The sequence below is a fragment of the Cryptomeria japonica genome, chromosome 9 (genome assembly GCF_030272615.1).
Source record: "Cryptomeria japonica chromosome 9, Sugi_1.0, whole genome shotgun sequence".
Lineage (NCBI taxonomy): Eukaryota > Viridiplantae > Streptophyta > Pinopsida > Cupressales > Cupressaceae > Cryptomeria > Cryptomeria japonica.
In genome coordinates this window covers 583,258,445-583,330,533 of record NC_081413.1, presented here as the reverse complement: position 1 = coordinate 583,330,533, position 72,089 = coordinate 583,258,445, and positions in this window count along the sequence as shown.

Below are 72,089 nucleotides of genomic sequence, written 5' to 3'. Positions count from 1 at the left end.
CACATTGTCCAAATGCATTACTAACAATGTAATAATAGTTGATAAGGTTAATGAGGACACCTTCAAAGAGAAAATTGAAAAGGAGAAGGATACATTCTTTGAGGAAACAATAAAGAAGTGCACAGAACACATGAATACACTATTACTAGCACTGAACACTACAATTTTGGAGTACAAAGAGTTGTACAGAGAAACATGCAAACCACATCTTTTGACCCAGGACATAGAAAAGGAGATCAACAGAGTAGAAAAAGAAATAGATGACATAGCTGATAACATAATTGGTTCATCTGAACCTATATCAGTTATTGAGTAGGAAATAGCAGGTTTTGAGGAGAAATTGGAGAAATTTGAGAAAGAGAAGGCAAGGATTAAGTCTAATGCCAGAGAACTTAAGTATACACTTGGTCTTAAGTTGGACAATCTAATATCTCTGAGAAATGAAATCTCGAAGGCATTACTTCAAGGAGAATGATTACCGAAAGAGAACATGCATCATGTCACTAGCACAATCCAACAGACTGAGGTAACCTTGAACGATAGGAACAAATTCATGTAGAGTCTTAATTTGGTTTTAGCAGATATCTTTCAGATTGTAACCAACCGATTACAAACCTTAAGGTGAATTTTGGCACTCATTTGACTATTTTTCACAACCTTTGTCATTGATGTCAAAGGGGGAATAGTGGAGATAAAAATCTATATTCAAAGGAGATCACTTGCTTAGGGGGAGCACATCATTTTGGTAACTTTTTGGACTTCGGTTTTGAATAGTTTTTGGATTTTTCTCATGAGTGTTGCCATCAATGCCAAAGGGGGAGATTATTGGCATTCTACACTCTTATGAGAATAGTTGGTGTTGTCATTGATTGCAACCATCTGGCAACCATCTAGCAACCTTCTGGCACTCATCTGGTAAGCCACCAGTAGTTATTGGCACCGACATAGACATCTACATACACCAGTAGGCACTTCATCGGCAACAACAACAATGCATACCGACACCCCAGCCGACAGGGAATAAACTTTTGTTTATTATATTTGATGCTCTGAAAAAATGGACAATGTTAGACTAAAACCTGTGGTCGTATAACACATAAGAACATAAGAAATAAAGATAAATGTTAGTGTTAATCAACCAAAAACTAATCTAAGCAGGCATATCAAGAGAGACACTAAAAACATGATGAAGTATTTAACTATAAAAGAAAACACAACAAGGCATCTCCAAATGCCTTCTACCATGCTCGTAACTCCTTCTCCCTTGTTCCTCTCCTCTCCAAGTTCCAAATTAGTGTAGCTCTTAGCAACTTTTTGCACTATGGATGCCTTGTAGAGGTTCAAGATTGACAAATGATTGTTCTCAAAATGATATGCAAATGTGAAGAAAAACTAATTAGATATGCTATGAAATGAATTAAGATTTATTTTAGTCCAAAATGACAATATATGTTATTTATGCCAAATGTTCTTTCTCTAAAATTCACTATAATGTAAATGCATACAAGTTTTCAGGATCTAGATTATGAAGAAATGGGCTCTATTTATAGGAAAAATGGAGAAATGGATGGTTGAGATTGAGTAATCTCAACAAGGGTCAAGATTGAATGATATTCAATCCATGTGAGGATTTTCAACCCAATCCGAGGATGACAAGTGTCAACATGAAAGGGTTTGAGAGGAGAGGGAAGAAGCATTAAACGGTTGACATGACGTAAGGGTTAACTTGGGAGTTAAGGTCAATGTTGGGTTGAGTGAATAAATTCATTATTCAAAGAATAATGCTTTTATCTAGTGGATAAACTCTTGTGCAAATGTTAAAGGGATAACCATGGTCAAAGCAATAAATGCTTGAGGAGACACATGAGTTACTTGAGGGTTAAGTTTAGGGGTCAAGTTTCCTAACCATGGGTGCAAGTGGATTTAACCATAAATGACTGTGTAAGAGCCATTACTGATAACTCAATAATGAACGAATAGTACCAAACTGGTAATGAGAGGGGAGGGTGAACCAGTACAGACAAAAACACACTCTTAAATTGGTTTGTCTACAAACACTATGCATTGATAGACAAACAGTAACACCGGTCCTTAGATAGAGTACAACTAGCAAAACCAGAATAACTAAGATAAGCATAAAACAGTTAACACTTATCTTCTCAAATAATATAACACTTCATTTCATTTCACCCTAATGCATGAATAGGTAATCTACCACCAAAGATATGCATATAAGCAACTAGATCAACATGATTCACCGCTTGACAGAAAACAACATAGCATCACATGAAGAAAACATCACACATGACACACATATTTTTCACGTGGACACCCAACTAGGAAAAACCATAGTGGGGATGAATACCCACAAGCTTGTTTTTAAGCTCTTTAGAAGTTCGCTTTGTTAGGAGCCTTGTCTAGTTAAAGACTGATACAATAGGTTCTGTTAGGAACCGATCCTGTTAGGGATCACCCAGTTAAGGGATGGCTAGAATACCTGGTTAAGGGTTAAACCATATCAAAGGTTACCTTGTTAGAGGATTTTGAGAATTCAATGGTTTTGAGTCACCCTGTTAAAGGATTTACAACAAGCCGGTTAAAGCTACCCTGTTAAGGGATTTTCCAACTGTTGAGGTGGTTAGAGATCAACAGGTATTACAATGATCTGGTAATAGCACTCAATCCCAATAACAATTTTCTTAAGCTCCTCTTCACCTTCTGCACTTACACTCTGTATGTATCACTTCTCTCCTCTGGTCTAGCAAGAATCACGTATCCCTTCTCTTGGATACACACACACAACTTTTGCCAACAACTTCAGAAAGAAACACAACATCAACCTTATAGGAAAATAGATAGGTCAGTATCATGAACCCTAAACCCTAAACCTATTAGGTTAAGAAATTCAGATAGTTCAATCCTAACGATTCAGCATACTGTATTCATCTCCATCGTTCATTTTCTACCAATTTCATGGCGGCTGATAACCTATCACGGGTTATCACTATTTATAGACTTCGCACATTCACAAGGTAGATAGGGACAATCTCCTTCATGCAAGATCCTTCATGCACACAAGGTTGACAAGGCAACACAATCCACTCTTTGTTATCATGCTAACTCATCATACAAAGTCACCGATTGAGCCATGTAGGCTTGAGGCACTTCAACTGGAAACCCTGAAGTTGAGACTACCAACTGGCAGTCATACAATGGTTCCATGTGCCAGTTCCCATAACCATATGCCGGTTCACCTTGAACAAACACGCCACTTCACTTTGGCATAAATGCTAGTTCACAGTGTTATACAAGTTCTCACATATGCCAGTTCACACCACTTCAACATATTGACATCAATGACAACACACAATGTCATTATATCCTCATACTAGTTCACATAATGCCAACAATCTCCCCCTTTGGCAATGATGGCAATATACAAATATATCTCTCTGCATCACATCTTCTCCCCCAATTTCTGCAGATATCTTCTCTGCATCACATCTTCTCCCCCTTTGACAATAATGCCAAAGTGGAGGCACAAGCTTCCCTATTCCATTATGCTGCTCCCCCTGAGTAGTAGCATCCTTCAACACATCAATCCTGAAGAAAAAATTGACTATGCAATACCTGACTAATGTGGAGCATATACCTTTAGTTTACTTCCTAAAGGGGCAACACCCCTAATTCACCTCTTAAGTACATAAATGTAGCCTTTGGGAGAGGCTTGGTGAATATGTCTGCTAACTGCTCCTTGCTGGAAACATGTTCCAGTGCAATCTCTTTGTTCTGAACCTTTTCCCTCAAGAAATGATACTTAAGCTCAAAGTGCTTGGTTCTAGAATGTAAAACCGAATTCTTAGAGATGTTAATTGCACTAGTATTGTCACAAAATATACTTACATGTTCAGATACAGGAACTTTGAAGCCATTTAATACATGCTTCATCCAAATTGTTTGAGTGCAGTTCATGAAAGTTGCAACATACTCTGCTTCCATTGTAGACTGAGAGATACAACTCTGTTTCTTACTCATCCATGAGACCAGTCTACCACCAAGAAAGAATGCACCATCGGTTGTGCTCTTTCGGTCATCTATATTGCCTGCCGAATCAGCATCTGTGAATACTTTCAAGTTGAAATCCTTGCTATATGGATACCACAATCCATAGTCAATAGTTCCCTTCAGATACCTAAGAATCCGCTTGATTGCAACCAAGTGGGATTCTCTTGGGCTTTTCTGGAATCTTGCAGTAATTCCAACTGCATGTGCAATATCCGGTCTACTATGCACTACATAATTCAACTTACCAATCATTGATCAGTATTCCTTCTCATCAACCAATGCTGAGTCATCTTCTTTGGATAGTTTAAAACTGGTCACCATTGGAGTACCAACCGGTTTGCTATCTTCCATGCCAAAGGTCTTCAACACCTCTTTGACATACTTGGACTGAGTGATAAAGATTCCATCTTTCATCTGCTGGATCTGTATTCCAATGAAGAACTTAATCTCCCCTATGAGTGACATCTCAAACTCTTTCTTCATCTCATCTCCAAACTCATGACTCATCTTTTCATCTCCACTAAAGATAATGTCATCAACAAATACCTCATAGATCAAGATCTGATCTCCTTCAGACTTAAAGTAGATATTTTTATCTTCACTTGTTCTCTCAAATCCAATCTTCACAAGATGGGAATGCAGATGTTCATACCATGCTCTAGGTGCCTGCTTTAGACCATATAAGCCTTTATGTAGCCTACTTACTATGTCACTGTCTTCAGATAGAGAAAACCCACCCAGTTGCTCAATATACACCTCCTTTTCAAGCACACCATTTAGGAATGCAGATTTTACATCCATTTGATATACTTTGAAACCTTTAAAAGTTGTATATGCAAGAAGCATATGGACTCCTTCCAATCTGGCTATAGGAGAAAAGGTTTCTCCATAGTCTTCTCCTTCTTCTTGAGCATATCCTTTGCACACCAATCTGGCTTTCATTCTAATCACTATGCCATCCTCATTCAGCTTATTTCTGAAAACCCATTTGGTACCAATGACATTTTTTATGCTCTGGTTTGGGTACCAAAGACACCATTTTTCTCTATCTGGTCAAGTTCCTCTTCCATTGCCTTGATCCACTCTTCATCTTTATGGGCCTCTTTGAATGATTTAGGCTCAAATTCAAAGATCATACATGAGTTTTCTCTTACCTTTCTTCTTGTAAGGATTCCTGCATCCTTATCTCCTATGATCTACTTAGGATCATGATTCATCTTGACATACCGAGGAATGGTCTTGATGGATTCCTCTTGCTTTTCTTCTTCATCCTCATCTCCATCAGTATCAACATCTACAACTACTGGTGTAGCAGCACTATTACTAGTACTTGGTTGACTAACAACTGGTTCCCAAAAGGTTACAACCAGTCCATTTACCGCTTGCTCACTGCTAGTTTCATTAGTTTTCTCAAAGGTCTCATCAACTCTTACATTGATGCTTTCCATAATTCTCTGAGTCCTATTGTTGAAACACTTGAAAGCTTTGCTCTTGGTGGAATATCCTAGGAATATACCCTCATCACATTTTGCATCAAATTTACTCTGGTGTTCAGTCCTCTTGATGTAACATTTTCTACCAAACACTCTAAAGTAGCTAACCACAGGTGTCTTACCAGTCCAATACTCATAAGGGGTTTTATCCTTACCTTTTTTGATGAGTACCCGGTTCATTATGTAGACTGCAATACTCACCACTTCTCTCCAAAAGGTGTGAGCTACCTTTCCTTGAATCAACATGGTTCTAGCTGCTTCAACCATAGTCCGGTTATTCCTCTCTGCTTGGCCATTCTGCTGTGAAGTTCGGGGGGCAGACAGTTGCCTCTTGATGCCATTTTCTTCATAGTACTTGCTGAATTCAGCGGAAGTGAATTCCCCTCCTTGATCAGTTCTCAGGCACTTGATCCTTTTACCACTTTCCTTCTCCACTAATGCTCTGAAAGCTTTGAACTTCACAAAAGCTTCAGACTTATCTTTCAAGAATGTGACCCACATCATCCTTGAGCAGTCATCAGTGAGAATCATGAAGTACCTATCACCTTGCACACTCCTAGTTTTCATAGGACCACACAAATCAGTATGCACAAGATAAAGAAAATTGTCAGCAGTGAAAGATTTACCTTTAAAGGTTAAGGAAGACATCTTCCCCAATTGACACTCTTTGCATAGGGTATTATCTAGTTTGCTTAGCATCGACAACCCTCTAACTACCTTGATCTTACTAGCCTTCATAATGTTATCAAAGTTTACATGGCAGAGTCTCCTATGCCATATCCAGCTATCATCAAATTTAGCCATAAGACATGTACTTATATTTGCATTTAGCTGAAATAGGTTACCTTTGGTTTGCATGATGGTGGCCACCAATTCACCACTCTTTCCTTTGATTCTGCAAACTCCATTCTTGAATTCTAGAGTGACACCACTATCATTCAACTAGGCAACACTCAGAAGGTTGTGTCTGAGACCATCAACCCAATACACATTGTCAGCACTACTCTTTCCATTTAGAGAGATGGACCCTCTACCTTTGACCATACATGGTGCATCATTTCCAAAGTGAACCACACCACCATCATACTCTTCCAAGGATAGAAACTTGCTCCGGTCACCAATCATATGGTGAGAACAACCACTGTCAATGATCCACTCATTGGAATTATCAAACCAAGAGACAAGAGCCTTTTTGTCTGACACATCTTCCTTGACAGCAACAAACACAATATCTTCATTTTCTTCATCCTCTGACTCCTCATCTATGACACCTTTATCAACCGCCACAAAACAGTTTCTCTAGTTTCCTCCTTTGAAATTCTTGAACCTTTTCGGTGTGTCCTTGTTGTTTCCATTAGGATAGTTTACAACAATATGTCCTATCTAGTTATAAGAAAAGCATTTCAAAGGTAGCTTACCTTTGTATTTTCTGGTTCCTTTAGGAATTTTCTTGGCAAGGAGGGCTTCAAATGCCATCAGAATCTCCTCATCATCCATTTCTCTGCTCTATCTTGGTTCACCACTAGTGCTAGCTTCTTTTCCTTTTCTGGATGGTACAGCAGAAGCTTTAAAAGTTGATTAAGTCTTTTGAACATTGCCATCAAAACTATTTAGCTCATAGGCTGTCAACTTTGCAATCATAGAGTCTAGGGATACCTTAGTCTTATCTATTGATCTTAGCTCCTGAATAGCAACAACCCTTATTGCATAGACTGGCAATAGGGATCTCATGACTTTGCTTACCATAGTGGAATCTTCTATTTTACCACTTGCACTCTTTATATCTCCAACAATGGTTTTGATTCTTATTCCATACTGTTGAATGGTCTCACCTTCAACTTGTAAAAGTGTTGCAATTTCCAATTTAATAAACAAGTTATATGCTAGATAGTGTATTTCTGATTTTGGTATTATTGTTATGACAATAATATTGTCATCTTTCTTTTCTATAGGTCTAAAGGATTAACATGTATCAATTTCAATGTCATTCCTTTTCTTTTGAATGTTGTATATATAGTAAAGCAATCACGATCAAGTGGCACCTTTATCGGACATGTCTTTTAGACATGTCTGACCAAGATGTCACTTGGTCATGACTATCTACTAATTCATTTGGTGTTTATGATAGCTTAATCGATGCCATTACTAAATGATAATAGATCGATAAACACACCTGATAATGAATCGATGTCAAGGCAAATGTTAACCGATCGATATAACCACACCCGAATGAATCGGTGTCAAAGCAAATGTTAATATTATAATCAGATAAACATATTTAGTTTGGAAAGCATAATCAAAATAGAACAAGAGAGATTGATAGGTTAGGAGAGACATATCTTGCATAAGCTACTAATGTATTAACACTCCCTCTTAGCTTTGGAAGATAGATAAAGTAACCTGCATCACATTTCTTTTTTTTTTTTTTTTTTTTTTTCATAATGTCAGTCTCTAAGAATATATATCATCTATACATATGATATGAAGTATCATCAGAACATAATATATAAATATAAAACATCACTCTAAGCATGTGACATAGAGTATCACCTAATCATGTGATATAGAAGATTTATCATTTCATTATGACAAGATATTACCTAAACACGTGATATCAGTATTGCCTAAACATGCAATACTAAGGATAAATATATGAGGATGGTTAGATTCTCATCTTATGCAGGTTGTGATATGTGCACAAACATTTAATACAAATATTTTATCACAACACCATCATGGCACATCCATGACATACCAGAAATCCAATCATGATAACTAGTTTAGAGAATCATAAGATCGTCACCTTATGATGTCTGCATACAAGTGTTCATAATCTGAGAGATCGTCACCTCTTAGATATGAACACAAGGGGTGAAACCCAGAATGTGCCAACATGACAAAAGAAGTTTACACATTAAACATCTTATTTACAAAGCATATTACCTTTCTATCATACCTAAACCTTTTCTGAAGTGATCAACCTTCACTCTGGAAAGTGGTTTGGTCAGAATATCTGTAGTCTGATCTCCTATGCTAACATATTCTAGTTTGATCACATTTTTGTCTACCATGTCTCAGACATAATGGTATGGAATCTCAATATGCTTGGATCTGTCATGAAATACTGGATTTATAGAAAGCTTTATGTAGCTCTGGTTGTCACAATGGATGACAATGGGTTTCATAGGTTCACCAAATAGTCCCACAAGCAACTTCCTAAGCCATACTACTTCTCAAGTAGGCATGGAAGCTGCAATGTACTCGGCCTCAGTGGAACTCTGAGCTACAAAAGACTATTTTCTGCCGATCCAAGATATCATGGCTGATCCTAAACTGAAGCAACACCCTGAAGTGCTTTTCCTATCAGTCACACTCCCAGCTCAATCTGAGTCTGTAAATCTGTGTAGGTCTAGATTGACTTTCTCATATTTGAGACCAAGGTTTAGAGTACCTTGTAAGTATCTCATAATGTGTTTCACTACAATCAAGTGACTTTAGTTGGGCTCACACATAAACTGACTTAAGGCATTGACCGCATAACAGATATCTAGCCTTGTATTCACTAGATACATCAGGGACCCAATCATCTATCTGTAGAGTGTAGGATCAGTGGATTGTGACTCTGCTGCTGCTTCCCTAAGTTTATGTAAATTTATTTCCATGGGAGATGTCATAGGTATGTAGTTATGCATTCTGAATCTCTTCAAAATGTCCAAGGTATACTTTGCTTGGTTTAGTATAATAGTGTCAGAATTCTGCCATACTTCCAATCCTAGGAAGTAATGAAGGAGTCCTAAGTCCTTCATATCAAATTCTTTGGATAGATCATTCTTACATTGATCTATAAGATAATCATTTCCTATGATTAATAAGTCATCAACATATAAAATCAACATTAACATATCACCTTTACTTGTTTTGTAGTAGAGATTAGGATCTGCATCATTTTTATAGAAGCCTAGTCCTGAGAGATAGGTGTCAATTCTTTCATACCAGGCCCTGGGGGCCTATTTAAGCCCATAGAGAGCTTTCTTGAGTCTGTACACATGAGACTCTACATCATAATTTTCAAATCCTTCAGGTTGCTTTAGGTAGACTTCTTCTAAGATCTCACCATTTAGAAATGCTATCTTAACATCCATTTGGTGTACCTTCAATCCTTTTGCTGCTACAATGGCTAATATAGCTCTCACTGATGTATACCTCGCAATAGGTGCAAAGGTTTCTTCATAGTTTATTCCTTCCCTTTGTGAGAAGCCTCTGGCTAGAAATCTCGCCTTGTGTTTCTCAATATTGCCATCTGCAGCATGTTTGATTTTGAGTAACTATTTAGATGAAACCATAGATTTCTTGGTTGGCCTAGGAACAATCTACCAAACATCATTTTTCATAATGGATTGATACTCTTCAGACATGGCATCCTTCCATACTTGATGTTTAAATGCATCTGATACATTGTTTGGTTTAGTTTTAGAAAGATTATTCATAAGAGCAACATAGCTAGTGAATTTATTAGGTCTTTTGCTTTCCCTGAAGGTTCCTGAAGGAGTAGAAAACTTCTGAGCTTCTACTACAGTCTTGGTGGCCCATAGAGGTCTTTTGTTGAGGTTCTCTTTAGGTGGGTTTGAAGTTTCACTTATGGTTTCCTCAAGATTCTCCCTCTGAAGCTCAGGAGCGGGGTCTTCTTCTATGTTAGGAGTGGAGATATAAATTTCAGTCTCTATTGTACTTAGGGCTCTTTTGAAGGCTAAGTCTTCTTAAAATATTACATCCCTACTAAGTTCAATATTTTTCTCACCATGTATATATTCTATAGGCCTTGGATGTTTCACTATATCCTACAAGTATTTCCCTTTTTCAAGAGGGTTCTAGTTTTAGTCTTTTCTCTTTAAGTATATGTATATAGATAGGACACCCAAATATCCTAAGGTGGCTAATATCTAGTTTTAGTTTGGTAAATACTTCCTCAGGAGTTTTATCTTCAAGATGAGAGTGAGGACATCTATTTTGTATATATACAGTAGTGTTAGTTGCTTCTACCCAAAGATTTATATTTAGATTCTAATCAAGAATCATGGCTTTGGAAGCTTCTATAATTGTCCTATTTTTCCTCTTAGCTACACCATTTTGTTGAGGATTATAAGGTATTGTTAACTCCCTCTTAATCCCTAAGTTTTTACAAAAATCGCTAAATAATTCTGATGTGTATTTCCCCCCATTATCAGTCCCTAGGGTTTTGATTTTGTTACCTGTGTAGTTCTCTATCAGTGATTTAAACTCTTTAAATCTACTAAGGATCTCTTCTGATTCTTTACACTTCAGAAAGTAGATCCAAGTTTTCCTAGAGTAGTCATCAACAAAAATTACATAATACAAACATCCTCCTAGTGAGGGAGCGGACATGGGTCCACATACATCAAAATGAACTAACTCTAATACTTTGCTTGTTTTTCTAGTACTATTGAGGAAGGCACCCTTGATATTTTTGCCTAGGGCACATCCCTTGCATGCCTTTGAATGATATTGCTGCAACTTAGGTAAACCTATAACAAGGTTTCCCATAGATGACAAAGCTTTATAATTCAGGTAGCCTAGTCTTCTATTGCAGACCTCATTTGCATTTGTTGTTTTGTGAATCAGGGCTAGGTTGGGCTCTATGCACAGCTCATACAAATAGTCTTATTTTTGACCAATGACTTTAGCTTTCTTGATGGAAGAATTTCTCAGCCAAGCCAACACCTTGTTCTCCATGAAGGTTACTCTGTATCTGTTATCTTCTAGGGCTGATATGGAGACTAGATTTCTCTTGATGTCAGGGACATAGAGTACTCCTTCGAGTTGCAATGATATACCTGTCTTCAGTTTGATGTTGTAGGAACCAATTCCTCTAACTGGATGTGAGGAATCATCTCCGATGGTTACTTCCTCTTCATTATCCTCTGTCATGGAGTCTAGCACTTCTCTAAACCCTGTAATGTGTCTGGATGAACCACTATCGATCACCTAGGAGTTAGACTTATTTGATGCATGGCTTGTAAGTGCTGAGTAGAGGATATAGTTCTGGGAGTTATCTTCTCTTTTAGATTTTCCTGCTCTGGCAAATGTGGCTTGTTTGGCTCTCTAAGGACATTTTGCAACAAAGTACCCGAACTTATCACACCTATAGCATTGAATATGTGATAGGTCTCTCTTTGAAGTGTTCTTGCCTTGATGACTCTTCCTTTTCCTAAACTGCTTCTTCTTGGTTGTCTTATTTGTTTTGGTATTTAGGACTTGAAAGTCTTCATCTATGTTCTTTTGTTTTAGTCCCATCTTGTTCAATCTTGATTCTTCTTGGAGACAATCGTCCCTTAATCTTTCAAACTTAGGATATGTTGACTTTGCACTGATGCCTTGGACGAATGTACTCCATCCACTAGGCAACCCATCTAGAGCAATGAGTATTAACTCTTTGCTTTTGACCTCGTAATCTAGAGTTGCTAGTTCATCTCTTAGAGTTGATATCCACATAAAGTAGGTGTTGATTGTCTCCCCCTTGTTCATGGTGATATGATTTATTTCTCATTTTATTGCCAGAGTTTGACTTGCATTCGATATCTCAAATGTGCTTTCAAGTACTTTGAACATTTTATAGGTTGTCTGATGTTTTCTTATGATTGGCATTATGTTGTTTCTCACCCCATCAACTATTATTTTGATGGCTTTTTCATTTCCTTCAATCCATGCGGTTTTGTCAGGTTCATTTTCAGGTTGATCATTTTTAGTTTGAACAAATGAATCTACTTTGTTCTCTCTTAAGATCATCTGGATTCTAAACTTCCAAGCTGAAAAATCATCGCCACCTCCAAGTCTGTCTTTGAATCTGATAGTGCTGGCCATTGGAGAAATGTGATGTAGTATATAACCTTGTTCTTAAATTTTTCACAAAATTGAATAGCCTCAAGTTCAATCAACTTGGCTCTGATACCATGTAAAAGTGTTGCAATTTCCAATTTAATAAACAAGTTATATGCTAGATAGTGTATTTCTAATTTTGGTATTATTGTTATGACAATAATATTATCATCTTTATTTTTTGTAGGTCTGAAGGATGAACATGTATTGATTTCAATGTCATTCCTTTTCTTTTGAATGTTGTATATATAATAAAGCAATCAAGATCAAGTGGCACCTTGATCAGACATGTCTTTTAGACATATCCGACTAAGATGTCACTTGGTCATGACTGTCTACTAATTTATTCGGTGTTTATAATAACTTAATCGGTGCCATTACTAAATGATAATAGATCGATAAACACACTTGATAATGAATCGGTGTCAAGGCAAATGTTAACTGATCGATATAACCACACCCGAATGAATCAGTGTAAAAGAAAATGTTAATATTATAATCAGATAAACATATTCAGTTCAGAAAGCATAATCAAAATAGAACAAGAGAGATTGATAGGTTAGGAGAGACATATCTTGCATAAGCTACTAATGTATTAACAAAACCATCTACATATCTTCAAACTTCCCTTTAAGGCTTTCTTCCTTAGCCTATTTTACATGCTCATCACCGCCATAGATATTTTCAAGAGTATCCCATACCTCTTTGGGATCAACTTTATCTTGGACATCAATAAACTCAATGTCAGATAAACTACTAATTAGGGCTTCCATGACTTGCCCATTCTCCTGCATCTCTCTCTTTTGGTCATTAGTGAGAGTACCAGTAGGGGCAACATAGGACTTCTCAACATAGCTCCAGTGCTGAGCACCCATGCTTCTGATGTATATCTTAATTCTATCTTTCCATATACTGAAATTTTCTCTGTTAAACTTTCGACCTTCCCTCTTTATCATTAGACTGGGTTCTTTACCTCAAGCAGTTAAGCATATAACATGGAGGACCTGGAGGATTCTCTGATACCAATTGATAACTCAATGATGAAAGAATAGTACCAAACTGATACTGAGAGGGGGGGTGAATCAGTACAGACAAAAACATACTCTTAAACCGGTTTGTCTATAGACACTATGCATTAACAGACAAGCAGTAACATCGGTCCATAGACAGAGTACAACCGGTAAAACCAGAATAACTAAGACACGCATAAACTGGTTAACACTTATCTTCTCAAATAATATAACACTTCATTTCATTTCACCCTACTGCATAAATAGTTAATCTACCACCAAAGATATACATATAAGCAACTAGATCAACATGATTCACCACTTGATAGAAAATAGCATAGCATCACATGACGAAAACATCACACATAACACACATATTTTTCACATGGAAATCCAACTGGGAAAAACCATGGTGGGGATGAACACCCACAAGCTTGTTTTTGAGTTAAGGGATGGCTAGAATACCCAGTTAAGGGTTAAACCCTATCAAAGGTTACCTTGTTAGAGGATTTTGAGAACTCAATGGTTTTGAGTCACCCTGTTAAAGGATTTACAGCAAGCTAGTTAAAGCTACCCTGTTAAGGGATTTTCCAACTATTGAGGTGGTTAGAGATCAACAGGTATTACAATGATCTGGTAACAACACTCAATGCCAATGCAGATCCGCTGAAGCTCCTCTTCACCTTGTGCACTTACACTTTGCACGTATCACTTCTCTCCTCTAGTCTGGTAAGAATCACGTATCCCTTCTCTTGGATACACATACAACTTTTGCCAACAACTTCAGAAAGAAACACAACATTGACCTTATAGGAAAATAGAAAAGTCGGTAGCATGAACCCTAAACCCTAAACCTATTAGGTTAAGGAACTCAGATGGTTCAATCCTGACCATTCAACATACTGCATTAATCTCCATCGTTCATTTTCCACTGATTTCATGGCGGCTGATAACCCATCATGTGTTATCACTGTTTACAGACTTCATACATTCCCAAGGTAGATAGGGACAATCTCCTTCATGCAAGATCCTTCACGCACACAAGGTTGACGTGGAAACACAATCCATTCTTTGTTATCATGCTAACTCACCATACAAAGTCACCGGTTGAGCCATGTAGGCTTGAGGCACTTCAACCGGAAACCTTGAAGTTGAGACTACCAACCGGTAGTCATACAATGCTTCCATGTGCCGGTTCACCTTGAACAAACACGCCACTTCACTTTGGCATAAATGCCAGTTCACAGTGTTATACAGGTTCTCACATATGTCGGTTCACACCTCTTCAGCATATTGACATCAATGACAACACACAATATCATTATGTCCTCATACCGGTTCACATAATGCCAACAATTAGTGGTTTGGAAGACTTTAGAGGTTAAATTGTTGAACACACAAAGCATTTGATTCTTTTCAAAGACTTTGAAGTCTTTGAGAAGTGACTCCAAGTTGCTTAGGAATGTGACAATATTTAGGCGATGGATTAGCCTAATTAGAAAGGGGTTTAGAAGAATCTAGAAGGGGATTAGGATTAGAAGTGAGTTTGGTGGGTGAGAGAAAATAAGATATTTATTAAAATAAAATTCATTTATTTCAACAAATAGGTGCAAGTTGTATTTTTAGGAGAATGCAAGTGGGGGGATTTAATTATTTAAATAAATGTTTTATTTAATTTATTTAAAAGAGGACAGGGGATTTAAATGAAATAAATAAGATTTATTTATTTAATTGATTGTGAATTTGGTTTAATGAATTAATTAAATAAATTGAATAATTTATTTAATTAATAAGAGAATATTTCCAAGATGAATTAATTAAATATTAATTTAATTAACTGGTGGCTAGTGGGTTTTTAATCAAACAAATAGCAAATATTCATTTAATTAAAATGGACAGATTTATTTGAATACAGTATTTAAATGTAATTATCTTTTGTAAAGCTGACATGGCATATTGTAAAAGACTCGTATATATGTATGAGATCTTATAGGTCATTTTGTAAGTAAAAAAGAGATAGAGGATGCTATTGTGATATAGTTGACAATGAAGGTTTTGGTATTGGAATGAGCTTAAATTGGTACTGAACTTGGCATAGTTGATGCCATTTTAAAGTAGTGCATTGTATTCCATTTCATAATCCACTTTTGTAGTCAGTGTGACTCTTATTGAGTAGTGAGCTCTAGGCAGTTGACCTTTGTGCATGTGCGGGCCCCTCATTGTAAGTAATATTTATTCATTGGCTTGTAAGTGAATATTGTGGGTCACAAATCCCACCGAGGTTTTTCCCACACTAGGTTTCATTGTTAAACATCTTGTGTTATGGTGTGTTTTCTATGCTGTATTTATTGTTCCTATTTACTACATTAATTCTTATTTACCGATACACTATTTTCAGATGCAAAGTTCTTAATAAGTTTAAATATTCTGTTAACTGGTTAGATACTGATTCACCCCCCCTCTCAGTATCTTTGGGACTATTATTAATCCTAATATAGAGAACACTTAATAGCACATTACATGATAGCGGTCCATAACTTGGACCCAAGTAGATTCACCATGCCAAAGTGATGTCACCAATCAATCGAGGAAGAATAAATATCACCTTCTGCATCCTAAATTCCATCTAGAAGCTGCACCAACACCACTTATGCATCATGTCAAAGATTCTTAGTAAAAGCTATACCAATAAAACCCTAAACCCTTACCGATATAGGCATACTAGAGTGTTTGATAGCATCTGATCATGAGATCAATACCAACTAACCAAAAAATACTCTAGAAACATGCAACACATTAAACCAAACATATTCCATTGGTCCAAACATGTCGATAGTATACAACTGATAGTCCCTTTTGCCGGTAACACAAGTTCTTCTTCCAGTAACCAAAATTTGTCTGTTGGTAACCAATCATAAAAACTGCTGTTGACATCAATGACAAAAAATTAATGCAACACATAATGAATTCCTTCATATTGCCAATAATCTCCCCCTTTGAAATTTATGGCAACACTAGATGTGAAAAAGAAAACATCTAAGTGCCAAGAAATGCCAAAAAATTCTCATAGAAGATGTAACAGTGAAAAACTGAAAACTTCCAGCAACTCCCCCTAAGGAGTGCAGTCCAATTTGAAACTAGTCTGAATCTCTCTCCCATATGACATATTATGACATTATTTTTCACATTATGTATCTCTCCCCCTTTGACATTAATACCAAAGATATGACATAGATATCAAAATCTTGTGAATCTCAAAGCTGACTACTCCCCCTGAGTAGTAGCACCACTACATCAATCCAGAGCAAAGGATAAAACTAATGAAGCATATCAGACTAATACTCTTCTCCATCAATTAAGTTTCTTCTGGAGGGGTAGATACACCTAACCTATCTCTCAAATATTCAAATGATTCCTAGGAGAGTGGTTTAATGAATATATCTGCAATCTGCTCTTTAGTGTTCACATAAACCAATTTGACTTCCTGGTCTTCCATATTTTTCTTCGAAAAGTTATATTTTATTGATATGTTCCTATTCTTATAATTAAATACCCGATTCTTAGATATGTCAATAGTTGCATAGTTATCACAATAGATAACTACCAATTCACTGCAACTTACCTTGATATCCTTCAACATTTGCTTCATCCACAAGACTTGACTGCAATTAGTTGCTGCTGCAACATATTCAGCTTCTGCAGTAGATAAAGAAATGCATGACTGTTTTTTATTGACCCATGAAACCAATTTCTTTCCAAAAAAGAAAGCTCCACCAAAAGTTCTCTTCTTGTTATTAGTATCTCCTACCCAATCTGTATCTATATATGCATGCAAAATGAATTTATCATCTCTAGAGTACCATAAGCCATATTTTGTTGTTCCTTGCAAATACCAGAATATCGTCTTTACTACACATTCATGATTTTATTTAGGATTACTTTGATATCTTGAAATAATACTTACTGCATTCATTATTTATCTGATCTAGTATGAGTTAGATATACCAAGCCACCAATCATAGACTTATACCTTGTTGAATTTACCGGTGTAGATGTGTCTTTGATAGATAGTTTCTCACTTGTCACCATAGGAGTACTTACTAGTTTGAAATTATCCATACTTAACTTCTTCAAAATTTCCCTTAGATACTTAGTTTGATAGATATAAATGCCTTTGTTAGTTTGAGTAATATGCAAACCTAAGAAAATATCATCTCACCAATCATAGACATTTCCAATTCATTCTTCATATTATTAGAGAATTTCCTATACAATTCATCTTCACCTCCAAAAATGATATCATTAAAAAATACTTCAATATTCATAATATCATCATCAGTGATCTTTTAATGTGAATTAATGTCAGCACTACTCTTAGTAAAACCAAGCTTCAAAAGATATTTATCCAACCTTGCATACCAAGCTCTAGAAGCTTGTTTCAATCCATATAATGCTTTTCTTAACCTACAAACCATATCTTTGTCATTTGTTAGTGAAAATCCATTAGACTGGTCAATGTATGCTTCTTCCAAAAGTTCACCATTCAAAAATTCACATTTAATATCCATTTGATATACCTTATAGTTCTTGTATGCTGCATAGGCAAGAAATATTCTACCAAATTAAATTCTAGCTACTGGTTCAAATGTCTCACCATAATCAATTCCTTCCACTTGAGAATATCCTTTACAAACCAGTCTAGCCTTGTTTCTTACAACTCGACCATCGTCATTTACCTTATTTCTAAAAACCTAGTTAGTTCCAATAACATTCTTAGTTTTAGGCCAAGGAACTAAAGTCCAAGTCTTATTCTTCTCTATCTGATCTAATTCATCTTTCGTAGCCTTTAAGAAATGTTCATCTTACAAGCTTCAATAACAAATGCCTATTCAATTTGAGAAATAAGACATACCTCTTCATTCGCCAGTCTTCTTGTCATAAATCCCTTGTTCCTATCTCCAATGATTTGATCTTTAGAATGATTTAATCTTACATACCTTGGTGTCTTCTGATCTTTAGGTTCACTATTCTAATCATCAGTCATAGTTGAATTTTCCGATTATACTGGTATAACTGTCTCAGTGTCTTGTACCGGTTGAGGTATTACCAGATCAGTTGTGATCACTTCCATTGCCAGTTCTCTGTCATATGATATAGATTGATCTCTGTATTTCTCATCCACTTTCACATTTATGCTTTCCATAATTTTATGCAATCATTTGTTACAACATCTATATCCTTTTATCTGAATTGAATACAAAAGAAATATTCGTTCATCACATCTAGGATCAAACTTCTCAATTGAATCATCGCTTTTGATATAACATTTACTTCTAAAATTCAGAAATATTTAAGAGTAGGTGTATGTCCTAACCGTAATACATAAGGAGTCTTACAGGTTTCACCTTTGATATGAACTCTGTTGAATGTGTAGAGTGTTGTACTCACTACTTCTCTCCAATAGATGTGAGGCAATTTGGATTCCACCATCACAGTTCTTGTTGCATCCAAAATGGGTCCATTCTTCCTTTCCACTACTACATTATGTTGAGGAGTCCGAGGGTAGATAATTGTCTCCTAATTCCATTTAACTATTAAATTCATGAGATTTGAACTCATTGCCTTGAGCTAATCTTAGACATTTGATTTTCAATCAAGTTTTTGTTTCCACTATTGCTTTGAAAATCTTGAATTTCTAAAAAGCTTCAGACTTCTCCCTTAGAAACGTCACCCACATCATTCTAGAATAATCAATTATTAGCATGAAGTACCTATCACATTAGGATGTAGAAGCTTCTAGTCCTATCACATGATGTGAGCATCCACTATTAATTACCCATTCATCCTTGTCTTCAACTTTTTCAGCTAGGGTCTTTTCTTCATTCTTGATAACCACTTCTGGTTCATCTTCCTTTATAACATAAAACACCCATTTGTTTCCATTGTTGGATCCACTAGAAGAATCTCTTGTCAGTTCATCATCTGAGTCAGTTACTCCTTCCTCATCCACTATGTAGCATAGTTTTTTTTTCTTGAATCTATATTTGTTCTGATTAGGCTAAAATAATTTGTTACCTCTTTCTTCAAATCTTGCATTCCTTTCAGGACATATAGATGCAAAATGACCAATCTTATTACATGCAAAACATTTAAAAGGTGCTTTTCCTTCATACTTACTTCCTTTCGGTCCTTTAGGTACTCTTCTAGCAAATAAGGCTTCAAGATGCTCAAATTCTTCATGCTTTTTCCTCATATCTTCCAATTCTTTTACATATAGGACTATCCAATCAGTTTTGTTAGTAGATGATGATGCATGAAAAGTAGGTTCCGACTTTGCACCTCTAGAGGGTCCAAATTATTCAAGCTCAAAAGCAGATAAATTCCCAATCAGAATGTCTCTATTCACTAAAGTGTTTGCCATTGTTCTTAATTCATTAATTGCAGTAGCCTTCACCTTGTAAGCCGGTGGTAGGGATCTCAAAACTTTAGAAACTATTTCATTTTCACTCAGAGATCCTCCACAACATTGAATTCCCATGACAACCTCATTTACTGTTTCCATAAATGTAGTAATTCTTTCGTTATCTTCCATCTTCAAGTTCTCATATCTTACCTGGTAACCATCAAGTTTAGAAATTTTGATAGTAGGTTCACCTTCATTCAGAGTTTGCAATTTATCCTACATAACATTTGTAGATGATTTATCAGTCAATCCCATGATTTCCAGATCAATGAGTGCATACAAGAGGGCTTCTTTAGCTCTACAATCATTTTTCAATATTTTTGTCCAAGTTTGCTAGAGTAGGATTGCAAGATGTTGGATCATAAAGTGTATATCCTTTCTCAGTGATCTCCCAAATATCCTTGCCAAGACATCTAAGAGGAGTCTCCATTCAAATTTTCCATATCCCATAGTTTGTTCCATCAAGCTTAAGGATTTCTCTTCTGAAATTAGCTGCCGGTGGATTTGAAGTATTAGTTACCATAGGATCAACCTCAAGTGATTAAGCTTCTGCAAAAGAGGACCAAAGCTTTGATACCAATTTCTAGAATAACCAATGGAAAACTAAGAAGGGAAGGGTGAATCAGTTGTCAACAGATTATATTAATCAAACCACTTTATAACCTTTAACCAGAGCACTTAAACATTGAATATGGGAATAGCAGAAACAGATACTAGTAAGCAATAAAACTTAATAATGAAACAAAGAATTAACACAATGCAACCATACCACATAACACCATGATTTGTACATGGAAAACCTGATAAAGGGAAAAACCATGATGGGAAGGCTACCCATAGTCAGATAATACTTCTATAGAAATTATGTGATACAATAAGGGGCCTGTACATGCAGGAAGGTACATTGCCTAGATCGTACAACTCATTACAAAGGAGTCTCACTAACTACAAAGAGGTTATAACCACCTCAATATAATTGGACAACAATCCAGAAGAATCAATTGCCAATGATAGCATCTACCATGCCTGATTGCTATACCGATTAAGCTCAATACCAAAGGCCTTTGACCTCTTACATAAACCTAATTCGATCACCTATGATTGACCAAATCTCCTTTACATATGATATTTCATTCCATAACCATTACCACCATGATATACAATGAGATCTTATATCAATTTATACAAACCCTAAGGCCTAAACCAATTATGTCGGCCACCTAAAAGATATTACAATAAGATCATTACATACATCCATATTACAATGATATCCCATGTCGACTTTAGACCAAAACAATATTAATCAATCCATAAATCATCCCAATAATGTGTAGAGAAGACTTAATATCATGTTACATGATACCGGTCTATAACCTAGACCCAAATAAATTCACCATGCCAAAGTGATGTCACCAATTAGTTGAGGAACGAAGAAAGATCACCTTCTGCATCCTGAATTCTATCTAGAAGATGCACTGACACCACTTATGCATCCTGTGAAAGATTCTCAGTAAAAGATTTACCGATAAAACTCTAAACCCTTACCGGTATAGGATTAGTAGAGTGTATGATAGCATCTGATCTTCAAGTCAATACCAAATGACCAAAACCTACTCTAGAAACATGCAACACATTAAACCAAACATATTCCATTGATCAAAACATGTTGGTAGTATCCAATTGATAGTCCCTTCTGCTAGTAACACTAGTTCTTCTACTGGTAACCAAAATATGTCTGTTGATAACCAATCATAATAACTAGTATTGACATCAATGACAAAACATCAATGCAACGGAGAATCAATTCCTGCATATTGCCAACAAATGATCCAATTTTAGCTACTTGTAGGGAGTGCAGTTAGAGGTTGTGGGGACTCTTTTCATCTCTCTATTCTTTTGTTTCTAATAGCCATGACCTTTTCTATATTGGGAATTCACTAGCTGGGGTATGGGTTGCGTTTGGGCCCCATTTTTTATTTTTTTGCATTGTGGGACTTGGCGATCAGTGCTCATTCCTAGAGGGGGGTGTATGTTAAGGCCTCTACCCTTGTTTGTTCCTCTTCTTTTCTGATTTGGAAGCTTCTATTGTGGCTTTTGGCATGATTTTAGGAGTGGACCTTTGTTCTCTTAATGGGGTTTCATAGGTGCAAGGGGTTGCAGTCTACAACTTGCTCTATGATTTTTTCTATCATCCAATATTTTTCTTCTTTCCTATTTTGCTAGGGTTCTATGCACTTTTCCTTCTCTCAAGTATCTTTCTTGTTGGAGGCTAGGGTTTGCAATGTTGGTGGTGTTGGTGGGAGGAAGGAGATCATTGTTGTGTGTGGGAGATGGGGTGGAAATTTCTCCTCTATGACCCTTCCTTTGAAGGTACCCATGGCTTGTTCCATGAATTCTAGGAAATTCTCTACCTATACCTTCTCTATTGAGGTGAGGGGTTTTAATTTAAGCCTTCTCCCAACCGCCAGTGGTCCCCTTGTCACAGGCATTGATTGTTACTTTGTTGACAATGGGTCTATTTGGGTAGTCTTGGAGCTTGTGTTTGTAGGGAATATTATAGTAAGAAATTCTATTATCGAAGGACCTATGAAGGTGGTCCTTATGTTCAAAGGGTTATTTATTATTTTCAAGTTTAGGGATGTCTACCAAAATCTTGTGAGTCTTTTTGTTTAGACCCAGTCCCTTGTTATTCTATTTTATAATTATTTTATTGGGACATATTTTTTGCAATTATAGTTTCTCTCTTGAGTCTTTATGTTTAGACCGAGTCCCTTGTTATTCTATTTTACAACTATTTTGTTGGGACATGATTTTTGTGATTATAAGATCTCTGGATACCCCCAAATCCTTATGGTCTCCACCCATGGCTGAGAAAGTAGTTGCTCATGGTCGTCCTTCAGGCAAAAAAATATGGGATGCCTTTCAAAACCCACTGTTAGGTTTTAATTTTCTAGACTCTTTGGCCAGTGCAAAGGTTTTTGTTTGGTTTATGGTTCAAGGTGCTTTCCTCAACCCCTATATTTTGAAAATGTAAGCTTGCTAAGGGTTCAAGACCCTTTTTATCGCCAAATAGGTGCTCCAATCAAAAGTCCTGCTTTCAAAAAAGGGGTGTCATATTTTATGTTTCTGGTGGTCTCACTACTTGTGAGAGTTATGTATTGGGTTCTGGCCATCTCTCGCTTTTATTAGTTACTCAGAACTATGAGTTTAAGACCTTTATTATAGTGAGATAAATGATAAGTAAAAATTAAATGTTCTTTCTATTTTATTTTATTTTTATAGTATCATTTTTTTTTACTCACTATGTAATTCATAGGTTGATTCTATTTATATTTTTCTAGTAGTAGTAGTAGTAGCAGTGATTGTACATTTGTTGATTTCTTAAGTTCATAAAGTATGAATGCCAATTATAATTGTATTTTTTTAATAAATTCATATTACAAAATAAAGTGAATAAAGTGGTGGAATTAATGATCTATTTTGTGTGTCTATTATCAATTTTTAAATCAATGCATAGTTGTGTCATTATGTAGAATAATTAGAGTATAAAAATTCCAAGTATATATAATTGATAAACTTAGATGTTATGTTGAAAATTACTAGATGCATTATATGGTATATGGACCTATGCATGGTTGTTCTATATTCTACAAGTTTCATAAGGCTATACTACTTCTAATGGGAAACATGAGTATAGAAGATTGTATCTAGTTTTTGGATGTTGAATAAAGGGGTTTTAATCAAATTGTAGGACATAGATTACCTAGATGCATACATATAATTTGGGCCATAATTATACATGTTAAGGGTATAGAAAGGAAAAAAAAAGGTTCACATTTCATGCTTAGTCTACCATTTTTAAGTGTTTTACTTGTATAGATCTTTCAATAATATAAGATTTTAATTCTTATAAATTTCCATGTATACAAACACTAATATTTAAATTCTTATATATTCTTATTTATATAAATACTTATATTTTTCTAGCCTTTTATTTTTATTCCCCTTACTTTAGACCTATTAATACTTGTGTTACCTTTTAATTTAAATTTAATCAAGGTCATGGTCTTAGTTTGAAATATATAATTTTGATATTCAACTATTCACTACATCTTTACATATAGTATGTTGGAACCTCTTTGTCATGCTTAAAGTGAATAATGATCTTCAATATATTTTCATTTCATTTTCTATATAAGAAGTGTCTATAATTGAGTTTAAAATATATCTAAATTATAAATAAATAATCTTACAATTAATTTTTTTTTAAATAATAAATATAACTTTATATATTCAACATTTTTTTTGAAAAGAAAATAGTTAACTAGTACGTATGCAGAACCTATTTAGTAGATGTCTAGATTTAATATATTTATATAAACCTTTGTGTTTTCTCTAAAAGCCCATTTAATTGTAAATATTAACTTAAGAATTTATTATATCTTTTAAAAGTTGTTATGTGAAGAAAAATTGACCAATTTAAATTTGAAATATTGAAATAAATATTTTACATATATAATATTTAAATATAATAAATATTAAGTACATCATTCAAATCTAATCTTTTATATTATTATATTCTATTTGGTTTTGTTGTGACTTAGCATATGTAAAAATAAATTAGAAACATGAAAACTAAATTTAAAAATTATTGAAATCTTAAAAATCCATAGAATTGTTTTCAATACCAACAAATGTGAGATGTTCATAAAAGATTACTCCTTTATATGTATTTGAATATATATTAATATTTTCTTTCGTTATTTTTAAAATAATTCAAATTGAAAAAAATATTCTATAATTTCTATGATGTACAATCATTTTAAAGTTTTAAAGAAATTGAATAATTATTAAAAAACTTTTAACTAAATAAAATTAAATAATCTTTAAAGAATTTTAACAAATCATTTAAATAAATATATTTTAATAACAAAAATTTAAAAAAAGTACGACTGAATTCGAGAAGAGTAGTAAAAATGCGACCCTGCAGTTTCAAGCGTGGATAGGTTGACTCACGACCCAGCAAAATTATAGACCATAATGGGTGTTTTATAATGGAAAATGGGTTGATAAATGCTGGCAACCCAAGAGCAGGAACGATAAGGCTAATCCACCCTATTTTCAAAATGAATGGAAGGTAGTTAAGTCCAGGAAGGCAAAGCGATTTTAAAAACTTTCTCAGCATTTCCTAACTCAATCAAGATTTGAACCTACAAGTTCCAAGAAGAGATGTCATGGTAAAACAGGAAATGTTTACAATCATCCCGACGCTAAGAATATGCCCACCAAGAAACAAGGCGCAGACAATTTGATCAATAATGGCAATCAAAATTTAAAACCAAACCCTAAAAAATGAGCAATTGCCCTACCTTAAGAAAAAAAGGCGAATCTGATCGAGTCAAAAGCTTGCTCCAGTGGTAAATCAAGTTGGAAGAAATGCCAGACAAGCAGGGCAACCAGAAAAAGGAAAATTCAAAGAATTTATCATTCACAACAAGATTATGAATACCTGCTAGGAAAGCTGAAGCAAATTAGGTTTATTTGCGAAATGGAGTGACAGCGGGCAATCAATTAACAAAATTGAGCAATGGTGGTATTGGGCATACCCCCAATAGGTGAGTATAGCAATTCTCCCTAATAATTTTCTATTTATCAAATGTAAAACCCAGGATTTGAAGAATGAACTATTATATGGGAAACCAGTTATTTTCAAAGGTTATAGTTTTTATTTTTTGGAATAGCAAATTAATTTTAACCCTTATGAATATAAACCCAAAAAATTCTCTAATTGGATTAAGATATCATATCTACTAGTAGAATTACTTAATTTTTATGTCCTAGAGGACGTTGGGAATGCGCTAGGGTCTTTAATAGGGTTAGAAGAAAAGGTCATGAACTCTTCTCGGGTTAAAATTCTCATAGACATGGATTGTGCCATTATAACCCCCAAACCCTTGGAGTTAATCACATCCCAGATGGCTTATGTTATCAAAGCTGAATTTTATGAAGGATTCATTCATGATAATGTGATTACAACAAAAGAAATATCATTTCTAGTTTTGATTCTGCAAAACATTCCTTTCATGAAGTAGGAATCAACATTAATTTAACAATGACAAAGGTGGTTTCATTGTAGATATAGTTAGTCCTAGACCTTTGGAGTTTCGGGATGATATTGAGAAATGCATTAGTCCTATTGTATCACAGCCAGTATAGGATAAAGCTAAGGAAGTATAGGATAAAGCTAAGGAAGTAATGGTTGATACAATACTCACTTCGCCTAGCAGGTTGGAGCATAAGGTAGAAAATGCATATCAAGATACTAGGGTAGAGGAGCAGATTAACTTGGATTCAAGAGCACAAGATCAAGTTCCTTCTAAACTCGAAGGAGTATATGATTTAATGGGTATAAAACGTGCATTTGATTTGTAGTAGGAAACAAAGGATGAGAATAGTATAGATGCATTCAACAAAGAACAAGAGCTTATGAAGAAAATCTTGGAATTAGATTCTAAGAATGAGGAGGAGAAGGCTGGGGTGTTTCAAGATAAAAATATGAATGAAGATGAGGACAAACAAAATATAGTTAAGCTAGGTTTGGATTTAACCTGCCCTTAAAAAGTAACCTTGGATTGTGGGAAATCATCCAAGAGAAGAGGCAAGAAGTCCCTTTCGGAACTAAGAACAATGACAAGATCAGCAAAGGATCAAGATAAAATTACTTGTCTTTCTTAAGTTGGGAAGGGGAAGTGCCTTCCCAATGAGAAAAGAATATAACAACCTAGAATATTAGGGGATTAAAGTCCCAAAATAATTAACGCTTGTTTAAGCACAATTTAACTATTTTCAACTCTGACATTGTGATGATACAAGAAACTAAATTAAGGGATGAGGATTGGAATATGTTTAAAGCTGAGTTAGGTCTTTGGAAAGTGGAAAATAATTTAATTACAAGAGTTGTGAGAAGATTAGTAGTCCTTTGGGTTCCAAGAAGGATTGGGTTTGAACCAATTAGAAATAATACTCATTGGCAATGTGGAAAAGTAAGAAGTATTTATAATTTATTAAGTTTCCTTCTTAACAACATTAAGGGCCTATTAGTACTATTTGTAAAAAGAATGTCTCGGTAGAGTTAGAAGCCTTTATTATGAAGAATTAAAACTTAAACTACATACTTGGAGGGGACTTTAATACAATATTGAACCTTACAGAAAAATCAAGGGGTACTCAAACTGTATCACAAGCTCAAACAAAGTTTAGGGAATGGGTTAGTAAGAATAATTTGATGGACATTTAGATTAAAAATGGCTCCTTTAACTAGAATAATAGGAGCTTGGGGACCAGTCACAGAGCTTAAAAATTAATAGGTTTTCTTTTAAGGAGATTTAGCAGAATTTCAACACATTATGAGATCCTCCATTTTATCGATGGTAGGCTCTGATCATTTTCAAGTTTAGCTGGAGATGAAAGAGGAGAGGACACACAGAAAATGCCCCTTCAAATTTGAGAATATGTGGTTTCCTTACAAAGATTTAATAGATCTGGTAGGAAAATGGTGGAATGAGGAATAGTTCCAAGGTTCCAAAATATTTTGTTTTATCTCTAAATTAATAAAGATCAAACTAGATATGCTTCATTGGAATAATGAGCATTTTAAGAATATCTTTAGAGAAAAAGAAGAAATTGAGGCAGAATTGGATAAAGTAAATGAAAGCTTCATCAAGGAGGGTCTGGACTAGATTAAGTATATCAAGGAAAAAGAGTTGCTCCATTAATATGAAGATATTGTGACAAAAGAAGAGATATTTTGGAAATAAAAGTCTTGAGAAAATTGGTTAGGAGCAGGAGATAGAAACTCTCAGTTCTTCCACAATACTGTTAAACAAAGAAGGAATGTTAATAGAATTAGCAACATTAAAGGAGGTAGAGGCATCTTGCTGGAGGATCTAGAAGAAATAGAAATGAAAATAATAAACTATTTCAAGGACAAACTCAACAATTGGGAAAGTTTAGATTTGAAGTCACAAAAAGAATTACTTAGAAACTTACCTAGAATTATCTCAAAAGAGGAGAATAGAATGCTTACTAGTAGATTTACACTATCTGAAATAGAGGCTTCTCTAAATCAATTGCACTCGGATAAGGTGTCGAGGTTGGATGGATTTCCTGTAGTTTTTTTCTAAAAATGTTGGCATATTGTAAATAAGGAAATGTGGAAAGCAGTAGAATCTATGAGGAATTTAGGTAGGATCTTACAGGAAATCAATAATACATTTATTACCCTCATTCCAATAAAAGATAAAGTTAAAGAGTTGGATGATTTAGACCGATCTCGTTGTGTAATATAGTATATAAAGTTTTTTCTAAGGTGCTAGCTAATAGAATTAAAAAATTCTTACCCTCTATTATTTTAGAGGAATAAACGAGCTTTGTTAAATGGAGATCCATCTTAGATGGAGTAATTATAGCTCAATAAACTATCCATTCTATTCAAGAAAATTAGAATTATAGCATGCTAATCAAACTTGATATCAAGAAAGCCTATGACAGAGTAGATTGGAGATTCCTCTGTAAATGTCTGGAAGCGTTCAAATTTGAAAAATAATGCATTAACCTAATTTTTCATTGCATATCCACTCCAAGATTCTCTATTCTAGTAAATGGCTCTCTAGAGGGGTACTTTTAATCCTCTAGAGGGATGAGATAGGGGGATCCTATGGCCCCCTTTCTCTTCATCATCATGGCAGAAGCCATTGGTAGGTCAATTAGTAGGGAAAAATGTCTTGGATAGATTAAAGGTATTAAAGTAACTAAAGGAGTAGAAAATATAACCCATTAGCAATTTGTTGATGACACAATGCTCTTTTAGGAATATTCTAAACCTATATGCTAAGGTATCAGGACAATTGTTCAATGCTAGTAAATCAGAAATATTCTTAACATTGTTCAACAAAGTGAGGATGAGATATGTTGAATCCTAGGCTTCAATAAAGGAAAATTACCCAGTAGATACTTGGGTTTACCATTAGATAGAGGTAGTAGGGTTAATAAGTTATGGGATCCAGTATTGACAAAAATGGAGAGAAAGATGGGATCCTGGAAAAGTAAGTGGTTATCTAATGCAAGTAGAGCTACATTGCTTAAATTTGTCTTAACATTAGTTCTTGCATACCAAATGCCTTGCCTCCCCTTAAGCCAAGGGGCCAACACTAAAATATTAAAAAAAGGTGGACCTTCTATTGGAAAGGTGTAACTAAGGAAATAAAATTAGCCTTAATAAACTGGGATAAAATTTGCTGACCTTTATATGCAAGAGACATAACACTTAGAAATCTAAGTTGGCAAAGAAAAGCCCTAGGGGTAAAGCTAGTATGGACTATGTATAAAGAACCAAATAGAAATGGATGAGAATTCTCTAGAGTAAGTATCTATATGGAACTGACCTGAGAAACATTTTTAGATTAGCCAATCCCCTTAAAGGTTCTAGGGTATTGAAATTTATCCTAAAATATAAGAATTTGATCATAGATAAATTTTCATCGGACATAACAGATGGGAGAAAATGTCTATTTTGGAATTACTCATGCAGAGGGTATGAAGCTTTGGATAGTTACCCCATCTCCCCTAGAATAAAATAAGTACTGGAAGACTTGTGGGGTATTCACTTAAAAAATTATATAGAGTATCCTAATGGAGACCCTGACCTAGGTTGGAAGTGGAAGGACTTGGATAGCACACCTCTTTTAGAAGTAGAAAAATAGGAGTTAAGAGATATTATATTATCCACACAATTCTCTATCAAGAAAGGGGAAGACAAATTAAGTGGGAGATGTAGCTTGATAAAATTGTGACCTTGCAATTTTTTACTACATTTGGGTCTTTACATTGGCAAATGAATCCCTAAGCCTGATTGAAGACCTGAGACATGCTCATACCTCCTGAAACTTGCATTTCCTCGCATCCTGCACTTATTGTCTTGAATTAGGGCAGGACAGGGGTGTCACACCCCTGTCCTTGCCCTATTTTGGGCCCGCCTTTGCTTAACCTTGCATTGGGCTTGTCAAATAAGAAGCGGAAAAAGTTTCCCTATTTCAACATAAGATGCGAAATCAGTCAAATAACCCTAATCGACAAGTATATAAGATGCATTTTCCCCTCCTATTTGCATAAGTTCAAATAAGGTCAATAGGATTGATAAGAAAAAGTAAGGTGAACAAGCATCATCATCATTCAAACATTCAAGTATCCTTTCAAGCTTTGAGCATCTCAAGTCTCCTTTCAAGGCTAGGTGTTGCATTCAAGTAAAGGATTCAACCATTGAAGAGGAGATCTCTTTTGACATCGAATTCTACATATCCTTTCAAACAAATCTATCAACATTTCAATTGCATCCTCTCTTGATGTGAATTCTATTTCAGCCATTTACTTTTATTTACTTGCAAGTATTATTCATCATTTAGTTAATTCCAAAACTGGGATTTGAATTGAAGGCAAACCCCCAATCCCAACAAAATTTCCTCTCTTTTTCGTGTGTAGGTTGTAGGTGCGTAGCTATATTTGCAGATTTGGACTTCATTTTCGAAGACCGAGAAACCCTTTTTGACACACAATTTTTTTGGAGGACCAAGTAAACTTTCAACTTGGTCCTAGCAACTTATGCCCAAATTTGCAGGGGAGCTTCATCTCGACATTTTACTACTAATTCCAGGTGCACAACTTCATCCACATTTCTATCTCAAGATATAATTATTTCTTTGTCATCTTTACACCTAGTCTCAAATTGCTTAATTCAACTTGTCCATCTTAAAAGAGGGGTTACTTGTACTTTCCAAATTTATTCATTTGGAATTCAATCTCCTTCCATTGAGATTGGATCTAGTGAATTTTCATCTCCTCTTTTAATGTATTCTGTGTGAGAAGTTGAAGGGAATCCTTTGTGAAACTTTCAATCCTCTTTTGAGGGGAGTAAAGCTTTCCACTTGATCTCTCATCACTTTTCACTACATTACAGGAGAATATAGATATTCTGATGCATTAATGCTATGATAAGGATTGTTTACCTAAAGCAAGTATGTTCCTTGGGTTGCACTACAAAAAAAAATATTAATAGCATAATCATTCAGGAAACTTGGCTTTGAAGGCCCTTCTAGATGCACTCTATGTGAAAGTACTAAGGAAATAGTTAAACATTTACTTTTTAATTACCCTTATTCTTCAGAATGTTGGAACTAACTTTGTAAGAAACTAAACTGGAAAGAAGCATTATCAAAAGATCTTATAGAGTCTATGAAGGGTTGGTAAGACATTTGCAAGGGTAGCCTTTACAATTTTTTTTGGAAAATCAGCCTCTATTCTAGTCTAGGAAATATGGAAAGTATTACAAGCTAGGGTTGTCATTGCACCAAAAGATCGACCTGTCAATGCTTGATACAACCACTAGCCTTATAGAATCCACAGGAGGCTGTTAAACCATGTCGCGAATCCCCATGAGGGATGCTGGCCCACTTCCAACAACCCCCCTCCCTGCATCACTCGTCTTGGCCTACATGATTTGAACCTGTGACCAAGCTCTGATACCACTTGTTACAAGATAGGGTTGTCGTTGCACCAAAAGATTAACCTGTCAATGCCCGATACAACCACTAGACTTATAGAATCCATGAGAGGTTATTAAACCATGTCATGAATCCCCACAAGGGACGCTGGCCCACTGTCAATAGAAATAAAGGAACAAAATAGTGTTCTAAGATAAGAAGATGGACTTAGTAAGCCTCACCAATAAAGTAGAGGCATCCATAGTTGAAACAACCAACAACAAGCTTAGAAAAGATAGATTAGAAGGCAAATTTTATTCGAGATAGGATAGAAAGATCGGGAAAGAATGGTATGGTTTAATTATTTCTCCCCACTATAGTATAGGAGGGAAGTAAAGCAAGATACTAAGGGAACAATGTGTCTAATCAAAACCAAACTTTGGTTGGTACAAACTCAATTTTGATGGAGGCTCGAGAGGCAATCCCAAAGTTGCGGGTATAGGGTGCATCATACACCTTTAGGATGGTTCCATTTGCGCCAAATTATCTAAAGTAATTAACATGACCACGAATAACATGGCAGAATTAGAGGCTTTAATAGAAGTATTTTTATTATTCAAGGACTTGGATATTAAAACATTGGCCATAGAGAGTGACTCTTAAATCATCATCAATGCTTTAAGAACAAGGCAGACTCTAAATTGTAAACTAAACTCAAAATTTAGGAGAGCCTTAGAATTGATAGACTTCTTTGATGAATTTTTAATTAACCATATTTATAGGGAAAGAAATTTGGAGGTTGATAGGCTATCCAAATTGGGTGGAAATGGTAATTTAATTGAGGTTATAGGTTGCTTAGCCTAAAGTGAGCATTTTTGGTAGTGAAGAGAATCTTTCAGCTAAAAGTTTATATTTAAATAATAGGAATATTCTAATAAAAGTTTATATAAAACCGTTTGAGGTGCATATTGTTGATCAGATCTGCTAGCAGTTCTCCTTTTGAAGTAGCGAACTGGTATGCCTCGGACCCAAATACAGCAGTGATAACATATGGACCCAGCCAGTTTGATTCAAACTTTACTTGATGTTCTCTATTTTGTTGGTTACGAGGATTCTCTTGAAGAACAAGACCACCTACCTCAAATGTGTGAGGTCTAACTCGATGATTATAGCTTCCACTCATGTGCTACTGATAGGCTTTGAGGTGGTTGTATGCAGCGTTTTCATTTTTCATCAAGTAGCTCTAAGTCTTGAAGACGTGGTAGTCTGTATTCTTCATCATCTATGAGATTATGTAACGAAACCCATAGAGATGGTATCTCAACCTCAATAGGTAAGACAACCTCTGTGCCATAGACCAGTGAGTAGGGAGTTGCACTTATAGGGGTTCGAATGCTAGTTCGATATGCCCATAGTGCTGGATAAATTGAACGTGCCAATCATGACCAATATCATTAATTGTCTTATTGAGAATTCTCAATATGTTCTTGTTTGATGCTTTGACCTGACCATTGCCTTGTGGGTAATAGGGAGTGGAAAAGCGGTGCTGGGTGTGAAACTTCTCACCGAGCTCACGAACATCCTAATTTTTGAAAGGAAGGCCATTATTTGTGATGATGGATATGGGTACACCATACCGGTAGATGATGTAATTAAGGATAAATGAGGCGATCTTTTTGCTGGTGACTTGGGTAAGTTGAACGACTTTGATCCACTTTGTGAAATATTCAGTAGAGGTAATAATGAATTTGTGGTCGTTCGATGGATGGTACCTACAAGGTCAAGTCCCCATTGACAAAAAGGCCATGGTGTTGTGATTGGTTGAATTCTTGTGCTGGTGCATGTATCAGGTCTCCATGAACTTGGCATTTCTTGCATTTTCTGACAAAATAGTAGGAGTCTTTTTCCATAGACGACCAATAGTATCTAGCTCGTATGATCTTCTTTGCTAAGGACTGACCACTTGCATGAGTTCCACAAATTCCTTCATGTACCTCTTCCAAGGCCTTTTTTATCTCATCTTGTTCCAGACATCGAAGGAGAGTACCATCAAGACTGTGTCAATATAGTGTTTCAACAATAATGGTATATCGAGCGATTTGGTGAATGAAGGTTTTACGTTGGTTATTCGATTGGTTAGGTGGAAGTGAGTGATCACGTAGATAGGTGTAAAACTCACCATACCATAGGGATTCAGAAGAAACAAGGTGACACATCATCTCAGATTCAGGGATATTATAAGCGGGAAGCCAAAGTTGTTCTACCAAGAACTCATAGCGTGTTGAATTCTGTGGAAGATTTAGGAGAGATGAAATGGTACCCATAGCGTCAGCAGCTCGATTTTGATCTCTGGGTATCTGCTAAAAGGTGATAGTTATAAATGATGCTTTTAAACTATCCACCATTTTATTGTACGGCATGAGTTTATCATTCTTGGTCTGATATTCATCTGTGACTTGTTGGATGACCAATTGGGAGTCACCATATATCCGTAACTCTTTCAATTTCTATTGTATGGCTAGTCAGAGTTCAGTGATCAGTGCCTCATATTCTGATATTTTGTTTGTACATGGAAAAGTTACCCTATAAGACTTCAAGATGCTATCACCTTGAGGTGTGATAAACATAATGCCTTCTCCTGAGTCATGCCTAGTATATGAACCATGAAAGTATAGTTTCCATGGTTGTGTTGTTGTGATCATGAATATCTCCTCATCTAGAAAATTGGAAATAAGAGGATGATTGCCTATGAGGGGTACATCAGCCAACTGATCTATAATAACTTGGCCCTTGATAGCCTTACGGTCTACATACTTGATGTCAAATTCACTTAGAATCATCACCCATTTAGCCAAGCGACTTGTCAATGCTGCTTTGCTGAGTAAGTACTTTAGTGGATCGATCTTTGCAATGAGTTGTACTTTACGTGTTAATAGATAGTGCCTCAATTTAGTGGCTGCCAAGATTACTGCTAGGCAAGCTCGCTCAATAGGTGTGTAGTTGAGTTCATAGTCGACCAGTGTGCGAGAGATGTAGTAAACAACACTCTCTTTTCCTTCAGCATTATGTTGTGCCAGTAGTACACCCAATGCTATATTTGATGCTGAAATATAGAGCAATAGAGGTCTACTCGGATCTGGTGGGATCAGTAATGGTGTATTCATGAGACAGTCTTTATGCATTTGGAATGCTTGCTAGCATCTGACATCCCATTGAAAGCAGATGTTTTTGTGTAACAAGTGTGTAAAGGGATGACACTTATCAGCTAGTTGTGAAATGAATATTCGGATGGATTGAAGTTGCCCTTGTAATGTCCTTAGGTGACTGATATTCTTTAGAGGTGGCATGTCCATGATTGCTTTGACTTTGGCTGGGTCGACCTCAATGCCTTTGCTTGAGACAATGTATCCTTGAAGTTTCCCTGAGGTTACTCCAAAGACACATTTCTTTGGGTTGAGTCGAACATGATATTGTTCCAGTCTATCAAAGATTTTCTCTAATATTACTAGATGACCTTCTCTTGTTAATGATTTTGCCAGTAAGTCATCAACATAATCCTCCATTATGGTATGCATCATATCATGAAAGATGGTTGTCATTTCTCTTTGATAGGTTGCCCTTGCATTCTTTAGACCAAAAGGCATTACATTCCAACAGTGTCCCCCATGGACATGTGAAGGCTGTCTTATGTTGATCCTCTAGTGTGATCTTTATCTAGTTGTACCCGGAAAAGCCATCCATGAGAGAAAGCATGGCATGTCCTGTTGTTAGGTCCACTATTATGTCAATGTTTGGTAGGGGAAAGTCATCTTTAGGACATGCCTTGTTCATATCTCCGAAGTCAGTATAGATATGGATGCTCCCATTTAGTTTTTTGATAGGTACAATGTTGGATATCCAATCTACATAATCAATTGGTCTAATAAAACTAACATTTGGGAGTTTCTTAAGTTCTACTTTGACTAGTACCACAATCTGGGGATGCATCTTGTGAAGCTTCTACTTGATAGCCTTATGTCCTTCTGCTATGGTGAGATGATGCATGACTAAATGTGGATCAAGAGTAGGCATGTCTGCATATGACCATGCAAAGTTGATCTGATGCTTTGGAAGAATTCGACAAACTTAGGTTGTTCCTCTGGAGTTAAAAGAGATGCCAGATGTATGTGGTGAGGAGTTTCAGGAGTCCCCAGGTTGAATTATTTTGTTTCCTCAATGAGAATCGTTGATCATTCCTGCTATGTACTAGAAGGGAGGATGTCAAACCTTTCATCCTCGGGTGCCTCAGAGAGGTTTTCACCATTAGATATGCTCTTTATTTTTACTTTTGTTAGATCAAACAATTCCATAGTGTGGTTTTCACTAAAAGATCCATGTTTTATTGTTATATTTTTACAGTTGAAAGGTTTGGCATCTACCCCAAAGTATGTTGTGCTATTAAGTTCAATGGCGAATCTAGCTTTGTGATCTTTGCTTGGTATGTTATCTCATAATTCCAAAAATTCAATGATCACCTCATCATTTTGGAAGTGGTGAAGGCATGGGGGATTAGATTGGTTCCATTCGATGAGTTTAGGATGGATAATAGGCATTACCTCATCGATTAGGTTATGTTCATAAGATGTGTCAATGAGGGTCAAGACGTTGTGGTGAAAGTCGTTGATGGTACTTTCCCAGTCAGAATCGGGCGTAGGATGTGATGTAGGGTCTATGGAAGATTTTTCTAGTTTAGGAACCCAAGAGGTTTTAATCTACGCTTCTCCATAAACAGGGATTTCTTTGTGAGGTGGAGGGGGTGATGTGTATTCCTCATCTAAAGTATTGAGATGTATTGAATAAAATTCCCACTCATGTGAGTCAGTCTCTGAGTCACTTTCCAGTATCTGATTACTATACCATACCAGGATATCCTTTGAGTTAAACACTATAGGTGTGAGCAACTAATGTACCATTGTAGAGGAAATAATTGGTGTTGTAGGAAGTATTATGGGGATCAATGAATCTGATACGAGGAGTATCAATGTTGTTGAATCTACTACTTCTATTGGAATTGCCAGTGTTGTCAATACTGATGTGGGTTCTGAAACTGCTAATGGTGTTGTTGATATAGTTGTTGTTGTTGATGGAGTTGTTGTTGTGATTGGTGGGATAAGTGGTGCTATGGATGATATCACTGAGATCTTTAGGCTCAGTGGGGCAGTTGGTATGGTGCTTGGTGTTGCTAATATAATCAAAGGCAACCGCTTTAAGTTTGTAGTAGGTTGATATAGAGGTTTTCTAGGTTTCCCTTTGAATATGAGCTTAGGAAGGATCTCCTTTTGAAAGCCTAATCTCGTGTTATCTTTGGGCTTTAATTTTGGTTGCAGCGGCTCATGTCATCCTTGCTTGCAAGGTCCCAAAGTACTCTGACCATCATAACCCATTCTTTGCATAATGAGAAGGCCTTTTCTATATTGATATGTGGGAAGATTAGCTTGTGGGATGTTCATGGTGATAGGATCTTTATAGATCCATTCTACTAAGTCCTCATCTCTGGTCTCTTCTTCTTGACTCTTTCCAAGGATAAAAGGCATCAAAGTGCATTCTGGTTTGATCAATGGTGTTTGAAGTAACTGTTGAGGTTTACCATGAGTTCTATGAGAAGTGGGCATTTGTCCAACACTAAAGAGTTGGCTAAGATTGTATTCCCCAGGACCTTCCTCTGCCATTTTCATCTTTAGCTTCTCTTTCTTGGGTATAGTGGTGTTTGAAGTGGAAAGAGAGGCTGGACTTACATATGATATGGATGGGATATCTTCTCTGTTATTGGGAACAGTAATCTCTGGTTGATGGTTGATATTATTACAATATGCAAATAGATTTGCATCACCCAGGATTGTAATTTCTACACCATTATGAGGAAACTTGATACACTAGTACTAGGTGGATGGAACAACTTGTGTGGCATGTATCCAAGGTCTTCCTAACAACAAATTATATGGCCAAGGAAGGTCCAAAACTTGACATGTGATGTGCTTCACCACTGGACCCACTCGGATTGGTAACACAACTACTCCTTTGGATGAATTCTCTGCATCATCATAAGCTTTTATGGTTATCTTTTTGTGGGGATCTACTGATTCAACTGCATATCCTAATGCTATGATTAATTGTAATGTATAGATAGTTAGGCCTGCTCCATTGTCGATCAAGACTCGCTTGATCCTATGTTGGTTGATAAATCCTTCAATATGGAGTGAGGCATTATGAGGTTTCTTGAAGGATGTATTGTCACTTTCCAAGAAAGTGAGACGTTGTGATGACCTTAGATTTCAAAGCATAGGTTGAAATTGATCTGTATTTAGATTTGTAGGAACTGATGCCTCTTAGAGATCTTGATCCATAATTGTTTTATGAGATGGATATAGGCACAAAATCTCTAAGATGGAGATAAGTGCGAGTGTCTTATGTAACTGTTCCACAAGGTTATACTACTTTAGGATGGAGGGGGTGCCTTGTGGAGCTGCTTTAATGGTGATCTTGGTGCGACGCGTAACAACATTGCAGGTAGAGCTTGGATTTTTTATGGTAATGGTTGTAATTTGTTCATTGGCAACATATAGGTGATTCACAGTGTAATTATAGGTGGCTCACGTATAATCGATTGTATATGTGTTTCACCCTGAAGTGAAAGGACCCCTTTGATCTTGTGATGGAAGTAGATTCTTAAACATAAGATGATCATTATTTGTAGTTTTTGGATTGTGTCCTTCAATTTAAATCTCACCTTGGTCAATAAGATCCTGAACAAGATCTTTCAATCTGTGACAATTGCTTATTTTATGCACTTTCCCTTGGTGGAATTTGCAATGTTCAGTATCCCTCTACCATGAAGGTTTGACTTGAGGTTCATAATTGAATGTTTTTGGTAAGGTTACCAGATTTGAAGAAACCAATTGACATAACACTGTTTCAATAGGTTCCCCTAAGGGAGTGTAGGTTCATTTTAGTTTATAATTTTGCTGGTGTTGTCTTGGTTCCCCTTGTGGTATATTGCGCCCTTGATTTGGTGGGGGAGGAACCGTGCTGGTCTTAGGAGGGGGTTTTTCCCTAAAAATTGGACAATAGGTTGTGCACTTTTGATTGTCCTTGTATCTAGAACCCCGTCATTGATGATGTTTTTATTTTTATTTTAGAAGTTAGGTTTATCACTATTGAATCGCGGGCGAGGCGCATCTTTGGGTTCATTGTATATTTTGATAAGCCCCTTTTTTATGAGGGCTCGTTCACATTCTAAACCCTAGGTGATCATGTCATTAAAGGACTCTATGCCTTTCATGTCCAAATGAAATTCCATTTCTTCATTCAAGTTGGAAGTAAATATTTCCACTAGCTCTCATTTAGGTAACTGAAGAGAATGTCTGCTAGACATTTGTCGCCATCATTGTAGGAAATCTGAAAATAGCTCCCTTGGTTTTTGCTTAGTGTTACACCGATCGACCATGGTGATATCATGTTCAATGCTATGTGAGTAATGTGCAATGAATTCGTAGACCAGTTTTTTGAAAGTCCTAATGCCGCTTGGTAGTTGGGAAAACCATGATGTGGTTGTCCCTCCCAAACTTTGGGGAAAAAGTCACATTAGGTATGTGTCCTCATATGCCACTTCTAGGCAAGCTGAATGAAACTCTCTAACATGATCGCGAGGGTCTCCGTTTCCTTGATACTTTTTGAACTTAGGTGTTTCAAACCCTCATGGAAAAGGTGGCATAGGTAGGTCCCTATCAAAGGGATAGGGACAAATATCATTAAGTGAAAACTGGTTTGTTTTCACACTACTGTGGAGTTGTTGGGCGAGATTCTTGACTTGTTTCCGCAACATGTCAATGTCATTTGGAGGAGAAGGAGGTGGAGGATTTCCTTGATTAAGGTTGTATCTGATGTGATCTCGTCCTCTTCAATCCTCATTATGACTCTAGTGTTCCAATGCTTGTCTTAGTTATTTTGTATCAAAATTAGAGGGTAGTTTGGTTCCCTCTTGGGAAAGTCTTAAAAAGTGAGCATCAACATTGTTCCTGAGGATTTCGTCAAAAAATCGATTGAAGAGAGGGTTGTGTTGCGCCCTTTCTATTTCTGCAGGAGTAGGAGTACCTGGATTTTCATCATTTGCATTTCCTCCAAGGGCTTCTTGGAATTCATTGAGATTTTCCTCCTCTTCCTCTTCAATTTCTAGTTGTCTAGACCTTGATCTAGTTTGAGCCATTTTGTTTACAAGTTTTTGTTGAAGTTTGGTGAAAATGATGATGAGTTGTTGATGGAATGAAAGATTAATGTTTGGCAAAGTGTTTTGCATATGGATCTCTAGCACTAAAGGTAGATGTTACCAAAGTTTTTCTGTGAATTGCTTCTTGTGTTTGGTTGACAATTTTTGATATGGTAAGGTTTAGAGAGGCCTGAGATGTGTTACAAACCCAACTACCTAGTAATGAGAGGATTCACTCATAGACTAGTTTTAACCTGCATACAAATGCCTCTTAGGATGAGTTTATCCTAGATGTAGAGACACTATAAAAAGTGATATGTTGTGTTTGATTCAAGCAATATCTAAGAGGAACTTAGGATAGGATCTCTTTATGTTTCGAGAGTTGGAATGAATTGATGATGTGTGAATGTGAGAATGGATTCAAAATGTTAGCTTCAATAGAAACTCTGTGTTACAAAAAGAAAAAACTCTTCCTCTTCTCTTTCAGGGGTTGGTGGTTCTTCTCTAGCTGAGTTATATGTGATGCAAATATCTGGAGAGAAGGCAGGATTTATTTTGCCTCCCTTTTTTTATGATAACTCAAAGCTCTATATTGAGTAAAAGTTCTATGGTTTAAAGACTCTTGATCAAACTTGTTGGAATTTCCTTGAAGATATAGATGCATGTGACGTAAGAAGGTTCTATGTGAGACACAAATTTGTATATTAAGATAGAAGAATTCCCTTCTTTTGATGAAAGCCTTTGAGCTCAATGGTCTTTTCTTCAAGTTGACATGTTGATGAATATTATTCTTTCTCAAAATGTGAAGAATGGTCATATAATTTGATAATTTGTTTGTTGCACTTTGTTTTTGATCTTTGTTGGTATTTAAAAATATTTGTGTTGGATGAATACTTGTTTTGGAATTGATTTTTGATTTTTTCTTCTACAAGAAAACAAAGCAAGCACACAAACACAAGAATGTTGCCTCAAAAGGCACAAATAAGTGTGGGTCTAAATCAACCCAATCTTTGGACTTTTTGACCCCTTTTCCAAATGTTTTTGAATATGTTTTTACAGAAAGCCTGAAGTTGGCTTAGTTTATTACTAATATTGACACAAAATGAAGACACTTCAAACACACTTTATCCCTAAGGTCAAATGGCCAATTGCGATAATTTTATCCCGCATCTTGATATTTCTTCAACTTTGGTACTACATACCTTATGAATCCCGTTGTGGTAGGTAAGGATGTGATATACTAAGTCTTGAAGGAGCATAATAAATAGATGATCCCTCTGATGGGGGAGTCATCACTTTCATCAAGCTACAAGTAGCCTTTCAAAAAGCTATGTTCCTACTCAAGGAAATATGTATGGTGAGTATCTTGGGAGTAAAACAATCTATACTCTTGCACTAAACTTCTCACAAATATCCTCAATCAATAGAACAGGTGGGCTACTACATAAAGGTGTTTAGTAATTTTTGATGTTTTCGGACATAAGTTCATTCTATAGTGACTCACTTAAGAGCCTTGTAACTTGTGGTGGGGCCCATTTTTCCTTTCGGCAAGTTACACTGTAGGAACAACTATACCCAAGGCTACAACTTTCACTCACACCTAATTTCTATAGCAGCTCAAATGATTTACCACGTGAGGTCGTTCGCAAGAGTGATGTGTCTCTTGGCAAGCCTCTCTTAAAAAGATAAATTTTTAGTGTTACTAACACTTTTCTCTTGCACCTAGGACCATGAAAGCCAAGGGAGAGGATAGTATGTGTTAGAAGTAGGACCACTCGACAAAATTTTGCACAAGTGTGCCAAACACAAAAGGCACTTGTTCTTTTTAACTCATCATTGCAATGTGATCTAACTATTTGGATATGTTTCTCCAACAATCATGGTGTTCTTTTTATCCTTCAATGGAAAAATATTTTATAATCTAGGAATTGGAAATCCTGGCCAACTGAATTAAGAGCACGTTTTGCTTTGAAGTAAAATTGCTTTGAACTTGAAGGAAAAGTGGCTTGTTCTTTTTCATTTTCCCAAAAAAAAGTGTGGAGTGTGAATTTTAGTTTGAGTTGATGCAAGAAAAGAAAAGTTTGTCTTGTTAATTTTAAGCACTAAAAATGAAGTTTGAAGTTTCCTAACTTGCAAGAAAAACAAAGTTTGTTTTGATGATTTTTAAGCACCAAAATGAAGTTTGAGGTTGACTTTAACTTGCAAGAAAAGGAAGTGAATTTCTAAAATCCTAAGAAAATGGGGTTAGTTCAAACCTACACAAAGAAACAAGAAGTTAGCAAAATCCACATACATGGTGGGCTTCTACAAGCCTAAAAAATTTGTTTTTTCGGTTACAAGGTATTTTTTACAACTCTCTGTTACAATAGCACTGCTCTGTGTGAGAACAGAAGAGCTATTTAACACGAAAGAGCAACATAAAATACAATAGTGCTAAAAGAAGTGCTAGTATGCAAAATAAAAGGACAATAGTGCTAAAAGAACCGCTGTCAAATAGAGCTACCTCTGTCAAATAGAGAGTCAAAAGCCCTAATACTAGAACAATAGCACTAGAATATAAATGAAAGCGCCAGTTTGGGGACAATAGTGCTATTAGTGAGAACAATAGTGCTATTGTCTCTAGTTGAGATGGTGCTAAAGTGAGAACAAAAGCACAAAAGTGCGACCTGTGTGTCAATTAAAGCAATAAAAAATTAGTAGTTTTTTCAAAAAGGTTGCTCTTTGATTCATGTTGGGTTTACTAAATAATGCTCTACAAAATGGAAGGATTAGTTATGATAACCAAACACAAACAACAAGAAACCAATTTGTTAGTGTTAGAAATCACATGGAAAACACTATCCTAAGCAAGCATATAAAGAAAGACACTACAAAACAAATAGAAAGCTTAATGAATCCAAAAAATGTAACTAAACATCTCCATATGCTCTCTACCATGCTGGTAGCTTCTCCTTACTTGTTCCTCTCCTCTCCAAGTTCCAAATAAGTGTCGGTCTCATCAGCTTTTTACACTATAGATGCCTTATGGAGGTTCAAGATTGAAAAATGATTAATCTATGCTATGCAAGTGTGAACAAAAGCTAAAACGAGAGATTATCTAATTAGCTAGTGTTGATTTTAAGCTTAAAGAGTGAATATGAATGATTTGTGCTAAATTCTCTCTATCTAAAAATGACTATAAGGTAAATGCATACAAGTTTTTCAGGATCTGGATTATGAGGAAATGAGCTCTATTTATAGTAAAAATGGAGCAATGGATGGTTGAGATTGAGTAATCTCAACAAGGGTCGGGATTGAAGGGTTTAAGATCCATGTGATGACTTTCAACCCAATCCCAAGATGACAAGTGTCAACATGAGAGGGCTTGAGAGGAGATGGAAGAAGCATTAAATACTTGACATGACCTGAGGGTTAACCTGGGAGGTAAGGTTAAGGTTGGGTTGAATGGATAAATTCATTATTCAAGGAATAACTCTTTTATCAAATGGATAAACTCTTGTGCAAGAGTTAGTGAGGATAACCATGGTCAAAGCAATAAATGCTTGAGGAGACACATGGGTCACATGAGGGTTGAGTTAAGGGTAAAAGTCCCTAACCATGGGTGTGAGTGGATTTAACCATAAATGGTCATGTAAGAGCCATTAGTGGTTTAGAAGACTTTAGAGGTTATCTTGTTCAACATATAAAATATTTAATGTTTTTCAAAGACTTTGAAGTCTTTGAGAAGTGACTCCAAGTTGCTTATGAATGTGAAAATAATTAGGGGATAGATTAGGCTAATTACAAAGGTGTTTAGAAGAATCTAGAAGGGGATTAGGATTGCAAGTGGGTTTGGTGGGTGAGGGAAAAGAGGATTTTTATTAAAATAAAATTCATTTATTTGAACAAATAGATGCAACTTGCATTTTTAGGAGAATGCAAGTGGGGGGATTTTAATGATTTAAATAAATGTTTTATTTAATTTATTTAAAAGAAGAAAGGGGATTAAATGAAATAAATAGGATTTATTCATTTAATTGATTGTGAATTTAGTTTAACAAATTAATTAAAATAAATTGAATAATTTATTTAATTAATAGGAGAATGATTTGAAGATGAATTAATTAAATGTTAATTTAATTAACTGATGGCTAGTGGATTTTTAATCAAATAAATAGAAAATATTCATTTAATTAAATTGGACAGATTTATGTGACTATAGTATTTAAGGTAGTCTCCTCCCTAACTGGTAAGTCTGTAGTATGCCAAATACTACATGTGTTGACATCAATGCCAAAGGGGGAGATTGTTGGCATTGTGTTATCATTGATGTCAAGCAGTATAAGATGACCATCGGTAGATGAGATGTATGTGCAGCTCTGAAATGAAGGAGTACAGGATGTGTTATCTTGGATATCACCTTGTGTTGTAGAATACTAGTAAAGGTAAGGAAGATGACCTCATGAGTCACCAATACCCAAGTTATTCTCTAGGTTGTGTGATGAGATAGAGAGGTATTTGATTGGTTGTTTGTGATGAAGAGGCAGAATGTTATCTGAATCACATAAACATTGGTAGAGAAGAATAAACCAATTTGTTGTGAGATTGCAGAACTACTGGATCCTCACTGGTTGAAGATGGAGTCATCATGAGAAGTAATGAATAAATAGTGTGTCCACATCGGATCACATGTGTGTATTTGAAGAAATACTGCACAAATAGGGAATTCACATGAGCAGATGACAAGGTGTTACTCCACCAAGTAAGTGGGGCTTATCTCCTATATACATTGAAGCCTTATAGTTTTGCAAGATATGAATGAAGAGGTAAAATGAAGGACTTGAAGGATCACACTAGATCCATCGGTGAATTGAGGGAATGTATTAAGTGCATGAGATGAGGGTTATGCACTGGACTGACAAAGAAGACATGCTAAAGAAGAGTGATATGTTTGTCATTCAGACAAACCGGCTAAGTAGATATAGTCAGAGGAGAATGGTCTGACCGATGAAGGAGTCTAGTAAAGGTTGATGACTGGTGTCATCAAGAGTGATAACTGGTATGTAAGCCCACCAATAACTCTCCACCTTGGGGAAATGAGAAAATGAGCTTGCTTAATGAAAGACATGTCTGATGACCGGTCAAGGTGTTCCACCCACAATTCATTAGAATGAAAACATGATGAGGTTACTCGTACAGTGTGTGATACTAGCAAGGTTAGCAAACCAATAGGAAAGAGGAACCGGTTGAGTGGCTAGTCGATGATCCCATTTGGACCAACATAAAGTGCCAAGCTGGCAGTTAGTTGATATGGATGGCACATGGAGTCAATGTGGAAAACCTGCATTTGGATAAAGATGGAATGTAGATCGATAGGGTTATTGCAGGGTTGGTTGACTTTAATAAAAGGTCACACAAATCATGGGATATGCTGCAGAGCAATTGCAGGGGTTTGAGGCTTGAGGTCTAGAAGACAACTACAAGTTAGCTAAGAGTGATTGAGAAGATCGAGGCAATAGAGGAAACAAAATGATAGATCTTTTGTGATTGACCAACGGATCAACTATTAGGGTAAAAAGCAAGTCACCAGTGATGGAAGGCATGATCTAGGGGATGTGAATATGGCAGAGTTGTGCAATCGGATGTCAAAAAGATCATATCATCCAAGATCTGATTGGATTTTGTTGGCCTCAAAGATAGTGAGGAAATCATAACCACCTGGATTTTGAATTGGTTTCTGGAGGGAAAACCTGGCTATAAGTGTGAGGGCTAAAGAGAATGTTAAGTGCTACTAAATAGTAGAATATTGTTTGATTGCGAGGTTGAAGACTTCTGCAAGTAAGAGTAAATCAGCCAAGTGCTCAATGAGCATCTGTAAAGAGAGTGGGAGTGAGAGAGAACTTGGTTGAAGCATTCAACCGGTTGGACAGAAGAACCGGTAATGTTCATATTGGCAATGCAGAAGTGAAGGAGGCTATAAAGAAGATAAGAAGAGAAGTGAAGAGGAGATTCAGTGAGAGCAATACAAAAGAGAGATAAATTGGTAAGTCTTACTAGCAGAGAAGCAGCAGGTGAAGGGCAGTAGAGAGGTGAGTCGATGAAGCAGAGAAGTTATCTCACTGATAGAGTAAGATATATATATATAATGGTTGGAAGATTCACTTCTAACAAGATAACCACTTATATATTTGATGTTTACATTGTGAACACTGAGTTGTAGCTTGGTGCAGGGGTTGTAGCTCCTCCAGTTGGTGCCCTAAAGTCAGGGGTTGTTACTCCTTGGGTTGGTGCCCTAAACTGTGTAACTGTGTTTTATTGTGAGGTTAGATTGGAGCAGTAGACTCGAGCAATATTGCTCACTGAGGTTTTTCCCATCTTGGTTTTTCCTCGTATATGTTGGTGTTATGTGATACTCCCTTGTGAGTGTGTTTTACATTTAAGTTAGTCTCCTCCCTAACCAGGAAGTTTGTATTAAGTTAAATCTATCAACCGATGTGCTTATAAAGGACTGCAAAGGCAAAGATATTTGTGAACCACTGATTCACCCCCTCGCCCTCTCAGTGGTACATTGTTTCTAACATCGCATACAAAATGATCTTCATACATATATTTGGCATCATATGGTTCTACTATATTCTCCTATATCCATACATTTGATATATCACCACACTTACAAGAATAACCTAGTAGACTGACCTATATACCTATTACAAATGATATGCCTTATGTCAGCTTACAATAAATTTATAAAAATTTCAACCTTGACAATATTAATTATAAAATGATTTAAGTAAATCCTCCTTGATGTCGGCTTCCAAAGAAGTATTGATGCTGGTGTCAGTGTTGGTGCCGGTGTAGCCCTGAATTCTCCAAAGCTAGTATCTGCTGGTATATGCTTCCCAGTGCCAGTTTATGACTTCCATCATATCTTGTTGCCATCAATGACAACAAAATGAATCCAACGAGTATCAATTGCCAGCAGCTATCTTCTAGAATAAGAAGATTATGGAGGGTGAAGTGATCGAAGTTGAAGGTAACTTGATAAGCATCAAATTTAAGCATATTAGGGATGATTTTAATTGGCCCCTTTCCAACATCGATGGTCCAAATTCTAAAGTTGCCATATCTAAATTTTGGAAAGATGTGGAGGATAACAAAAAAGGCTTTCAACATGATCCTTTGGTGATCATGGGTGACTTTAATACTCTCCTATATTATTCTATAAAGTATGGAGGATCTCAAATTCTTCTGGATAGAAAAACTGATCTTATTGTAAAGCGGAAAATTGAACCCTAGGTGTTCCCCCACTCCAAGGAGAGAGAAAGGAGGTCACTAGGATTGACGGTTTTCACTTAGGAGAGACTTTACATTCAAAAGAGGGGTTGAAACTCACAAGATCCAATCCCACACAATGCAAGATTGAATTCTAAATGAGTTTCAAGGGTTGAGACAACAAGGATACCCTCTTTTGTAAAGAATGTAGATAGAAGGATTGAACTAGGAATGTATGTGAAAGTAAGAACGATTTGCTTGTAGATGGAGATAGGGACATGGGATGAAGCTACGGACTTGAAATTAGTAGTAAAATGTCCAGACAATGCTGTCCTGAAAGTTTGAGCGAAAGTTGACAGGACGATGGCGCCCAAAGTGCACACGGTCCCCTGAAAAATCCGTGAAACGAAGGGGGATCTGTTCATCTCTGCACAAGGATTCTAGATCTTCAATTACAGCCGCGTCCCTGCAACCTACACACAGAAAAGAGAGGACGATTGGGGGGTTAGGGATTAGGTGTTTGCCTTCAGGTCAAACCCCGATTTTGGAATTAACTAAGAAATGAGAATGCTGTAATTGTAAATGTTTGTAATGTAATCAAGTACTGATACCTTGTTGTAAGAATGTTTGTATTCTTACATGTAAAGGTGTAATGATGTTGTATGTTGTAGGTGATCTCCTCTTCAATGGTTGAATCCTTGTCTTGAATGCAACACCTAGCCTTGAATGGAGACCTAGAATGCTCAATTGCTCGAAGGAATGCTTGAATGCTTGAATGTTTGTCTATCGCTTCTGCCTCTTGGGCACATATGTTTTTCCTCTTTTTTTTAACTGGGAGGGGAAATGTAGTTTATATACTTGTCAATTAGGGTTAGGAGACTAATTTTTCCGACCTTAGGCCAACCTAGGAGCATTATTTTCCAAATTGCAAACTTGAAGACCCGATGCCCAACAAGAGACCGGGCCCAAAATAGGGCCAGGGACCAGGGCACTGGGCCCCATGGTCCCACCTCCCGAGATAGTAGGGTGCAAGGAGGATCAGGCCAAGGTGCAAAAAGATGTAGTTTTTGATGTCGTAAATAGGTTTCGGGGTCTCCATTCAGGTTCAATGTTGTGCCACCATCGTGAAGACCCAAATGCAGTCGAAATTGCAAGTGTCACAATTTTACGATGCTACATTTAGCCCCCACTTTAGTGGGAGTATAAGCATATGCCCATACTTCCGGTAAAGTACAAGGAAACAACATTGAAAGACTTTCACCACATCAAGGAGGCAAGATACACCAAGCCCTCAGTGGACTAAGGATCTTACGACATCGATTGACAAAGTAAAAGGGAAGATCACGAGGGAGAACCATGACTATCAATAGTAAGGTTCCCTCACTATGAGTCATGCAAGAAAAATACAAAAAAATTTCAAGGCAAAGCTAAGTTCGCCAAGAAATTTTTGAGAATCTTGAAGAGATATGGATGGAGTGTATGCCCCCCTACGTTAAATCGATCTCACAAGCCTCATCAGGGGTGATAGCTTTAAGGTAGTGATACACATAAGAAATGAGAAGGGAAAGGAGCACGTTATCACAAAGATTTAGCCCCAAAGTGTGAGATAAACCCAAGGGTAATAGACACAAAACACAAATCACGAGGTGACTTCACTTTCCTTGGGGTCAGTATGCTGTATGATAATTCATGTATATCATATGCATGTATGCATAATTGTTCTTCATTCCCCAATCAAGGAAGGTCACCTAGAAGAAGGGAACACATGTGTCTTTTGAGTCAACATGAGAGAGACCAAAAGAGATCTCAATGCTTTGCATCGTCCTCAAGTAGACAACACTAAGGACAACAAATAGAAGAATGAGAATAACACATAGAAGAAGTAACAAAAGAGATCAAGAGAGGAGGAGAGAGTCTGCTATGCTAATGAACTAGTCTAGCACGTCATCCAGCCCCCAATCTTGTTGATCAATATTTCGGGAAGGCAGGAAACACGCTAGAGGAGGAACATCCAACACAGCAGATGGAGCTATCACAAGATCCAAACAAGGGGTATGTTCATGTTCCAAGCCACGTTGTTCTTGTCTAGGAGCTAAGATAAGTGCTTTAGAAAATTCGTTAGATAAATGGTTATCAATATCAACATATTCATATTCACTATCAGAAGCAAGAGAAGTAACATTTTCATCATGAATAACATTTTCATCTATATCATCATCAAGATTTATAAAAATAGGATCTTTAACTCGCACAGGATCAAAACCATCATGTATCTTATGTTTAGGAGATTTTGGCTCAATTTTTGACTGAGGAGAAAATGGAATAATACTAGCTGAAGGTGTTTCTGGGGATTGCAAAGTTTGAGAAGCACCTATACGAGCTCACTACGCTTTCATCGACGTTCACACACAGAACGATTTCGTCTAGTCTTAGTAGGAAGTTGAGAAGTTTGAGGAGGAGGAATGCTCTCATCCTTATCACTTGGGTGTTTAGGTTGTGGTCTCTTAGGTTGGATAATAGGAGAAGAGGAAGGTCTCTTCTCTCTATAAGAGGAAGGAGGAGGAACTGCTCCATATAAGGGAGGAATATCTGGTTTAGGAAGGAGACCAAGTCCATCATGACGAGGAGGTATAGGTCTACCTTTAGAAAGTTTGTTAGACATAGACATAGTCACATCCACAGGGATGGGTTGGGAATCTTCTTGAGGAAAGACATTAGTTTTCTCTTTCAAAGGAAGAACTTCCTTCTCAAGAAGGATAGGAATATCAAGTTTGGGTGTTCTAGGTTCACTTAGAGATAGGATCATATCTTTTTTCCACTTTTGATAAGATTTGAAAAGATGATCACTTTGCAGTGGAAGAGATTGTAATTGTTCAGGCCAAAAATAATCAATAGGAACACTAGAAGTTCTTTCAGCTGGTTTAAAGAGACTATGATTGACAGTAACAACTTCACCATTATGGGGAAATTTCAAACACTTGTGAATAGGAGAAGCAATAGCTTTCATGGAAGATAGCCAAGGATAGCCTAGCTTCACACGAAATTGTTTGGATGATGGAATAATAGAAAAGCTCACATCAAGGGATTTGTTATGGACCTCATTAGGTAATGTAATAGAACCAATTGCAGGAGAAGAAAATGCATCAAATAATTTCACAACCACATTTTTTTTGTCATAGATCACTTGATTCAATTGCAAAGTAAAAAGAAATTCTTCAGTAATGACATTAACCATACAAGAAGGATCAATAAGCACTCCACGGCAAGGTGTATTCTTGACTTTTTCAACTATATATAAAGGACCATCAGGTGCCCTGATGTTTCACTGGAATCAAATGTGATGGAAGGCTCTTTAGGGATTTTCTACTACTCTACAAAGTTAATCACATTTGGAGTCATAGACACAAGCCTATCAGGTGAGAAAGAGGAATCATTAGTCTCAATCACATTAGAGGTATGAGAAGGTAATGGATCAGTAAAAATCTTAAGATTTTGGTTAGGAAGAGCTATAGATGTGTTGCCTTTATCATTCACACCTGAAACAGAGATAGTATTATTATCAATCAAATCTTGAATTTTACCCTTTAAAGCAAAACATTTTTCAGTATCATGCCCAGGTTGACAATGAAATTGACAAAAAGATTTGTTATCAAAATAGGGTGAATTAATCTTTGCAGGATCTATTTGCTTTATAGGAGGGAGGGTAAGCACATTTCGTTCCAATAACTTATTCATAATACTATACAATGATTCATTCAAAGGAGTAAACTCTCTTTCTTTCTTGAAGAACTTAGAAATAGGAGGCACACCTGATGCTGCATTCACATTGTTGTTGGTGATATTTTCATTGAACTTAATGAACTCTCTGTTTAGTTTAAACTTCCCAAATGGTTGTTGACTACTATCACCCTTATCACTCGGAGCCATAGGATTTGCTTGTTCCATTTGACTCACAGTTAGTTGATAATTGTGAAGAGTTGCGCACAACTGTTGGAAAGAAGTAAACTCAGAAAACAGAAGTTTTTCTCTAATATCTTTTTGTAAATTAGAAATAAAGATTCTTTGAATATCATTGTCAGGTACTGGGAAAGAAATTTGAGCACACAAATGCTTATATCTACCAATGAAATCAGTCACTTTTTCTTTAACACCTTGTTTATAATGCATTAAATCAATCAAAGTAACTTTAAGACCTATATTGTTTTGAAATTGTTGAATAAAAGCATTTGCAAGTTGTTGGAAAGAAGTAATAGAATAGGAAGGTAATGAGCAGTACCATTGTAGAGCCTTATCTCTTAATGTTCTAGTAAACAATTTTGCAAGCAACCTTTGGTCATGAGCAAAATCGGTACATATTGTTTGAAAGGTCTTAACATGTGTTAGAGGATCACCTTTACCATTATAAAGCTCCAATTGCGGGACTTCAACATGCTTAGGGGGGATAGCTCGAACAATGTCAAGAGAAAGTGGGCTCGCAACATCAAATGTGAGCACACTAAACTTAGATTGATTCATAGAAGCAATTTCTTGCTGTAAAGAAGAGACAGTTTGTGCAAGATTGTTAATGGTTGCTTCAGTCGAAGAGTTCATATTAGACATGTTAGATTGTGATGGAGGTATTATGTTATTGAAAGAAGGTATTGATTGAGAGTAAGGTGGTGGGACACTATGATAGTTAGTCATAGGAGATGATTGGAAAGAAGGAACCCTACAAGGAGGAATGGAATGGTTAAATGAATTGCCCCCTTGCGTCATGTTCATTTGTGGAGATGTAATAGGGACACTCATTGAAGAAATGAATGAAGAAGTCAGGTTGAATGAAGGAAGAGGGTTGATTGAAGAAGAAGGATTGCCCCCATGACTAGTGATCATAGGTGGAATGTTTTGTATTGAAGTAGTCATTATGTTTGATGTAAAAGTAGGTATACTAGCAATAGAAGTTGTCAAAAGGAATAGAATGATTGACTTGAGTAGGAGGTTGTGTATAACCTAAAGTTTCGGCAGAACTCTTCATAGGCATCACATTCGAATCCACAATGTGTGCAATACTATCCAAAATATCAATTCCATTCTTATCACTTTGAACCATACGTTTTAGACCCTCAATTAATGAAAGAGCTTGACTATCGGGGTATTCTTGAGACATCCATTGCTAAAAATCATCAAATTGGTTATCCAATTTTGAAAGTTGTTCTACAGAAACCTCATAGAGAGATTCTTCATCATTAAGAGGATTAGACAAATTACCCATGTCCTCGTTAAAAAGGCCATTCAAATTAGGCTCCATCTCCTCGGTAATTAAACCTTGGAAAGACTTAATTCTAAGGCTTTGTCTAACGGGAATAGTGTAAGTAGGGCTTATTGTTGAAAAACTCATGCATTAGAGAGAGAGAGAAGATTTTGAATTTTGAAAATAAAGTTGGCAAAATTGAACAATGAGATAATGATTATCCAATTTGAACTTTGTGAAAGAAGAGGGAAACACAACTTCCAAGAAAGGTAGGCACAATTGAAAATTAGGGCCAAGGGGGTAGCACTTAATTTTAATTGTTATCTAGAAAATTGAAATCTTGAATTTTGAATTTATTTTTGAATTTAGAGGTAGCAAATTTCAATAAAATCAGCCAATCTCCTAGATTTAAGCTGTTGAATGCAATCATGACAATCTCTCAAAATTTCAGAAAAAATGTTGGGGACCGTGGCGAACGGAGTGCACACGGTCCTCGCAACTTTTTTTGAAATTTTCAGGGATGAAAGTTATGATGATTTTAAAGCTAATCTGAAAAAATTGAGTGATTTTACGATCTGTAGATAGGCCAAATTAAAGTTGCAATCTCAAAATTCAACCCTACCAAGATTGTTGAGAGATGCCAAATTTGAATTTTGAAAAAGAGAGGGAAACTGAAATTTTGAATTTTATGATTTTAGAGTGAATACTAAAAGCAATGCAAGGTTTGAAATTTAAAAGTTGACTCAATTTCATGCAAAATTCAATTTTGAAAGTGGAAATCAAAGTTTTTGCAATTAAACACTTAATTTCAAAAGTCACAAACTGCAAAAATTTGAATAAAGCACTGAAATTTCGAATGAATGCCAGCACACTTTTCAGATTTAGGACAGTAAGAAACACAACTTTGATACGAATTTTAATTTCAAAATTTGTTGAATGATTAGAAGCCTTAATCCAAGCAATCACTAGACCAACTTTGACTTTAATTTTGAAAGTGTTAGAATTGATGAAATCAGCCAAGATTCTGGATTCTAGCAGAAAAATACAGTAAGATCTAGCTCCCAAAATTTTAGAAAAAATGTCAGGGACAATGGCGCTCGGGGTGCACACGGTCCTCGCAACTTTTTTCAAAATTATCAGGGATGAGAGATATTAAGATTTTGTTGCGGAATCCAAAGTTACAGCCAATTTGGAAGTGCTTTGATCAGTGAAATCATCGGTCAAAGGTTGAATCAAGAGGGTTTTAAAAATTAGGGTTTTGACACTTAACCACTTAATTTTTAGAATTAAAGCACAAATATGAATTGACAATTTGCAATAGAAGGGTAGATCTAAAACAAGCATTAACAATTAAACATTTCACAAGCTCAATTACTAAAAAGAACATTTAGGGTTTTTATGCAATTAACCTCTAAAATTTGCAAAAGATCAAACATGGAAATGTAATTAAGGAAGCCAATTTTTCAGATCTAACCATGAATAATCAGAATTAGGATGTTCACATCAGGTTCACCAAAATGTAAAGCGGAAAATCGAACCCTAGGTGTTCCCCCACTCCAAGGAGAGAGAAAGGAGGTCACTAGGATTGACGATTTTCACTTAGGAGAGACTCTACATTGAAAAGAGGGGTTGAAACTCACAAGATCCAATCCCACACAATGCAAGATTGAATTCTAAATGAGTTTCAAGGGTTAAGACAGCAAGGATACCCTCTTTTGTAAAGAATGTAGATAGAAGGATTGAACTAGGAGTGTATGTGAAAGTAAGAAAGATTCGCTTGTAGATGGAGATAGGGACATGGGATGAAGCTAGGGACCTGAAATTAGCAGTAAAATGTCGAGATGATGCTGTCCTGCAAGTTTGAGTGAAAGTTGACCGGACGATGGCGCCCGGAGTGCACACGGTCGTCTGAAAAATCCACGAAACGAAGGAGGATTTGTTTGTCTCTACACAAGGATTCTAGATCTTCAATTACAGCCACGTACCTGCAACCTACACACAGAAAAGAGAGGATGATTGGGGGGTTAGGGATTAGGGGTTTGCCTTCAAGTCAAACCCCAGTTTTGGAATTAACTAAGAAATGAGAATGTTGTAATTGTAAATGTTTGTAATGTAATCAAGTACTGATACCTTGTTGTAAGAATGTTTGTATTCTTACATGTGAAGGTGTAATGATCTTGTATGTTGTAGGTGATCTCCTCTTCAATGGTTGAATCCTTGTCTTGAATGGAGACCTAGAATGTTCAATTGCTTGAAGGAATGCTTGAATGCTTGAATGTTTGTCTATCGCTTCCGCCTCTTGCGCACATATGTTTTTCCTCTTTTTTTTTTACTGGGAGGGGAAATGTAGTTTATATACTTGTCAATTAGGGTTAGGAGACAGATTTTTCCGACCTTAGGTCGACCTAGGAGCATTATTTTCCAAATTGCAAACTTGAAGACTTGATGCCCAACAAGAGACCGGGCCCAAAATAGGGCCAGGGACTAGGGCGCTAGGTGCCATGGTCCTGAGGGACCAGGGCACTAGGTGCCATGGTCCTGAAGGACCAGGGCGCTGGGCACCATGGTCCCACCTCCCGGGACAGCAGGGTGCAAGGAGGATCAGGCCAAGGTGCAGAAAGATGTAGTTTTTGATGTCGTAAACAGGTTTCAGGGTCTCCATTTAGGTTCAACATTGCGCCGCCATCGTGAAGACCCAAATGCAGTCGAAATTTCAAGTGTCGCAATTTTATGACGCTACACTTATGAACTTCATTACTAGCATGGCTCTCACTAATGTGGAGATATGTGAGGCAGCCTTCACTTGGTCAAAAAGGTAGGATAGTGATGAGCTTATTCAGGTTAGAATGGATAGAGTGTTAATCTCCAATGAATGGGTCACTAAGTATAACAATGCTTTATATGTCATCAATAGAATAGGATCATACCATTTCCCTATTTCTTTTATGGCTGAACCTCTTGTTCAAAGATGTTGCTTCCCTTTCAGATTTGAGAAAATGTGGTTATCTCATCCAACCCTCGAAAACAATACCAAACTATGGTGGAATATTCAGGTGGAAGGATCTACTATGTTTAGAGTTGTTAAGAAATTTAGGCATGTTAAGGACAGAGTTAGGGTCTGGAACAAGGAAGCTTTTGGAGATATATTTATTATGAAAAATACTTAAAAAACAGAGTTAAAATCAATCCAAGATACTATCCAAAAAAATAGCTATAACTCTATCTCAAGGGATAAAGAGATTGAGATCCTTGTTAAATATCATAAAATCATAGCCAATGAAGAATAGTTTTGGAGACAAAGATCAAGGGCTCTTTGGTTGTCAGATTGAGATAAGAATAATAAATATTTCCATTTGTGCACTATTAGACACAAAGCTTCCAATAGGATTTCCTAGTTAGTGGTGGACGATAATATCATTAAAGGAAATGACAATATTGCTAAGGAGGCTACCCATTTTTGTTTTGATCTCCTATTAGTTGATTCTAACCTCTCTAGAGAAGATCAAGATTCCTTACTGGGAAATATTTCGAAGGTAATTGGATTGGAGTAGAATAAGGTATTATGCACTATTCCCTCTTATGATGAGATTAGATGGGTTGTTTTTAACTTTCAAGGAGATAAATCTCCTAGGCCTGATGGATACCCCATGTTCTTTTTTCATCACTTTTGGCATATTGTTGGGAAGGACATTGTTGAAGTAGTGAAAGAATTTTTTGGAACTAAATCATTGCTTAAGGAGGTGAATTCTATTTTTTTGGGTTCTTATTCCTAAGAAACATGGTGTAGAATCTATGGACAAGTTCAGATCTATAAGTATTATAATTCTCTTTATAAAATTATCTCGAGACCTCCAGATTGATCACTTTTCTCCCTTCTCTTATTTCCTCGCATCAGAATAGATTTGTGCCAGGAAGGAAAATTTTGAATTCTATTATTCTGGTTCATGATAACATTCACTCTCTTATTGCTTCTAGAAAAGATGGTTTCCTTGTTAATCTTGACCTTGTAAAGGCTTATGATAGAGTGGATTGGTTCCTTTTGAAAATACTTCTTCAGGCTTTCGGTTTTGATGGTAAATTTTTAGATATCATTTGGAAACTTATCTCTACTCCTTGTATGTTTGTTATTACTAATGGATCTCCCTCTTATTTTTTTCAAGATGACTAGGGGTCTCGGACAGTGGGATCCTATATCCCCAAATTTGTTCACCATTTTGGTTGAAAGAACGAGTTGGTTATTGCAGAAGCTGGTGATATCGATAAATATTAAAGGTCTTAGGTCCTCATCATCCAATATGGTTTGCTTCCATCATCCATTTGTGGATGATACTATCCTCCTTGGTGCTGCCTATATTCTTGAAGTTAGATCCTTTAAAAGTGCTCTTCAGACTTATTCTAGGGCCTCTCACGAGTTGATCAATTGGAACAAGACTTCTATTTTTTTCATTAACACTCCCCTTAGTAGGAAGAGAAATATTGCATATATAATAGAATGTTCTATTGATTCCTTACCCTCAATCTATTTGGGGCTTCCTTTAGGGGTCTCTCCACTTAATTCCTTTTGGAGTTCTATTTTGGATAGGTTTTTCAAGAATTGGGTTGGGTGGAAAGGGGCTTTACTAAGTCAAGCAGGGAATTTGTAGCTTCAGAAGGCTTCTCCTCAAAACCTTCCCATCTATGCTCTTAGTATTTTAAAGATCTCCTCCAAGTTTTCTCATGCTATAAACAAAATTCAAAAAAGATTTTTATGGACTGGGGTAGAAAAGAAAAAAAGACTTCCCTTGGTTGCATGGGAAAGGGCCTCTAGTCCTAAGTTTTATGGGGCCTTGGCTTAAGGAGCATAAAAGATTTTAATAATACCTTGTTAGCTAAAGAGGTCTTTTGGTGACAGAAAGGATTGGAACTTGGTTTGGTTTAGCAAGTATCTTCAAGGCATTCTGAATATTGCTTCCTTCCCTCAATCCAACCACATCCCTAAGGGTTTGGCTATTTGAAATAGCACCCTCAAGGCCAAACAAGTTGTTGTTGCTGGTTTTGGGCAGGTTCTTGGCAAAGGTAAAAATATTAGGTTTTAGGAAGATGTTTGGTTGTTTGATAGACCTCTATATTGTGATGATAATTTGGTGCCTTTTATGGAGATTTGAAGAGAAAGATTTAGCTTTCTTATTAGTCATTAATGGCATCAATCTTCTTGGGTTAGGCTAGAGGATATTGATGTTATCTTCTCTCCTCTCCAGCAAGCTTTGTTGTCCTCTTATGTGGATCAAGATCATGATTATCTTTTTACCTGGAAGAAGACTTCATATGGTTATTTCTCGGTTGCCTCTATCATCAAGGTTATGAGTCCTCCAAATCTACATCTTCCTATGTGGGTCAAACCCTAGTCTAAGATTCTTATTCCTAAAATCAACATTTTTTTTTGGCTACTTCTTCAAAATAAATCATTACTCTTGATAACCTCATCAAGAGAGATAGGTGTTTTTTGTGCCTTAATTCTAGTGAATTTGTCTCACATATTGCTCTCCATTGTCGTTTTACCTCTGATATCTAGAGGAAAATCCTTAATCTCTGGGGTATTGATTGGGTCTTTCCTAAGAAGGAGGAAGATTATTTTACTCAAAGGAAGTGCCCCTCTTCTAACCCCATTTTGAAAAATCTTTGGTCTTTGTTATTGCCTTTTGTGTCTTGGCAGGTGTGGAAAGAGAGAAACAATCATATATTCAGAAATGTGACTTGTTCTTCTGAGATTGTTTTTGAGAAAATTTACAGAGCTGCTAGAGAGAACTTGAACCTATCTATTGGTGATGTTGGACCTATTTATTTATCCTATCTCAAGGAGGAGTATAAGATTGTTGCTAGGAAATGGGATCTTCAAGTTGACATCTGTAACTACAAAGTTAAAAAGAGCAGGGATGGTATTGTTTGGCGCTACCCTCATAAAGGATGGATGAAAATTAACTTTAATGGTGCTCCTACAGGGAACCTTGGTAGGGGAGGATGTGGGGGTGTTATAAGATATTCTAATGATATTTGTCTGGCTGTTATCTCTTCTCCACCGGGGGTTTAGTCCAATCACATAGCGGAGGCCATGGGAGTTTTGGAAATCCTCAAAATTGTTGGACAATTAAAAATTAATAGTTTGGAATGAAGGGGACTCATTAAAGATTATTAGATATCTCAAAAGACTGGACAAGCCTTCTTGTAATATTAAGAATATCATTCTTAATTCTCTTAAGATTATTGATGACTTTGAGGAATTTATTTTAACTTGTACTTTTAGGGAAGCCAATAGGTGTGTGGACTTCTTTTCTAACTTGGGAGTGAGCTCTATTGCCTCTTTTTCGTGGAAAAATGAAGGATCATTACCTTCTGAGGTGAAGGGGCACTTATTGTTTGATCAAATTGATAAGATCATTACCTTTTGAGGTGGAGGGGCACTTATTGTTTAATCAAATTAATGGTATCAATTCTTCATTATCTTATAATGATTATAGTTAACAAGAGTAGGAATGGAAATTATTATTCCGATAGGGGGAAACTTCTAAGTGGGATGATCTGGCTCTTTTTGCACGCTTTCTGGGTTTGATCGAATTAATGATATGTTTCTTCACTGAGTCTCTTAATGTTCATTTTCCCTGTTTTCACTGTCAAGGTTTTTCAGTTTGTGATTGTAATTGATATATTTGGGTTGGCCATAACCATGGGAGGCAATATCAATACGATTGAACCCCCGAGCTACTAGGCTTGGAAGAAGGAAAAGAAAATCTGGAGGAGGTTGTAGAAGGGAGGAGTGGCTAGTTTCATGGAGAAGTTGTACGGTAAGAAGGATCATGCCTCCAAAGCCTTTGTTAAGGGATGTTCTAGGAAAAAAGTCACCCTGTTCGGCTAAACTATCAAATTGGACGATGAGTTCATTGCGAAGGTGACGAGAATGTCCATGGAAGGCGTGAAGTTCTTTAGGGATCTGAAGATGTCTGACAGTGACATGAAGACCATCCCTAAATCTAATGTGGAGAGGAATAATCTTGTAAAGTTTAAAAAATCTTACTTTACTCCTCTTCAGATTAAACTTTTTTGGAGGAAAATGCTTAGGGCAATTATGGAGTATGTTACTGTCGATGGTAGGTTTACAAAAGTCTACAACTATCATTTTTTCCTTATAAACCATTTTCGCCATGGCATTAATATTTCTATCCCTTATTATCTCGCATATTCTTTGAATGATAATGTAGCGGATTTCATTAAAAACCCTAAATCTAGCCCTCTTGCCCATTAAGGTCTTATCCTCCTGATTTATGAGTAGTGTAAGGTTGGGGCTAAGAAAATTTAAAATGACTATGGGGATGATAAGGAGTATGAACTAAGTGATGACCATGTGGAGTCTGACTCTGAGGAGGAGGAGAATGCTAGTTCACCTCCTAGGTCAGGGGATAATTCAATGGATCATATGTCTGATCGTGAGGAGGAGGGTAAGTTATCTCCACATGAGTATGAGGAACATGATTCTGAGCTGATGGATTTAGACTCAGAGGATTTATAGGATAAGTCAGAAACCCTGATTGACATCTTGGGCACTGCAAGAAGCTCCTCGATTGATCTTTACTGTTTCAACAGGTGGAATTTCCACAAAATGAAGACACTGAACTTAAAACTAAGAGCCACAAATATCAAAATTGAAGAGGGGGACCTTAAGCAGCACAAAGATAGGCAGATGGAGAAAAATAAGATGGTGGCTCAGGATACTGAAGAGTATGCTACTTGGATTGTGGGGGAAAAAAATATGATGTTAGAGATTTTAAAAAAGAATGGGGAGGTAGTTGAAATTTTAAAGAGAAGATATGATCAAAAGAACATTGACATCAGCCAAAAGATGATGCAAATTGAGGAAGGTATGAGGAAAATTATGGAGAATGGTGCTGCTATGATGAAAATTTATGTGGTAAATATGAATGCTTTGGTTTCCAAGCTGGAGAGAATTCATAATGAGAAGAGTTTTGTGGATCTCAAGAATGAAGCTGGCGCGTCGAGCTCGAAGATGACTTCTCACACTACTAGGAGAACAAGGTAGAGAACTAAACCAGTGGAAGAGCCTCTTCCACTGGACTTGATGGACCTTAAGGAAGCTACCAAGGTTATGCAACTACTTGAGAAGAAGGCCTCCCAGGACTTAGACACTTTTTAGTAAGTTGTCTGTGTTTGCTATTTTTATGAGCATCACACTGGCCTTTTGTTGGGCTTTATGTGGCTTCTTGGTTGTATTGCTCTTGGTTTGCAACCAATTTTGTTTCTTAGTCCTAGGTTCTCTTATGATACTATAATGCTTTATCTTTAAATCTTTGATGTAAGGAGTTTCGGGTCCCCTCAAAACCTATTTTTTCTTAATCAAAAACATTTGACGGGTTTTGCCACAACAAAATTGGCTTGCCAATATCATCATTAAGCTAGTGTGTTGGATCTTCAGGCTGAATAGACTTTGATGACTAGTCAATCGTGATGTATAAGCAGTGGGTGCCCTAAGGTAGAGAAATTGTAATAATATATTATATTATATTAAGATATTTGTCAAATTCGTATGCTATAATCATTTATTAGACAATTATAACTCACTCATGCCAAAGCATGTATACTATGGAGCCTCAGTTTTGTAGACCTTCTAATTATGTCCTTTAGGTAACTTCTAGATAGAAATTCTCCTTTTTAGCCAACTCTGCAAGCTCACAGTAACTTGTGAAGGAAGCATGGAGTCTAATTTAAAATTAGTATCTGCAATTGACATAAAGCTCGTGGTATATATATATATATATACATATATATATATATATATGTATATATATATATATATATATATGTATATATATATATATATATATATATATGTATATATATATATATATACATATGTATATATATATATATACACATATGTATATATATATATAGATATATATGTATATATATATATATGTATGTATATATACACATATCTATATTTATATATACATATGTATGTATATATATACATATACATATGTGTATATATATATGTATATGTATATATGTATATGTATATGTATATATACACATATGTATATGTATATATATACATATACATATGTGTATATATACATATACATATATATATATATACATATACATATGTGTATATATGTATATGTATATATATATATATGTATATATGTATGTCTATATATATATATGTATATATATATGTCTATATGTGTGTGTGTGTGTGTATATATATGTATGTATATATGTATGTATATATATATATATATATATATATGTATGTATGTATGTATATTTATATATACATGTACATGTATATATCTATATACATATACATGCATAGATATGCATATATATGTATATGTATACATACATATATATGTATGCGTATGTATACATACATGTATATGTATATAAATATACATATATGTATATACATGTCTACATATATATACATATACATATATATGTATATATATAAGATATATAAGATTAGATTAATAAAATAATACTTATTTTAAATTAAAAATTTATAAATTAATCATATAAATAAAATAAAAGAGATAAATAATTCTAAATTAAAGTAAAACAATTCTTAAGTAAATAAAATAAGTTTTAAGTAAATAAGATAACTCTTGAACTATTAAAATGATTGAAATTAGAAAGTTGGATGATAATGTAATTAATGTATTAATATTATTATTACTATTAATAGTATTATTGAAAAATTAAAAAAAAACATAAATTATAATTTTTTATTTTTTTCTTGGTAATAGGCCAAAGCCGAATCGCTTTTGACTAGTGTTATGAACTTGTGAGACCACATTTTTGAGGAGCATCATCCTCATATTTGTTTAGCATTAACAAATTTATATCTCCATTGCCTGTGTGTGGGATACATGGGGCTCGAGTAGACTTGAATCCAAGACCTCCCAAGTGGGAGGCTCACAGCTAACTGTTGCATTCTGGGGTCTTCCCCATAAATATAGATTATAATTAATATTTATATTTATATTAATTTTTTGAGTAAACATTTTACAATCATTCAACAAATAATAGTAAACTAATTTCAAAGTCAAAAAAGAAATTATTGACTAATTTTTAAAAAAATTTAAGATTGATCTTTTTCATTTGTTGGATAGATTTATTTAACATACCTATAATAATCATTTAATGTGGTGTTGATTTGATTTTGGTGGTGTATTTATTTATATTACTATATTAGTAATTTTATTTTGAAAAAATGAACTTCTATTACACTTTTAGGAATCTAACTATCCAAGTTAAAATCAACAAATTAATCAAATAATAATTAAAAAATCACAATTTTATTGAAAAACTAAACTTTGACCAGACTTTCAGAGATATTACTATCAAACTTAAAATCAACTAATCAATTAATTATACAACTTCCACCTAGCTCTATCCCCCGCAAGTGAGGTCCCATTGATTTTTCATGGTCCCTATTCAGATTAAAATTTAGTGTTGGAGCTCTCTAGTGCCCCTATTTCAGAATTGAACCCCTATGCTACTTCTTCATCTAAATCCAGGCTCGTTCCTACCCGTTTCAACCGTATTGAAGGGGTGAAATAAAATATTACTCAAACCCCACCTTCTAAAGATGTGGATCTAGTGGACTCGAATTAGTAGGAGGCTTCAGATGAATTTGAGTCCTCCTCGACCTCAAAGTCTAACTAGGCTCCTGCTACCTCGGAGGAGGCTGCCCCATTCCTACCTCGACAAGATGTTCCTACCCTTGATCCTTGATCCACTAATCTAGAAGTAAAGGTGTGTAATTTAGAAGAAGATATTAGGCGTAAAGAGATGGTTATTAAATGGCTCTTCTTGTAGTTTGATGTGGCCATAAGAAATATAAATAGGCTTGAAGCAGTGGTGGAAGCAGGGGCTAGGGCTAACAAATGGGCGATGAAGGAAAATGATGATACAATTTGGAAGGCTACTAGTGATATGGCTAGCAAATTAGAAAAATGGGACAAGGTTGAGGCGATGTTGAATGATCTTAATGAGAAGATGTCTTAGAGGGTTGAAAGAAATACAATGGTAGATTTGAAGGAGACCCAAGGGGTCCTTAAGAGAATAGTTGAGGAAATGTCTATGCTAAGCCAAGAGATAGCTTCAAGAAATTTAGACTTCTTGTTTTCTATTAAGGAGGAAATTGAATGCAGAAAGGCAAAATGGAAAAGATACATGGAGTCTCCCTCTAAACGGTGGATCCTCATGCCTCACTAGCCAAGGCTACCATGGAGTCTGGCAATGTGGTCTCTGCAAAGGACTCTAACAAAAATATTTATTTTTCTAATAAAGTCATAGGTCTATGTAAAGATTAACATGAAGGTAACACCTCCATCCAGTAGACTGTCCTTTCATGTCTTTGGCAAGTGGTTGTTTGGTTTTTTCTTTTTAGTTGTCTTTGGTCTTTGTCAAGGTGTCTGGTGGTTTCTAGCATGCTTTGGTAGTCTATTTCTTGGTTTGCTGTGCATTCTTCATATACCCTAGGTGTTGCTATTTAGTGCATACATATAGGTTTAAACCTATCCCACTTTTATTAATCTGAAGTAATCAATTAATTATTTATTTGAAAAAATAATATAATTTTAACTACCTTAGTCAAAGTTGTACATGCTACCAATCAAACTTGGGGTCAAGGTCAAACCTAACAGCTATAATCTTTACCAAGTCATCAACATTGGATTAAATTAAGCTTGAAAGAGTTTATCGATCTCAAAGTATTATTAATCTAAATCGCAATATCATGCTAACTATTCTATCAACTAGATAATGAATTATTTATCTCCTAGTAAAACAACAATAAATACTTTAATTATGATAATACAAAAAGAAATACTTAACAATATGATACTTATTTTTTTTTAAATTAAAACAAGTTTAAACTTTAATTTGAAATCATATTTTTGTTTAGTTACATTAAGACTCTTGCATATCAAAATAAAAAATATTGAGTAATAAAAAACATTCCAAATAAAAAATAAACTCGCACAAACATACAACTCTGATATCATTTAAATATTCATTCCTCGATTTTCTAAACCAACAACCAGAAGTAGCCCGTTTCCTAACATTCCATTTTCCGGCAATAAGAAACAGGGCGGCAATTACAATGGCAAGATGACCATATGTTATTTGTATTTTTCATCCAATGTTATGATGGCTCGTCGGTGATGAGCCTCCAGGAGGGAAGAGCAAAGGTCAATCCAAACATATGCCACTCCATATTTGGGTAAATCGACTTAAAGAGATTTGATAAAAGTACTCATGTGTACTTAACGTAGCTTGTCGTAAAATTGTCTAACCCTGGTAAACAAGTTTGTGGAATATATATGCCGATTGTGATAAAGACTGTTTCTAGAAGTTTTTTTTGGCTGAGTAGTTGTAAAGAAGAAGGGCCAGTCGTTGTAGGCCAGCCGGAAAAGTCACACATCTTACAAATAAAGAAGGAAGAACGTGTGTGATCAGAAAGGCAATCTTATCGAAACGTCATTTAGTTACAGTAGAAAAGACTACGATGGGCACGTTGAGCGAAAAAATCGGACTGTCCGGACATGGCCAAGAGCGAAAAAATCGGACTGTCCGGACATAGCCCAGAGCGAAAAAGTCGGATTGTTCGATCAGATTTATGTGTTTGGATTTGCTCTTTTGTCTCACTAGCCAACGAGTTCAATGCTTTCACACGATATGTTAGCTAGTGGAGTAAAGAAATCTATAGAGACATAGACGTTTCTCTTCATTTTGTTAATATTTTTGGTTTTTTATATGTAATCAAACTTCTTTTCTTAAAGTTTTTGTGTTTTCTATGGGAAGAGCAGCAATAGTGGATCGTGTTCCAATAACAAATCAATTTTGTGCATCCAAGTTCTTAATTACTGATTTTCAAGGATTCATAAAAATGATTCTAAAAAGTTCATTAATAAGTTTCCGATGTACCAATAGCCGATCACTTTTTTATTTTTTTAATCCATAATTGGCCCATTTGTGCACCACTACTTGGAGATTTGTCCATAAATATTGGCAATTTTGAATGGATGGTTATTGGAACATCTTTAAGTAGGTATTGGACGACACTTTGCAATGTGTATCTTTTTACCCTTGTGCACATAAATGACCCCACAGTGTTCATTGTTATTACCCAGAAGCCAGAACCTTAGCTATAAGCAATTAAGTTGCAGAAGAAGACAATAAAAAAAAATTGTCAAAATTCGATGTACCCTTTAAGATTTGTGGTGCACGAAGTTAGTTATAACCACTACTGGTACGCTTTCCCTATTAATCAATAAAAAAAAAATTATTTGTTTGTAAATTTTAATTTTCTTTTTAAAAAAAAAAATGAAATAGAAATAATATATAAGATACTTTTTTTTAAAATTAGATGGAGAATTTGTTTTTTAATTAAAGTCTAAATTATGCTCTTATATTCCATTAAAATTCTTCTCTTTTTTGTCTTCACTCTTGATGGGAAGTTAAATAACTCGAATATGCAAGAAAACAGATTTTGTGACATAATTTGTAATAACTAATATAGTTGTGCAATTTATATCTTCAAGTATAAGTCTAAAGGAAGAATGAGTACACATGAAAATTGAGTTAGGAATAAGCACAAGATACCGTGACTTAAATATAGAAGATTCACTTATAAAGATATAAATACTCAAATTAGAAAGAATTACAATATAAAAACTACAATTATCATTCAAACTTATTCAACTAAAAAGTTTTTTTTGTATAATATTGAATTTTTATTTTTGTTGAATTTTTAAAGTGAGTTGTTCCTCCTCTTTTAGAGAAGTCTTTTTAAGGCCTCAACCTAGCAAGCTAGCCAAAATATTCATGCATTAAAATCTCTAGCTATGGATTTAACTATTAATTGTTGGTATTTCATAAGGATCAATGTTTCAAAACAAATCTTTCACCTTTGTTTTCAAGTGGACCAGGAAAGTTTAATATCTAGCTTTAATATTTCAACATCCAAAGGTGCGTACATACCTAGAACATTATCAAAAATTAAATATTCTTAGCTTTTGTAATAGAATGGGTGTTAATAATTCAAAATGAGCTTCCAAATTCAAATTCATGGTCATCAAGTAAGGTATTTCTTGATGATATTTAATGTAAATATGTAGTGATCAATATATCATGCCATTCAACTTTTGTTTCTTCCTTACTTAGTACATAAAAAACCACTAAATATTGGTGAAATAGTTATCCATGGCATTTCTTTGATTTGACCTCTGATTTCTTTCAATTGATAAATTAAAACTCAAATGCAAATGGTTTGGGTGAAAGTTATAAGGTTTAGGGTATATCATTCAAAATGAGATTATTTGAAATTAAAAAAAATAGAAAGGAAGCATATTAAAATATATATTGTAGTAATCAAATGGTGAAGTTGAATTTTATGATAGGATAAGGTGATGTTTAAAATATTGATTAAAGAAGTTTCATTAATATTCTTGGATTAAGTTGATTTAGCAAAAATCTAAACTCAATGTTTTAATATGTTATTAAATATGAGAATAACTTATAATTATTTGTCTTTTATGATAAAATTATTAGGTCAATTGATAGAATAATCAATTTTCTTGAAGATTGGTACATGAAATTATGGCTTCAATCTATGTCTTGACAATGTTGATGTCATACTAATCCATATTGGCAATTTACTTTGTTGGGTATTATATCTTAAATATTATTTTGATTTATTTAAGAGTTAATTTATTATCATAGAAATTATCTATTTATGGTAATAATCATACTAATACAGGAACTTGAGTAAGAATTTGAGGAGATTAATATTAAAAGATTTATTCATAATGTGATTATTTAAAATTATCTAAAAATATGATAAAGCCCAAGTATTTATAGGGTTAGTGTTTATTATATAAAATTTTTAACCTATTAGGAGTACAAGTATCTTGAGTATACATATGAAGGTTTAGGTTCTTTAATAATGATTCTAGTATTTGTTATGTAGAAACTTATCAGATATCAATCCATTATTATTTTTTGGATATTCGTCTTATGCATTGATAAATTGATGATATTTCAGATTATGGTTGACTTTTTGTAATGATTTGTGCTTTAAGTATCGTATTATCTTTCTTAAATATATTTAGAGGATGTGTTGCTCTTTTTTTATATCACATGTAGGAATTCATTACTGACTTGTTACTTCCTTTTCTATTAGATTAAGTGGGGAAGGGCCCTAACCTTGTTACTTCCTTTTCTATTAGATTAAGTGGGGAAGGGCCCTAACCTATTACAAATCCAAACCATAAACCATAAAAATTGAGAATGGCAATAAAACCCTCAAAACACTAAGGAATGAGTGAAGACATAAACAACAATAAATAACACACAAAAGGTTCTTTCCAAGGTAGAATAGAAAAAAAACCCCAAAGGTAACACAACGAACGAATCAAATAGAGTGGGAACAACATTGAGAACCTTAAGACCAAATAATCTAATCTAGATAAGAATCTAACTAGAATTGAGCTAAACAATATTATAAACCAAATTATGCATTGTTTCATCCTTTTTCATTATATGAACAACTATATAGTCAAATCTATCATCCAAACGCATGGACCGTAAAGAAGAGAAAGACAAAATGACTTCAAGAGTACCACCAATAAAAAATGAAGAGGCCAATGAGTAAATAGTAGGAACTAGCACCAAATAACCCATGAAAAACCTCGAGATAAGGAGTTACTGAGAAGAAAACAACAATCAACAATCTGCAGATATACCATTCAAATAAGTAAAATACCAAACTTGTTTGTGCATCACCATCATCATAACGAGTTTTATAAATAGCCAGAGGCACCCTAATAGGTTAAAGTATAAAGAGAGGATAGGAAAGGAAGAAAAGAGCCAAGAAACAAAGTAAACTAAAAAAAGAGGAGAATAAACCCCTCAGTAACCACCCTAAAATGTAGAGGCTTGGGAGTATAAGAAAAACATTGGGAAAATAGGAGCCCCAAATATAGATCAATAGAAGCATTACTAGGGAAATCAATATAGAAGGATCCCAAAATAGTAGGTAAAGATCAATAAAACCCTATCCACTACCACCTATATTGTAACCACGGTTTCAACCACCAAGATGTCTTGTAGATATCATTTAAAAGAAGGAGCTCAAAATAGTCAAAATCTCACACATAAAAATTCCCCAAAGTTGCACTAACCACAATATTAACTAAACAACAAGATTGAAAAAAAGAACACATTTCATAACCATAGTGAAACTAGGAGGTAATAATAAGGGAGGGGAAAATGATAGCCCCAAACCCTAAAAGCTAGTGAAGATTTATAGAAGGAAGTTCCATTATGCTCAAAGAGAGGCCATGCAAACATAAGGAAACCATAACACCAGAAACTACAATAAATCTAATCATACTTGGGAGATAAAAGAACTCTACAAAAACTAGGAATCATATCAAGAACTAGAGTAATTTGAACCCAAAAGTGCAAGAAATTTACCTCCAATGAGGCAACAAATTAGACCAGAGTGGCTGGATAAAACCCATCATCATAGAAGCACTGAGAAAAAAATCCTTGAAAAGAGGGAGCCATACCACATCAACTTTGGAAGCACCAGTAGCAAACAAATAAACCGTCCATTTAGGGATAAGGAGTCTTGCAAATAGAATCTCATCCTCATCCTTTGAACCTCCTTTAGAATCTCCCACCTTTTCTTCCTTCTGAAACCCTCGCTTCTACCCCCCTCTCTCATTTTGAATCTCCAAAATTACTTATTTTAATCAAATGTTAATCATTGTATTTTATTGTACTTGTTATTTTTTTCATATGATTATGTTTAAGGAATTACTATGATTGAATTAGTACATTCATGTTTGTGTAAATTAAAATATAGATATGCATAGATGCAATCTTGAGTTTTTTTAATTGTTTTGTGAGATATTAAGAAAGTGTATTCTATGGAGAAACAAAGAAGAGTACATTTCTACTTCAAACTTACCTACCTGTAGATGACCCAAAAGAATTATTTAACCCAATTTTATTCATTATTAGTATAATCTTGTTAATTGATCATTTATTCTCTTTCTCTCTTCCATATCATGATGGTGTTACATTAGCACCTATAATGTAGATATATCATACTACAATATATTTCATCATTCATGTCACTTTCAAATTGCTAGGATTGTCATCTAGGGTTGATTATTCTTTAGTGAAAGGATTGTAAGAGATCAAAGTGCTTCAAGGTTGGGTGGTAAAGTGATCTAATGGTGTTCTTTCTTATGGTGTTCTCATTCAAAGGTTCCTAGTTGGAGATACCTATTAGGATTGTCTTAAGTTATGTACTTTATGAACTTATTTTATTTAACCTTATGGTATCATTTAAAGGAAATGATTTTCCTATGTTGTGCATAAACTTTGGACTAATGTATTTAGACATAATTTTGTAATCAAATAACATGTCTTAATATTTTTTAGCTTGTCCAATTAATTTATATTTGATTTTATGTTTGTGTATTATGTTAATTTAATATACTGGAGGTCCTTATATCAATTCATATTGAAGCACTTTCAAGGTGACAATCATCTTCATCATAGTATCTTTGAAGTTGACTATTATGTCCTACACATATTTTTACATTTTCTCCTAGAATTTTTGGAGACTTTGAACCACCAATTCCAACTTTTTAATAATCGTCCACAAAAATAGACACTTACTTCATTCTCTTGACATATTTCTTTAGGCTAGCCTATTTCTTTAAGCTAGTTGCAATCCCTTTCATGGCCAGCAAAATATCTTCATCCACCATCTCACTCAACCAATCCAAAGAATTTGTGTGGACAATGGGATTTATCTTGTAGATTTTCTTTTTGGTCTTGTGTAGCTAGGAATGTTGACATTTCAAAATATTATCCCATAGGCTATAATATTGTAGTATTTTGTTAGTTCATAGTTTGTTTTAGTTTACATCATTAAAATACTGCTTGGTTAGTTTATATGGTTATGTAATATTTTTGCTTTATATTGTATCTCCTATGTAAAGGCATATGCTTTTAATCAATAATTTCAATTTTTTACTATTTTGTATTTTGATATCAAAGCAACTATAGATGGCAATTATGCAGAGAGATTTGAATCAAATTTTATTTGCATTAGCATGAGAAATCTCCTATGCATGTTCAATGATTGTGAAATATCTTAAATCAAACTTGAGTGTATAAAATTGGTTGACAAATCTAGCACATGGTGAACAAAGGCATGGAAAAGATTGTTCTATTTAGTTTGTTTGGATTTCCACTCCACTATAAAAAATTAGTTTCATGTACTTTTAGTGCTAAGAGAAAAAAAATTTAAAGGGAGATCCATGAAGGTTAAACAATAGTTGAGTGTTGAGGAGGAAGCAGTGCATCTTGGTGTTTCCTAAAGTAATTGAACATGTGACCTAATTGTATTAACAAATGTAGTATTATGAATGTGTTTTAAGTCTATAGAGGTGTTAAAAATTAACATCATTCTAGAGGTTGTATTGTTGCATTTATATTTACCATCCTCATTGAATGTGAATGTTGTTAAAGAATACATTTAATGAGAGCATAAAATAATTCAAATATGCAATGATTTATCAAATCAATTCCCAAAAGGATAAGAATCTCTACATTTTCCTAGTGAGAAAATTGGCCTAGGTTGAGGCAATCTTGGTTATTGCATTAGTGATTGTTATTTTGAAAATATTCAAGTAAATAATCTGGCAATTCCTTTTCCCTTTATATTGTTATTTAGAACTAATAATTTTTCTATGAGAAAGGTTAAAATTACATTGATCGATGGTTCTTTATTTTGCAAAATAAACCACATTTGAGTGTCCGTAAAATTGTTGTACAAAAAAGTATTACAATTATTTGAAAGAAGGTAATAAAAGAGCCATGAAAGTGTGAATTTAAAGATATCAAAAATATATAATTTTGTGTCTAAGGTTTTTCTACATTTTCATGAAAAAATATCACAAGTTTGAATATCTATGAAGTATATTGTAATTGACGTAGTTTGAATATCTATGGAGTACATTGTAATTGATGTAGTCAACACTGGTGATAGGAGTGATTTGATTAAAATTTGTTAGATATTGGAAGTCATTAATGATATAAGGGAGATATTGTGTCAAAGTTTGATTTAAATATTTTATGGAGATTAAAGGTTTAAAAATTATTCTACCTAGGATTGAAGTCAAAATATTTTTCATAGGGACCTATTTTAATACCTCTAACATTGTTTGTAAAGCTCTTGGAAAAGACCCTATTCAAAAGTGTCTTATGAATGTTTTTAATTGGGCTGTTGGAGATTCTATTACTTCCTTTGGTGTTACTTTTGAAGGGTAAAAGTGTAATTAAATCAAATCAGAGGTTGAAGGCAATGGAGGCAGGATGTATTTTATCATTCTAAGCTAAAAATTTTCTCATGGATGATTCATTGTATGACAAGAACCCTATTTTTTTCTCTAAAGAATAGAGTTGGATTGGCATGATGTTCATCTCTTCAAGGACCAAGAGGGGGTAGATTTTTGTATGGTAACACTTTGGTGTATTAATGTTTGGGTGGTTATTTGGATAGAAAAGGATGGATTATTTTCACAATAGTTGAGGAGGCATTAGACATACTTGGAGGAGATGTAAAATTTTGAATCAAAGGTGTCTCGTGTGTAGCACTAGAAGAGGCATTTGACACACTCAAAGGAGTTATAGAATTTTGGAGGAAATTTGTCTAATTGTGCAAGGAGCCTGGGAATACTTTACATTCTCTCATGTTCTGTAGATGGTTGTAAGTTCTATAGTTAGGAGATCCACTAATGCAATCAAGTCGATGTTTC